General features: G+C 46.2%; 2 protein-coding genes across 3 annotated transcripts; both read left to right on the top strand.

The window, feature by feature from the left end:
- The first annotated feature begins 36777 nt into the window (after window positions 1–36777).
- Window positions 36778–56313, top strand: PITX2 (paired like homeodomain 2). 2 transcript variants are annotated; one of them, XM_046655799.1, is made up of 4 exons: window positions 36778–36998; window positions 40773–40828; window positions 52423–52628; window positions 55071–56313. In XM_046655799.1, exons 2-4 carry the CDS (start codon window positions 40783–40785, stop codon window positions 55632–55634), a joined length of 816 nt encoding a protein of 271 aa, XP_046511755.1. In that variant the 5' UTR covers window positions 36778–36998; window positions 40773–40782; the 3' UTR covers window positions 55635–56313. The 2 variants fall into 2 exon arrangements, with proteins under 2 accessions (XP_046511755.1, XP_046511753.1); XM_046655797.1 differs by lacking the exons at window positions 36778–36998; window positions 40773–40828 and adding an exon at window positions 50726–51599.
- Window positions 56314–57847: 1534 nt separating this feature from the next.
- LOC124237531 (translation initiation factor IF-2-like) lies at window positions 57848–62297 on the top strand. Its single transcript, XM_046657277.1, has 2 exons — window positions 57848–58451; window positions 60485–62297. The coding sequence occupies exon 2, from the start codon at window positions 61273–61275 to the stop codon at window positions 62236–62238; it is 966 nt and encodes a 321-aa protein (XP_046513233.1). The 5' UTR covers window positions 57848–58451; window positions 60485–61272; the 3' UTR covers window positions 62239–62297.
- Window positions 62298–71181: the final 8884 nt, after the last annotated feature.

Below are 71181 nucleotides of genomic sequence, written 5' to 3'. Positions count from 1 at the left end.
CTCTGATTTTTACTTAGGCCTACTGTTCCCCCAATATTACAGATTGTTTCCCTGCCTCCTTACAGCTAGGTGTGACTGTGTGACGAAGTTTTGCCCAATGAGAGGTTAAGTGGCTCATTTCCAGGAAACCTGTCTATGGTTTAAAGGTCTAAAGGATCTGATCCAGGTGGGAGCACCCTTTGTCCTTCTGCCTTTCCTCTTCCTGATTTGCAACAAGGAAATGATGACTAGAGCTGTCTCGCACAGACGGCTCAACTAGGAGGTGGACCATGAGGAGACTCTGAGAATGTAAACCATGTCTAGGGTGATATCTTAGGTAAACAGACTAAGCTGCAGTAACAAAGAAAATCCAGCCTTGGTGACTTGGAAAACAGATTACTTCTATCTTGTGTAATGGGTCAAAGTGAGGGCTCCAGGCAGTGGGCAGTGTAGCTCCAGTCATTCAAGGACTCAGGCTTGTGGTGACTGTCATCATTGTTGTGTGGCTTCCAAGGTCACGCTAGCTGTCACCATCCAGCCAAAGCCGAAATGCGGAAAGTGTAGAAGACCAGAATCAGAGATGTCCTCTTAGGCAAGTGAGGAGGAAGCTGTCTACCTCATTTCTCCTCACATTCCTTCAACAAGAGCTTCATCACATGGTCACATCCAGCTACAAGGAAGACCAGGAAATTCAGGGCCTGTTGGCCAGCCACAGCTCAGCTACAGTTCCATTACTATGGGAGAAGAAGAGGAATGGATTTTAATAAACAGAGACTAATCTCTGACAGAGGGTAAGGCAGGCTGATAGGAATCTGGCCCCCATGACACCTGGGGGCCACACTCGACGCTGACTACATTGACATTTCTTTTATTTGAGAGAAAAATCAGTTTTTATCTTGCTGAGCCACTTCTCTTTTGAAGTGTTTTTTCTTCTTTGCCGTCAAACATAATCCTAAATGGTATAAATTATCAGATTTTACCTTGAAACATAGAAACATTTTGGTTTATCAGTACAAAATATATATTGATCAATTAAACAATTATGGTATTTAAGCTATAAAGGATTACTCTAAGAGGACATTGGAGATTATGGCTTCAATTTTGAGTTGGACTTTGAAACGGAACTTTTTCTTATCTGCCCTCATATTACTTGTCCTTTCACTGTGCAATACACCATGGGATTTCTCTGCAACCTAAATATTAATAGTTTGGGTGTAAAAACTGAGATTTATTTCAAACAGTGAAACAAATTCTAGATTTAGCAATTATCTGGTAGATGACACTTCTCTAATCCAGATAATTTCATATATCATCTACTCAAGTCTCCATTTTTGAATTATGATCTTAAAAATGGGAAGAATCAACTTGCCTCATTGATAAAATCTTCTATGAATTAAGAAAACACACACAAGTAAGATACAAATTTCGCATGTAGGAACACTTACTAAGAAATTTCTAGTGATATATTTCATTTGATAATATATAACTTTTTTCCTGAGCTTGGAAGAATAGCATTCATACCTATGGGAGTCTCATGCTTCTTTGAAATAGTTTCTGCTGAGTTTTGGGGTTTTGTGTTTATTTTTGTATTTTTGCAATTTCGTTGTCTCCTGCACGTCTTGAGTGAGGTGTGTCCATTTGTTCTAACCATATTTTGTAAAGCAGCACATGCACATCTAAGACTTTCATTTGGAGGATCATGAGTCCTTCATAAATAAAAATTCATTAAATCGCACTCTACTTAATTCTTCAATCAGTATATTAAGCCTTTTACGTGGTTAGGACTGCAGCTAGCACCCACTCCTCACCACGCCAACATAAAACTGAAATCACTAAGAAATCTGCCTAACTTCAATGGAGATTTTTAAGTATAGGAACCAGAAGACATGGGTTCTGGTCTTACTGACCAGAACTCAGCTTTCTGATCTTTAAGTTCCTTAAATGCTTTTGATCTCATTTTTCTGATTTATTAAAGTGAACATCCCAATTAAACAGTCTCTATGATCTTGTCCTACTTTCCCAATTATTTTCCCAGTTCCAAGTTCCCCTGACTCTATGACTATAAGGCCAAGCTTGTGGCAAGGACAGTAAATGGCATAACCTCAAAATAAAACTCCTTAGGAACTGGGAGTAGTCCATGTGTTAGTCAGAAATGGTTCCATGATTGTGTAAGTCATGAGGCTATGTTTTCTGCCTTCCATGACAACTTCTAGTAACACTGATGGTTACCTTTTACTGGGAGTTTCTTATTTGCCAGCCACTGTGCCAAGTGAGTTACATACAACATCTTGGTTAATCCTCTTAAGAACCCCATCACTGATATCATCCCATTGCACAGATGAGGAATCAAAGGCTTAGAGTGATTAAAGAATTTGCCTGAGCCACACAGAGTGTAGACGAGAACCCGAGGCCGGTTGGCTCCTGAGCACGGGCTCCCCAGCTCTGTGGGGAGATGCCTGCAGGGGCTCAGGTCATCCTGGCAAGCTGCTCTTGCCCCCTCTCTTGGACGTGCCATTCGAGGCACCCATATTTAATTACGTCATGAAGTTTCCATAGTAAAGGTTCTTTGTGTCCCTCCCAACTCCCTTCCCTTACTTCTCCTAATAACAGATGTAGACATGAATTGAGCACTCACCACAGAGCTCTACTCTTTAAATAGATTATTTACTGCATCTTCACAAGGATCCTCTGAGGGGGATATTCTTATTTCCTCCACTTCACAGGGAAGGACACCGAGGCACAGAAACGTTAAGTGCATTGCCCAAGCTACCCAGCTAATAAGTGAAAAATAAATATTTGAGCCCAGTTCTAATTCCAAAGTAAATAAAAATTTATAAATTCTGGTAACGTTCTAAGTTAACATGAGTTGAACTTTACAGTGCTCTGGGCCGTGAGCTAATGCTTCACGTAAACCATTGCATTTAATCCTGCACGAATGATATTATTGTTATGATGTCGTTTTTCAGATAACAAAATCCAGGCAGTCTTGGGTAAGTCAAGAGAGAAAGCCAAGCAGAGGCTGTAGGGCAGAATGGTTATGAGATGAGGCTTCACATCAAACAGACTGCTGGTTAGAAGGACTAATTGTGTGCTCTCAACAATTACTTAATCTTGCTCTGCCTCAGTTTCCCCATGTGTGAAATGGGTGTGTAATGAGAATTAAATATGTTAATATATGTAAAGCATTTGAGGCAGTCTCTGGCACAGAGTAAGAACGCTATGACTGCTCAGGCAAAATAAATAAAAGCCTAGACTGTGCCTTTTGCTCCCAAAGTTGCTTTATCTCTCTGCACCAGTTTTATCATTTGCAAGATATAAATAAGAACAGTACCTACCTTGCAGTGTTATTGTGAGGAAGAAATGAGTTAATATGCATAGAGAGCCAGTAAGTAGATAAGTATTAGAACAGCGCATGGCACGTAAGTGTCAACAAATGTTAGCTTTCATGGTTGCTGTTATTAGGATTATAGCATCACTAGCATTTGATACTTTTCTCAGGTGCACAAAAAATCCTCTTCTCCTTTAGGAGTGATCAAGCCAACCCTGCCTGAACCCTTTTTCCTCAAAAGAGCAGAAGTGACGCGTAAGGTGCTCAACAATTCGGATCACTTCAGGTCAGCGATACATGCAGGTCACAGACTGCCTTCTTCCTGAGAACTCACCCCCAGGAGGGCAGGAACGATTCCAGTGTCTGGGAAGAACAGCACCCACTGCGCCATGAACATAGCATATGATTGTACCCTGTCTGGAAATGTATTTTAAGAATGCACCTGACTTGCGTGATTGCAAGACTCTCAGGGCAGGGCGTTGACATCCTTGTTTTGATGACTCCGCAGCCCCAAGCTGCAGTCCGAAGTATCGACTGACGGCCTGGTTTACTGGTTGATATAACAACGGTCCCTCCCGGCTGCGCGGCCGAGAGCACAGTCTCCCGGGAGGCAGGGCTGTGGGACGGCTGTGCGCTGCCGGAGCCTGAGCACGCCTCTGGTCTCTGATTAGGTGAACTTGGGCAATTTACCTCACTCCTTTGTGCCTTGAAAATCTCTAGAATGAGAACCATAATAATCCCGATTCTCAGGATTAATTGATTTTATCATGTAAGTACTTGGAAAAGTGTCAAGATATCATAAGTGCTCAACAAACTTTAGCATTATTGACTGGCTGGCACAACGAACTTAAAGTAGTCTGGGTTGTCCAGCGGCTTCACAGTCACATGGTGCGTCCCTATCTGAATGTAGAGCAGGAGGGAGTATCCCTCCTTTTGTGGGTATAAGCTGTCCGTCTAGCAGGGAGAAAGCCTCTCACAGCAGCTGTGCCCTGCCCATCACTCCTGCCACGAACATGTGCCAAGCGTACATACCTCTATGAATCATTTCGGCTGTTAAGAATCATTCACCAACATGACCTTCTCTTTTCTTCTTGAGCCATGCTAATAAGGCTGTATTACTTGCCACCCACACACACATACACACGCAAAAGAAACATGTAATCTTGCCACAATCGCATCATATAGACTTGTCCTTGAGCCCGGAGGAGAATGTCTGTTCTTTCCTTTCCTACTCAGTGAATAAACATTTACTGAGTGTCCACTACCTAGACACAGGCTGGACGCTGAAATGATCACAGTGAAAAGCCAGCTTTAGACCAGAGTTTATGATGGCGGGTGGGGGCTGGGGCAGTGGAGTGGAGTAGAAAGAGAACTGAAGAGGCAAATGTAACAGCGGGTGGTTCGTAAGCAGAGAGTTTTGGGCCAGGCATGGGGGTGGGTTTCCAGAAATGAGGCACCAAACCAAAACTCAGAGGTTCAAAGAAGGCTTCCCAAGAGAAAGCGACATCTAAGCAAAGACCTTAAGCAAAGGTTTGTTAATTCTCACAATTATCCATTACGTAGGTGGAGAAGCTGAGGCAGGAAGACGCAGATCTGAAGTTGTGAAAATGGGTGAGTCTTAGGAACACAACATTGTCCTGAAGACTTGGAGTTCTTTCCTTCCACCATCCCACCGTGCTCCCTCCCTCCAAAAGATCTAAACATTTTAAGTTTATGAGTCTGACAACTTCAATGGCATTCCTTACCCAGGCTATAAAATTCTAGCCCTGCCACCACAGAGCTGTTTTTCTGAATTTCACAAACTTAGAGATAACACTGACTCTAGTTTTCTGGCCAGCAACAGTAATGGAGCCCAGGACCTCGGTTTATATTTGAAGACGAACTTTACAACTGCAAGAAAGCTGTTGCCTGTGAAATCCAGGCCGGGGGGTGAGGGTAGAGCAAAGGAACTTTCTCGGACATTTCCTGCTTTGGGAAAACTAGAACTTTCTAATCATTTTGTAAATCTTGACTTTTGTTTCAAAGCTAATCTTTTGGAGGGTTTGTTGGTATCAACACAGGAAAATATCTCATCATAGCAATATCTATATAATAATAGAAATGCTCTATCTTTTCAAAAATAAATACTCTGTGTGAAAAAGTATTTATGATATAATCATTTCTCATTTGATATTGACTATTCAGCAAAAACTATTAAACATGTCAGCTTTGCTCAAAGGGCATCAACACACAACTTACCTCATAAAATCAAGTTTATAAATAAGATTATAAGGAAGATTTTCCATATATTTCTTAAGTATGCATATGCCCATCCTCTTGGCTCTTATAACATTGTACAAGCACTATTAACCCAGGAACTTTATATGCCATGGTAAAACTTTATATGCCATCAGGGAAATGCAAATCAAAACCACAGTGAGGCATCACCTCACAGCTGTCAGAATGGCTATTCTCAAAAAGGCAAGAAACAACAAGTGTTGGCGAAGATTTGGAGAAAAGGAAACCCTTGTGCACTGTTGGTAGGATTGTAAATTCATCCAGCCACCATGGAAAACAGCATGGAGGTTCCTCAAAAAATGAAAAATAGACTCCATATGATCTAGCAATTCCACTTCTGAGAATATATGCAAAGGAAATAAAAGCACTAACTCGAAAAGACATCTGCATATTCATAGCAGCATTATTCACAATAGCCAAGACACAGAAGCAACCTAAGTGTTTATCAGTGGATGAATGGACAAAGAAAATGTGGTGTATATATATATACACACAATGGAATATTATTCAGCCACAAAAACATAGGAAATGCTACCATTTGCCACAACATGGGTGGAACTTGAAGGCATTATGCTCAGTGAAAAAAGTCAGACAGAGAAAGATAAATACTGTATAATCTCACTTACATGTGGAATCTGAAAAAACCTCATAGAAGCAGAGATCAGACTCTTGTGATTACCAGAGGCGGAGGCCGGTGGAGGAGGACATGGAAGGTGGTCAGAAGGTACAAACTTCCAGTTGTAAGATGAATAAGTGCTAGGGATGTAACGCACAGCATGGTGACTACGGCTAACACTGCTGTGTGACATCTAGGAAAGTTGTTAAGAGAATAGATCCTAAGAGTTCACATTGCAAGGAGAAATTTTTTTTCCTTTTTTCTTTTCTTTTTATTGTACCTATATGAGAAGATGGATGTTAGCTGAGCCTATTTGGATAATCATTTCACAATATATGTAAATCAAACTATCATGCTGTACACCTCAAATTTATACATGAGGTGTGTCAATTATTTCTCAATAAAACTGGGGGAAAAAACTAGTTCAACTGAAATAGTCAACGAAGATTCTTTGCCAAGCATATGAAGGCTCTTGCTCTTAGGGCCAAATCTGGTTTACTTCCACTCTTACAATCACGTAATTTGACAAATGGGACATCTTCACTCCCACCCCAATTCGGCTATATCAGTCCAAGTTTATAACAAAACAGAGAAATTATTATTAGAAGGATGAAAGATGTTATTTCGGCATAATTATAATCAGTAACCTGAGGCGTGCCAAGGTTAAGTCAATAAAGGTTATTTATAAAGCATGAGGTACCACAGTACTGTTAGGAATAAACAGAACCCAGGGCTTCAGTTCCTAACTTCAGCTAACAACTCTTTCTCAGCTGAAAGAAAGAACTACCTCTGAAGTTCTGGAAAAGGAACAGTGAGAATAGTATCAGCAAGGCTATATTTTGCATTCTTTATTGAAAGAGTATTTTAGAAATGAACTGGGATAATAATCTGATGTTTACTCCAACAGGGAGGAATGGATCCACCCCAACTCCTGCTTTCATCATCTGTTGTAAATACACTATGCTCGTAGAGCTGAAAATAGGCCAGAGACCGATAGAAGCCAAAGTGCGTGAGAAGCACAGAGAGAGCTTGAGGCTAGAAAGCATGCTCGCTCAGGGTAATTCTTCTCTTTATTTAATACTCTACAAAGTTTGTTTTACTTTGACCAAAACTCACCGAGTGCCTTCTGAGCTGGCATTCCTAGGCATTCTGGTGTCAGCGGCCAACGAGGAAATTGAAGTCCTACCCCTGCCATCTTGTTTAATCCTTGAAACAAATTCACAAGAAGTAGATGTTATCCATATTTTACCATTAAGGAAAGTGAAGTTTAACAGGATTAAGTGATTTTCTTAAGATCACAGAGCTATCAGACTGAGAAAGCGGTAAGAATCTAAACTCTGGTCATCTGATGCCCACACCAGCACCCTGTAAAATAAATCACTCCACCTCCAGGGGGCACCCTCGAGCCCTCTTGGGGCCCCACTCAGAGCTTTCTCTGTTTAAACCACCTATTATCTGCAGGGAGCTCCAGCAGTCAGCCAACTGACCTTGGAATAAAAGGTTGGACAAAAGGAAGAAGGTTCAGAGGCTGGAGAGGAGGGTGGGGCGGAGGGTGTGACGTAAGGAAAGGTGGTAAGACTCCCAGCTCAGCTCTTCTCTCTTCCTTTTAAAGTAGCTGCTAATTGTTATATTAATGTGTTAACACTTCTTTTTTAAATGTTTGGCTTCCACCAAATTTAACAGTTCCTAAAAAGTTGAGCTGGTTATGTGCAGAAGGCAAAAGTTACTCCTAGATTCAAAATCATTTAACATTCAGCCAAAAATCAGCCCACAATCAATCCCATACTTGTGATTAATCTTTAGGCTGTGGGTCTCAGCACCAGCCGGACATGAGAATCACCCGAAAAGTTTGTAAACATGGCCAAGTCCCTGGGAGCCTCCACAGTCTAATTACACCAGAAACTCTGGGGGTGGAGCCCCAGCTTGAGGTTTCCTTCACAGCTCTCCAGGTGATGCTGCTGTGCGGCCGGCCGAGGCTGAGAACCTCTGCCCCTCAGTGCTTCTCAAAACGTGGCCCTGGAGACCAGCAGCAGTAGCATTATCCCGGAACTTGTTCAAGATGCAAATTCTCAGGCCCCACCTCACATCTACTAAAGCAAAACCTCTGGGGGTGTGGCCCAGCAGGCTGGGTTTTAGAAAGCTCCCAGGTGATTCTGGCACATGCTCAGGTCTGAGAACCAGGCCTTGGAATATTTTGTTAGTCAAAGAGCTATGATCGCAGCTCCTGGGCCGTTTCATTTCCTAACATTAGAAAAGATAAGCTACTTGAAAAACAGACTTTGCATTCGGCAGAAAAAAAAAGGAGTACAGTAAATAAATTCAAACTAAAAGATTTAGAAGAAAAAGAACTTCTTTAATTCATTTTTTCTGAGTCTCCCCCCCATTTTTCATTGATTTTTCTCCCTTCTGCTTCTCGTGATCAAACGCTGAAGTTTTCAGAGTGCTGGCCTAATGTAAATGCGTTCCCTTTCTCCTTAATTGCATGAGACACATGTGCGCGGGGAAACATGAGCTACAGATTTACATGTAGTAATCTTTGTGAGAGCAGCATTCTCCGAGCGTCATGCAAGCCTCACGTGACAGTCTTGGGTGCCACAGGCAGGCAGGAGTTGTTTACATTAGCAAATGCATTTCAACAAAAACACATGTTGGCAGTTAGCGCTCCCTCGGCTCCTCCCTGCACAGCCATTCCGTGGGGAGCTAGACGCTGCTAGAAGAATTTGAGTTTGAAAAGAAGTCCCTTTTTTATATCTGGCTCCTGACAACTATCTGAAGGTCTCAAAACATTTTGGATATGTTCGATTTTCAATTCTCTGTAAATACAAGGAGTTAATGTGACTGACCCCAAAAAAGGAGGGTAAGTAAGGAATCTGGAGCCTTGCAGGCCACAGGTTGTGTGAGTTTCTCAATGTGAGCGCTTTGCGGGAAAGGCGTGGGGGAACCTAACTTTCGGAAGTCAACAAAAACAGCCCAGGTCGTGGAAATGGGAACATAAACAGACCAGCCAAGTGCAGTTCTGAAGAGCCGAGGGACGTCATTAAAGTGATAGAGGTTGAGAACCAGCAAGCCGGTTCGATAGGCGGCACTGATACCCAGCGCGTGGGCTGACCGCCTGGCACAAAAGGCACATGCTTCCACATTGACAGGTGAAGAGTTGGTGCGCCGAGCCCGCGCGAGCTCTCCCACCCCGCGCCCCTCGTGCCCGGGGCGCTCCTGCCCCCGCCACCCCATCCCAGCAGCGGCCGAGCAGGAGCCCAGGCTGCTGCAGCACCGCAGCCGGGCTCTCCCGACTGCCTGTGCCCAGCCACAGTGGCCGCTGAGGGTCTTGAATATCACCCCTGTATCCATATAGGCCTTCAACTGACTCGAAAAGGAAAGAAAGGCCTTTCAGGCGATGTAACAAATCACTAAAGTCCGTAATATCTTAGCTTCACACCGCATATTTTTGTTCTGAAATGAAATGCCCTTAAACATCTACACATTTTTTAAAGTGGGGGTAGATTCCAGCATATGTGGCCTGTCCCCAACAGTAGCATTGGCATCAGCAGTGTCGGCAGCGGTCACTGTGGGGGCAGTCTCGTTCTCCGCTCTTCCTGACCTTCCCCCTTGCTGCTCTCTTTGCGCCCTCTCCTAACCGGAGAGCACCATGGGCCACCAGAGTGAGCATTCACAGGAGCACACAGGGCATGGAACAAAATATCCCTAAAAGTCACAAACTTTAGAGCTGGAATGTAAAAACCTGCACAACCTCTTTTTTCACCTTTGTCTTCGCTGCATTGAAAAGAAGGTTCTCCCTGGATGGGCTGTCCATGAGTCGTGTTGCAGATTCATAAGCCAGGAGTGTCCTCCTGAGGGACCAGCCTCGTCCTTCTCTTTGCAGCCTATAAACTTTCCAGCGTGTAAACCCCTGCTTGACGGGCCCTGCCTGTCTGAGGCAGGCTTAGCCACAGTCATCCAGCCTCCACAAACTTTTTCAAGCCCCCCACCTCCCCAACCTGCTCACTCCGTTTTGCCTGGTAGCTGACCCACACCCATCAGTCCTCGACAGCTCCCCATTTCCATTCTCTGTCCGCTCCCTCCGCTGGAGGCTTTCCCAGTTCCTGCACTTCCTCCTCCACCTTTGACCCCAGTGTCCTCCGGCTTCATGCCCTGCAACCTCAGGACAGTGGCTCCCACACACCCAGCCCCAGCTCCTGGAAGCCCAGCCTGAGCAGCCGGCCCAGACGACTGCTTGCTTGGCAGGGGACACAAGGGGCCATTCTGTCGGCATCACTATGACATTTTCACAAGGGGGGCTGCTGAGCTCAGGATGGTTCAGGCCCCTCCTGGTACTGCCACTGAGTCAGCTAACGACCTCTACACACCAGCTCTTTACAAGTTACCTTCTCAGAGCTCTGGAATCCGGGCCTCACCAGGGCTTAAATTACTAATGGCATTAGTGGTGAGTCAGAATAAACATAAAAGCAAAGGACATTTTAAGATCTATTCAGATTTTTTTAAAAAAGGATTCAAATAATTGTAAATATCTATAGTTTTCAGCATGAAAAAAAGTCCACTTTATCTACCTCTTTCTTACATGGCTGCTAGTAAAGAATTTCTATTCAAAAGAAGCCCCAAAGAATGTGTCCCATGTCAAGTTCCATTTTCCTTTTTTAGGTTATTCATTTTTAAGAAATTTTAGAAAATGATATTAATTTAGTGCCCAAAACTTTGCTTTAGCCTTGAGCTCTCTCATCCAAAATTCTAATGAGGTTCACCACATCAAGAGGATTAACTTCAGCATTTCATTCAAGAACTCCATGGACTATATTATCTGTAAATGTCAGTAAATCAGCATTACCTTCATCCTCTGGTGTACAAGATGTAACACTCTCACGCCCCACTTGTTTTTTGGTGACAGTCGCCAAGTATGATGTGGGGTGGGGCATTTTAAGACACTGGTGTGTCACCAGCAATATAGGTCAAAGATCCATCCGGCACTTAGGTTCTTTTATTTTCTCCCGTGTACTCTAGGCTTATTTAAGTTCTGGTCTTTAGTTAATCAGCCCCATAGCACTACTGTTGGCTTAATTTTTTCCAGAAGTAGGCATCTTTGTCTTCAGTCGTATGTATTCAGATTTTAGTATTTCAATGCCTTCTCCATATAAACCCCCGCTGCTGAGAAAGAAACACTAAATTAGGTCTGTCTTAGCAGCAAGAACATTCAGTCTAAAAAGCTTTGCTTATCAATTTGTTCCTTACCACAAATATTTTCTTTTTGCTTCTTCCTAGTTTTATTATCACATTCCCTGTTATTATGACTCCACTAACAGATCTGGTTATAAATTCATCAAAACCAGTGCTCTTAAGAAATTGCCTATAAAATTCATCATCTCAGACCTCTATCCTAAATTTCACCTCTACTAAAATTACAAGGATAATAAAGAAAGCATTAAATTTCCAAGATCACTCAAAAGTCTTATTTTCTTTATTTGGCAATTATTTCATTTTGCAGTTACAGTATAATATAAACATCAGGATTTTACTTCACTTAGGAAACCTCTCAGAACCTCCAGTGACCTTATGTAGAAACATATTTACAAAATAAGATAACATGTTAAAGATGTTGCAAAGCAAAGAAATGGAATACCTAAAAGGGAAAGAAGAGAGAGAAAAATAACGGGTACTCACTTGCTTCTAACGTTGCAAGTCAAAGTTTCACTTTTGAAAACAGCAAAACATAAAGACCTGGTTCTTCATGAATTGTCTTTAAAACTGAAGTAGATTTGAATCCGTTCCCCCAAAGGACATTAATAATAATAGCTACCATTAATTAAAGCACCATACCAGCCACCTCTTCTGTGTCACCTCTGAGGCTCTGAGCATCAACTGCCTCTGGGACTTTTAGCCACTTACTCAGCTCCAGCTGCCACCTTGGTGACCATCTCTGCAGGCGTTCCTCCCAGCCACGGGGCTCACGGTGCCTCAGTACCACCCACAGCTCCTCATCTCCCATGCCTGTTCACCTCTCCCCTCTCATCCTGTAGCAGCCCTGCTGCCTTGGAGGACGAGATGCCGGAGACTTGCTCATCACCCACACAGGAGCAACCGGAAGTGAAGGGGAATTGATACCCATGGAGTAAGGCTTTGACCAATGGAGACTAGGAAACAGTAGATAAATTATTTTCCCTTCGTCATCCCCATGAAGATAGTGCCATGAGAAAGTCCGTATGCCAAGTAGAAGCAGGCTTGGCGACACCCCTTCGTATTTGTTCTTCATGACTGCTCTTTCTCCTCACTTCTATTTCCCCAGGATGCACTCCTTTGTTACATCTCTTTATTTTAAAGGAGCAGCACATAAGCTTTTGCCTCAATCTGTCTACTTTCTGGGAAACCTTGGTACAGTAGTTAACTATTCCTGCAGAACACAACTACAGAATCTCAGTGGCGTATGACGAGCAGCAGTTAATTCGCACTCACATATTTGCCAGTCGCCTGGGGCAGTTTTGCTTCAGGCTGCTGCTGCTGAGGTGGCTCTGCTCCCTGCTGTGGGTCCCACTGGGCTTAGCTCCTTGCTGCAGGCTGGGCTCTAGTCAGCTCCACGTGTACTAATCACGGAGCTGAGACGGAAGGAGCAGCAGCTACCCAAGGGAGGTTCTTCTCCTATCAATGGCATAGGTGCAAGATGGCAGCCCAACAGCACGAGCACCTTCCCAGCCCCTGCCTGTGTCACATCAGCTAACATCCCACAGATCAAAGCAAGCCACATGACTGAGCTCCAGTAAAGAGGAGGAGAAGTGCATCTAGTGAGAAGTTACAGGGCGAAGGGAATGGGTATAGGAAGAGATTAGGCCAATGACTTGCTCTGCCATCCCTGGCCAAGGTAAGCACTCTCATAACTAATTTAACAGATTATCTCTAGTTTACAGATGAAGACATAACCATCCCTAGAGATAAAGGAACTTTCCTAAAGTCACAGTTAGGACCGAGCCAGAGTGCTAACACAAATCAAGCGTATCAGACTCCAAAGTCCATTCATTCAGAAATTGCAGTTGGGTGCCCACCATGTGCCAAGAAGTATGTAAAGTATTGGGGATATCAAAGGAAATTAACAGTATCATTCTGACCTCAAGGAGCTTATAGGCCAGTGGCAAGACATACAGACGCAAGTACAAAACAATTAGATAATTGCTATAATGGAAGTGTAGGCCAGCTGCAGCAGGAGCGTGGGAGACAAGGGCACCCACACAGGCTTGGGGCAGTCAGAACCATCTTCATTCACATTTCTCCAGCACAACAAGCTGCTCCCTTCTCCCGCAGCATGTTTCCTACCTAACCTTGGTGTTTATTCCTCAAGAACATTTGTGCAGATCAAGCTAAGAAATTCCTACACAGCAACATCTTCCTGTGTGGGAATGCCTTAGCCTTTATTTATGGGAAGATGGAAATGTGGGCATTCCTTCTCCAACTGAGATGAGTTCTTGTATAAGTAACAAAGATAAGGTAGCACTTTCTGACACACTTTCTTGTTTTCCCAGAATTTAGGCTTACATCACTGCTTATCAGAACGGTCACAAAAGTTACTCTCTTTTAATCCAAAAGTATAATGCTGTTTACTCAATATAATTCACTTTGTGGAAAGGCATTTAATATTTCACTACACAAAATATGCTGCAGATATTTATGTCACGACAGCTTGCAAAATATTATAATTTATATTTTTATCTTTCTTACTTCCTATCATTGCCATCTCTGTTCATAATACTTAGAATGAAATTATTAATAACAATAAAATAAAAGATGATATCAGAAGAAAAGATTATATTCTATTATTAGTTACCACACGGAATCTGCATCACTGGTTTTCTATCCTGGCTGCATATCAGAATCAGAATTTATAAAAATACTGATGTTCAGGCTACATCTCTGACCAAATAAATCAGAACTTCTGGAGCCGGGTCTGGACATCATCATTCTACTTCAGCTTCTTAGGTGATTTTAATGACTCACCAGGATTGAGAAACACTTCTTTCACCGTCAACCTAGATTTTCCTTAATGTAACTTCATTTCTTCCCTTAGTTAACCTAAAGTTGCTTTTTGAGCTATTAAGGTATATCCAGTACCCTTACTACAAATGTTATTTTAATTCATTCATTCGACACATGTTTTCTGCGTGCCTGATACGTCCCAGGTACCGTGCTACGCGCAGGGCAGATAGAGAGCACTGAGCCACATGCCCTTCTTTTAGGGAGATTAGGGAACAAAGAGCGCACCTTAAACAAGTAAACAAAGACTACTTAAAGAGTAAACACAAGTATTATAAATTACCATAAGCACGTGAAGGAAAGGCCTGAGGACACTATAAGGGAGCTGAGACCTGAAGGATAAATAGCAGTTCACACACAAAGAGCCGGGAAAGAGTGTTCCAGGCAGAGGGAGCAGCAGGCGCGAAGGTGCCCAGACGGAGAGTCCGACACGTTAAGGAACTGCAGAAAGGCCACCTGTGGCCCAGGGTGGGCTGAGAGGCTGAGCCATGTGGTTAGGGCCTCAAGGCTGGACTATTTTTCTAAGTGCAATGGGAAGCCATTCAGGTATTTCAAAGTGGGGAGAGGAGGCGAGGAAGAGTGCCAAGATCCGATTCACCCAGTTAATGAGAGCTCCCCAAGAGACGTTTTGAGAATCATATGCTCACAAGCTTCTGAGTCTCTAGTTGGTGGAATCGTTTAATGAAATGTTTCTGAAAATAAAGCACATATTTGTAAATCACACACAGACACAAAGCAGTCACCTAACTAAGGTGGTAACAGTAGTGGTAAATCTAGTATCTACTGCTATACTAGTGGTAATACTAGTGGTAAGTACCGGGGGTAAATCAGTTCAGTATCCTTATATTGCCATCTCAATACTCAGCTGCACTATTTCTTTTAATAACTGATTTTTAATACAGTGCATGCTACTCTGCAAAATTGATAAATGGTGTTTGTAATCATTCTCTTTTATTGCCAAACCTAACTGTTGTTTTTGTTACTGTGGAACCTGAGTTCCTTCCAAAAAACATGAAACTTGTCATCCATTGCCCAGGAAAGGCAGTATCATTTTTTAGGCAAAATCTGTTAGTTTGATCTTCATTGATGAACATTAGCCAGTTGATAAATCTTCAGAGAGAAACTTATACCTCCATATGGGTACAATGGATTTCTGATACGCTAACAGGATTGGTCCTGTGAAGAATTCCAGCAAGATAAATACACCCTGGGAGAAAATGACTTTTTCCTAAATGACAGATTAATGGTATTAATGACTTCTTCCCAGCCTGGCAATAACATGGTGCCCAAGAAGAAGTCATCAAGAGTGTGTTTAAATGATCATTTTATGATTTAGATGAATCTCTTATTCATTCATTTAAAAACATAAGAGCTTTCCTTTGTATTAATTTCCAGGGCTGCATAACGAACACTACAAACTTGGAGACTTAAAGTGACAGCCATGTATTCCCTCACAGCTCTGGAGAATCCTTCCCGGCCTCTTCCAGCTTCTGGTGGCTCCCGGCCTTCCTTGGCCTGGGGCAGCAGCACTCCAGTCTCTGCCTCGCTCTTTGCATGGCTTTCTTCCCTGTGTCTCAAGTCTCCCTCTCCTTTCTCTTATAAGGACACCTCATCGGATTTAGGGCCCATCCTGAATCCAAAATGATCTTATCTCAAGATCCCTAACTTAATTATATCTATAAAGACCCCACTTTCAAATAAGGCCACATTCACAGGTACTGGAGATAGGACTTGGGGGACATAATTCAACCCACTACGCCCGTGTAAGCTCCATAGCTAATATTATGACTAGTTGCAAATAAGAGAAATCTCAAAATAAGGGTGGCTTAAACAAAAATGCTTGTTTTTCTCTCAAGATAAAGATCAAGTTGAGAGGACAATGTTGACATGGCTCCCCAGGTTGTCAAGGACCAAACTGCTTGTATTTTGTTTGTGAGAAGACGGCCTCTATTCTTAAATTTACCTCGTAGACCAAGATAATCACTCTGTCTCCAACCGTCATTTCTGCCCCCAGCCACCTGGAAAGTAAAAAGATAAGGAGAAGAATACACCATCTTCCTTTAACAAAACTTGCAGGAAAATTTTCACATACTACCATTGGCCAGAATTCAGTCATATGGTAAACCTAGCTGCAATTATTAGTTACCACACGGAATCTGCATCACTGGTTTTCTATCCTGGCTGCATATCAGAATCAGAATTTATAAAAATACTGATGTTCAGGCTACATCTCTGACCAAATAAATCAGAACTTCTGGAGCCGGGTCTGGACATCACCATTCTACTTCAGCTTCTTAGGTGATTTTAATGACTCACCAGGATACCACACAAGTAAAGGACTGTGATTCGAGCAACAGAGGATTGTGTCAGATGAAGAAAATAAGTAGACCTAGAAAAAAACCTAGCTGCAAGGGAAGCTGGGAATTATAGTTTCTATTCTAGGTAGCCATTTGCCTGGCTAAAATTCAAGAATTCTATTACCGAAGAAGAAATAGAAAGTGACATTAAAGGACATCTAGACCTCTAAGCCCTGATAGCAAAATAATGTCCCAGGATGAATCTGAAGAAGTGAGCTTCCTGAATTGCCATGTTTCACAAAGAATCAATGCCTGCATAGAACCTGATTTACTCTAATCTGAAATAATCACGGTTTTATAATAGTTCACTTTTACTTTTTTTTCTTTTCTTAGTACTATCTATTTGCTTATTTGATCTCCACAGAATACTGTGATGTCTCTACCAAATGCACCAGTTAAAAAGTTATTACATTTGTTGACAATTACAACAATCTTATCAATTCCTTTGATTGCTATTCTATTATTGTGGTAATAACCCACTAGATCTTCTTGGACTTACTATTAAAGATGACATGAATGAAAGATACCACACAAGTAAAGGACTGTGATTCGAGCAACAGAGGATTGTGCCAGATGAAGAAAATAAGTAGACCTAGAAAAAAAACAGAGAAGCAGCAGCAGCTTCCTTTTTCAGCAGGAAAAGAGCCATCCACTTCACCTCTGACAGTGGCAAAAGAAGAACTATTCAATAACAACAAAAACTTAAGGCCAGTATAGGTAGTCGTCAAGAGCCATCTCATCTGAGCTGATAGAAGAAAGAAATGCTTGAGGAGTTCCTGTAATGGTAATATGCAGAGTCAATTACAGACCCACTGACTAGGGGAGTTAGCTTAATGTAATATAAAAGGGGTAGGGGAGGAAACTCTAGGTTTCCTCGGCTACTAGGAAACTCAGCTCTAGGAAATAGAGCTTATAGGAAGGAGACCAAGAAACATGCCCCAATAAGCCAGCCAGAGAGCTGGGTTGCTCCTAACTCCCTACTAGAGACCAGAAAGCTAAGACAAAGAAATCCAGAAATGAAAAATACCTGGGAAGTAGGGAGATAGACTGTCAAATAGCTTCACCAAGGAAAGATTCAGAAAACCCTTGTGAGATACTGCCAACCACAACCACAGAATACAGTGTCTTCTGGAGCTTTGCCCTAATGAGCAAGCAAGAAGACATTTGCCAAATAGTAAGTGGGCAAAACATACCTTGATAGGTGAAGTTCCAGCACAACCTACTGGTGACATTCACTTACCAACAGGGAGGACAAGTGCCAGCAAGGTAAGAATTGATGATTACTTTCTAAAATACATATATATTTGTACTTAAAGGACCATGTTAATTTCTTTATCAACCCACATCTAAGGGTTCTGGTGTAAATCCTAAGAATAAGATTGTTTTTGTGATAAAACCCACAGCTAACTCATTTTAGGCCTTGAATTTTTCTGTTCCTAGTCATACATCATCTACCCTTATCAATGAAACCATCCTTTATTACATCCTTGAGTCCATCTAGAGAGACAGTCCTCTTATTCTGAGTCACTATTGATGAGCAACTCCAAATCTCCCATTAATAAACCTGTGAAACTAAGTTCCCTGAATTCAGACACTGGTAGATGAATTCATGTGTTTCCAAAATGGTAGACAATGAAAGATTTTTTTCAATGTCATAATTTGAAAGGCAGATTCATATTCCTTAAGATACTAAAAAAGATAAAGTAGCTTAAGTATCATTCCAACCATTACCAAAAGTGGTAAAAATGGTTGTGCGATAAAAGATACAGAACTTTCATATCTTATTGGATCAGACACCCATCATGTGACCAGCTGTTGGTCAGATGATTATTTTACCTTCCAGAGTGTCCTTTTTTTCCATATCTATAAATAAGGGGAGAAAAATCTCCTACAAACACCATAAGATCCGTGTAAAAATCATATATGGAAACAGATATGAGGGCACTTTGTGCAGCACAAAGTAATACACAGATGCAAGGTGTTCCTATTTCCACTAGCACAAACACTTTCTTCTGGGAGTATTTCCTCCCTCCGTCTCGCCACAGGACCAGTGCAATTGCCAGAGTATCGAGAGGACTTTATGTTCATTCTTATATAGTTCATGTTCCCATTTCATCTTTTAGAACTTTGTCTTGATTCTTGAATTTGTTTGCCAAGTTTTCATTTTTCTTGCTCAGGAACAAAAATCACCTGTTTAAGATCCCTCCCTTGCACAATTTTTCTCATTCCGCAGCCTGGAATTGTTGGTGCACCCTTAAAGGCCTCTTTCAGGAGAGCACATGGGTGCGAAGAAGGAGTGACTTCCAGTGTTCTTTCATTACTGAGTGACTTATAAAGTTTTAGAAAGACAAGAGAACAAGTTTGTTCAACAGATGAATTGGAGGTAGAGGGGAGCGTGTGTCCTCAGCCTCAAACTCTGCCTTCAAACGCCGGGAAATATTTGAAGCACCTACTTAGACACATTTTTTTCCTCCAACAGACTCCATCCACCCTGGCTTAAGTTTTTCCTGACAATAATAATCACGTTGGTGTTTTTGAGGGACCTCAATGTGGGCATTGAACCAATAAGGAGTAAGACCAAAGAGTCAGCTATTGAACAAAAATATCAATGTTATTACTGATACAGACTAGATTAGAGGACTCAGCTTACTGAGAGAACCCAAAGGGGCTTGTTCACTCCCCACCCGCAGTCTAGTCTTCAGAGCAGCCCACCTGAGGGAAGGCTTGAGACCATGTGGCAGACACACTTACCTAGGTCACTGCCTCCACTTCTCTGAGTGGAGAGTGAAAGACAGACACTGAATCCCCTCATGCTCAGGACTTTTAATAGAAGAGCTCCCCACAATCAAGGGAATTGGAATAATGGCTGCCACTAGGCAAACACATCACCAGGACGAGTAAAGAATTGGTCAAAAGGTTGGGAGTACCTAGGGATAAGAAGCCTGGAGTCAGAGGAGGTGTTTCACCCTAAGAAATAAGAATAGCTAACATTCATTGAGTTCTAACTAGGTGTCAGGCACTGCTCTAAAAGCTTCATCCAGATAAACTCATTTAATCCTCACAACAAGCCTATGAGGAAAGTACCATTATTATCTCCATTTTATTGATAGGGAAACTGAGGCACAGAAAGCTTAAGTAATTGAATGAGAGAAAAGAAAGTCATGTGCAAGTAGAAGGCTCACCAGGAGGCAAAGCAGCAGTATATTATTGATAGAAATTCTTGAGAAAGTCTAGCCTAGATGGAAGAGTTTCTGCTCTTTCAGATTTAAGGTTTCTACTTCCAATTGAAACCGCTGCTTATGAACTGGGCTGGCCTTAATGGGATGTGACAGGAAGGACAGAAGGAAAGTTCCTGTCTCTCCAAAATGTCTCCCCCTTAGGCTGATGTGGAGCCTGCATGAAACTCCCCCCTGACTTCTCTCCTCAGGTTAAAGCATCCAAAACCAGTTGTAAAAGATAAGTGTTATTAAAACAGGGTAACAATGAGTTACAACCAGCCTTTACCTCCTTGCAACATATTGATTGGGAGGTGGAGGTCGGCCCTAGGAAAAATGCTCTGAGGAAATGAGACAGAGGCTGGAGAGGGGTTAGAAGAAGGAGAAGCGAGTTCTCAGGGTGAGTGGCTTGGTGAGAAGGGCTCAGGGTCCCCAGGAAGCAGTGGGAGGGCACCAAATGAAAGAGTTTGAGTCCAAGACAGGGAACGGTCTGTCCCTCTCTTTCTCCTTCACCTTATTTGACCTGATATTCCCAACTCTGTCACTTGCCAAAAGGTCATTATTGCCTGTGTATATCACAACAAAAGCACTCATCTGCCCCTGAAGCTCTTCAGCTGTGCACTCCCACCAGCCGCACCCACTCTCCCTTAGAGTCTGTGAACTCAGGAACCATAGAAAGGGCATCACTTCTTTGATGTTATATACATAACGCCAGTTCCTGCCCCATGTAGTTGCCTGTGGCTGCTATAACAAATTATCACAGAGTGGCTGGCTTAAAACAACAGAAATGTATTTTCTCACAGTTTTGGAAACATGAAGTCAGAAATCAAGGTGATGGCAGGGCCACAGTCCCTCCAGAGACTCTAGGAAGGAGTCCTTCCTTGCTTCTTCCAGCTTCTGGTGGTTGTCTACATTCCTTGGCTTCCTTGGCTTGTGGCCACACCACTCCAATCTCTGCCTCCATCTTCACGTGGTCTTCACATCATCTTCCCTTCTATATCTTTGCCTCTTCTGTCGGTCTCAAATCTCCTTCCGCTTTTCTGTTACAAAGACCGTTGTCACTGGACTTACGGTCCACCCAGATAATCCAGGATGATCTCCTCATCTCAAGATCCTTAACAATTATATCTGCAAAGACCCTTTTTCCAAATAAGTTGACATTCACAGGTTCCAGCTATTAGAATGGGGATATATATTTTGGAGGACCAACATCCAACCTACTATACTCCATCAGAAGAACAACTGAGAAAAATGAGAAGATATAATGGAGTAGTACACTGTTTTAGAACCCTACCTCCTCACTTCATCGTGAAAAATACTAAAATGGAGGTTGTAGAGTGATGCCTTGAAGAACACACCAGAAAAGAACACCAGGTACCTGTGCCAACAATGTCAACAATCAGGCATGTGATCTTGGATGATTCATTTATCCTTGCAGGGCCTCCATTTTCTTATCTGTAAATAAGAGGTTGCTTGGATGTTCTTTGAATACTCTTCCAACTCAACATCTTATGATTCTACAGAACATTCCATGCATATTTTAAAGCCCAGCATGCACACAGTTAGAAAACAGACAAAAGTAATGTTATCACAGCTAGTCTTTCACTCAGCAAACACTGCTGAATGCCTTCTTTTTGCCAGAAAAGGAAGAGGCCTCAGTGCATCAATAAATAAGCCATTGCATTAACTAAAACAACCCCAGGATCTCTCAGTGATGCTAAAATCAACAAGCCCTCACAAAATTAGACTGTTTTATACAAAGGCTATCCTACTGGAAAGAAGAAAAAGGAGGAGGGAAAGAAGAAAGAAACCTGGTGTAGCTAATCTGAAGCAGAGCTTCCCAGTTGCCACCAGGTACATCTGACTTCGTACTATGCTAGGAGACACTGTGCTGGAAGAGAAAGATTGATCTCTGCTCCATGAGATCTTGAACAAGTCACTTACCCTTCCAGAACCTGTGTGCTCATGTGGAAGATGGGAAAACCATAAGAGTACATAGTCCATGGGAAAAGTGTGGGGACCCAGCTCAAGGAAGTATGGAAGGCATTTAGCAGAAGCTGCCTGCATGTGTTGTTTCCTTCTGTGTCCCCCGCCCAGGTAAAAGTAAACAGACCTGACTTTACACCTTTGTGTAAAGTGTTTGAAGTTCACTTTTCACCTGCTTTCCACTTTTCTTTCCCCTCTTGATAATCCTTCCAGGCAAGGAACTTGTCATTTACAGTTGTTCATTGATTAAACTAAAATTATTCATATCAAAATGTTACCTGAAGAAGCCTTTCAATTATTTTGTCTCTAACTATAGAATGTATTTCAAAGAATATTTTAATATGAGCACAAAGATGACAGGAGATCAGGGGGTGGGAGTGGAGAAGCGAGTTCTGAAGTCCGTTGAAATGAACGAGGCCCCCTCAGCTGACTCGGAAGAGGAATGTCATCAGACGCCTAGAAATGCACGCAAGGACTGGACACAGCGCTGCATAGACTCACCGTTTCTCACCAAAGCCGGACTGAAAGCTGGAATCTCACTCTGCTCTGCAGCTACGACTGACTTCAATAAAATAATGACAGACTAAGTGCATATTCTTAAGAACGAGAAGACTATTCCATTGTCACGTTCGTCTTCCCAAAGTTCACTTATTGTCACCACTTCCCCTGTCCCCAAGATATCAAGATGTGTAATGAATGTTTTCTGTAAGAAATCTTCTTTTTTGCTAATATTTGATGACTTTTTTCATGCCCAAGCCTTTCCCACAGCTTGTAACCAGGAAAATATCCCTATGGCTCCTCACTGTAATTGTGAAGTACCCCCAAAGTGCATGTGCTAGGATGGTACTCTTCACTAACAGAGGCGGATAAAAGTGAGTGTGAACATTCGGGCTCCGGAGTCAGACAGGCCCACGTTTGCATCCCAGTTTATGGCCGTTTGCTCTCTCCCTCTCTTTTTGTGATAACACAGGAAAGTTACTGTCCCTCTTTAAGTCTTAATTTTCTCATCAGCAAAATGGGGACAATAATAGCTCCGACGTAAAAAATTACTTATTGTAGCATACTCATTACACACGAGCTATGATTATCACCCAAACGTATGTTTCTGAAAATAGAACCTTATTACTTCAGTCTTGAGAATGGGAGAAGCATTAGTCTGAATTAATGAAATATTTAACTGCAAAATAATTTTAAAGAAAGGAACATACAAGAGTCCCACAGTACTGCTTGGTAAAGAGCCATTAACCAATAGATAAGATATATCGGGGGACCCACAGAATAGACCTGTGATGGACAATTTGACTTGAGTGAAGCATTAAAAAAAAAATGAACCACAGTTCAGTCCGACACAGTTATTATTATCAAAGTTGCCAGATAGGCCATTTTTAGTTCTGATTACTTTCATCACAAGGACAGTTTGTCAGTTTGATCCACCTCTTCTTCTATTCAACAAATAGCAATTATTGATATAAGGAATCGTGCAAGGAACAGGAAGATGAATACTATTTAGCCCACGGCCTCCAAAAGCTTACATATATGTACTGCACGCAATAATCATGCAAGCAGTCTAGGTAATCATTCAGAAACTTAGCTAATTCCATGTTCTTCATCTTTATAATGGAAATAATTACACTCATTCCTTACTTCTCAAGATTATTGGTAAAATTATAGAACTTGCTGATTGAGATCTTTAAATCTTTGACTAAACAGCATATGGAAGCATATGGTTTATTTTGATGATTTTATTTTGACACTGCATTAATATTAAAACTATCCTGAAAACAATAAAAATATGGACAATTGATTAGAAGTTTTGACTAGTTCAAATGAGCTCTCAGAGCTGTCCATTGTGTTCATTTATTTGTCTCTATCGGCTTACTTACATATTTCTTTCTTCCCTCTTGCAAAAATGAAGCAGGAACAGCAGTATTACCCGAGGAGGCAGCACTCAGGAGCCGGCCCAGGTCACCACAGGGATACTTGAGCAAAATAAAACTGCCTTTCTTTTAAAACACTCTTTAATTTAGACTTTCACTAGTGTGCCTGGTCATTCCTCTACCTGGCGTGTTTTGGTTTCTCTTTTTGTTTTACACGGGATAACCTGCTTAACAAGCTATAACCAAATCACTTAGGAGTTTTCTTTCTGTTATGACAGAGTGCAACAAACCAGATTTCTAGTTTCTTTTCCTATAAATAAGATATAAAAGCAAGTAGCAAAAGATGCTGAATATAATCCACAACAGTTCAGATTCATATGGAACATTATATTGATAGGGAGAAATAAAATTTTCCGTAAGTCCTAAATTTGTTATATTTTCAGTACAGTTTCAATACAATAGAGTAATTAGCCAGGCCCTCTGACCTAGAGTATTAGGATGAATGAAAAGGGATTATTTTTACCTTACCAGGGTCAAAACGATCTAGTGGTTGGAACTGGCAAATGATACATCATCTAAAAATGTTTCAACATATCATTTTATACTCTTCCCAAGACCATGTCACTTATTGTCTTAATTGGCCTGAGACAAGGAGGTTTTCACTAACTCTCATTAAGGTTATTCCAAAGAAGAGTCAGCTTCAGATAAAGTCATAGACTTTTTCAATTATGTGTACCTGTACCAAGGCATTCTTGGGGAGGAAAAATAAAAAGCTCTCTCATGATCGTTACTAAGAATCTTACCATGGGGAGTTCACGCTTATTTAAATTAAGAGGCAGTCCTTTATTAAATATATTCTAACTAGCTGTTACCATTACAGGACAATCACGTCTATGAATGAGGAGGACAGTGGCATGAGGAGAGGCAGGCGGAGTCTGCTGGATGGCCTGTTCTTTGACCATTCATCAACACTTCAGAGGACATTCTGTGAAAATAGCAAGCATTGCTTTCACATTTTAATTCTTGTCCTATACTGAATTAAGTGTGCAGTTAAATTTTGTGCTAGATCTTAAACAAGAACTGTGGGAGCTCCCCAGGGAAGAGACAACATCTTTGATAAATAAAGTGGAAGTGTTTAAGGAATTCATCCTTGAGTTCTCTAAATGAATCAGAGAGTTTTCCCATTTTGATTATTATTTATCCTATTTCTTATTTGTTTTTGTTGTCAAATTATAAGCAGATAGAATTTACAGGAAATGTTGATATATAATGTGTGTATATACGTGCATAAATATTTATACACACATTTATATAGCGTGGTCTAAAATCACAATGCTTTACATGGGCCTCCTATAGGGAATATTTAAACATACATTCATTTCTCTCTATATAGAACACAGAGTATAGACAGAGGGAACATTTCATAATTATGTGTCTATTTTAAACTGTCCTTTTTAATTAAAAAGGGCTAAAAATTAAACGAAACAAAAACGCTATCAAGTTTAATCATTCCACTTCTAAGTAGGGTGGAGTGATCTGGCTTAGCTTTCTTAAATGTTTTATGACAGCTTATTTGTCATAAGCATTTTTTTATAGGTATGCACACAAATATAAAGAAAAATATTCTGACAAGAATAAAGACCTCAAAAACAAAATCCATTGTTCAAAATAATAATGAAAACCACAGTCAGCGACTTCCAAAACAGTGAGAAGCTTTTCCGCTCAACAGTAGCGTTTCTCCGCTGGAAGCTGACAGCGGTGAAAACACGCGGCTGTTGTCTCACAGCGCTCCTGGGACCTCATTTGAAGGGCTGGGTCTATATGGTTCCACCGTTTTCAGATCTCTGCTTTAACCTGAGGTAAGAAATCCGACATAACGAATCAAGGAAAATCAATGAATTTTATCCCAATCAGTAATTCATCCTTCCTTACAGATAATTATTATTTTTCTTAATTTCACAAAAAAATGTTGATTTTTGTTCTTTTCTCCCTACTCTTGAACTCCGCATATCGTGTGTTTGTCTTTCAAGGTCTATAAGCCACAGCCAGGCCGGCACAGGCCAGTGACCCAGTAATCAACAGAACAGAGAAGCAGGTTCCCAGGGTCAGCAAGGACTCCTGTCCATGATAATAGAGGGGACCCTGGGAGTCCACACTTTTACCTCAGCACCTCAGCTCCAGCTCCTCGGTCCTGACTGACTCCTCATTCCACATGGGCTGTGTGAGCACCAAACTCGGAACTTCTGGGATAGCTGTATCCTCTTTGAGGAGCTCTCATAAATATCCTTACCTGTGGGAGATTCAGGTTCACTGGTTTGCTAGTAAAACCAGTGAGAGCAGCCTTGAACCTGGTCCAAATCCTCACCGTTGCCTTCCTTCAAACCTTGGGAGCTCTCTGAGGTGGGGGCCAGCTCACTGATTGGGCTACAGCTCTTCAGTGAAATAATGTACTTTCCCAGTGTTTTCAAACTTCCAAAAGATATGTTTAATGGAAAAACTAAGATAGCAACGTTTAAACTAAATCACTACATTCCTTACAATACAAAAGATTGTAACAAAATGTCTGGGGTGGTAAGAAGTTAATTTCACCTGTAATTAGAAGTAAATTTTCAATTTTAAAATGTAATATTATTTAAGTTCAATCTGGGAAACAAAAGACTCAAAAGACAGTCCCCTAAAGTCAATGTGCAAACCATTCTACTATTACTCTCTCATCTTCCCCCAAGCCTGCGCCCTACCACATCAGTTTAACCATCTGTCTTTTCTTTCCTTTTTCTGTGATCATTTGCATATAATTAAAAGATCCAGTTAGTCTTTCTTTTTTAACTGAGCTTACGCCCATTAAAGATCTAGGTATATTATTTCCACCATCCAGAACTCAGTTTAACAAATTACCACAAAATAACTCCACCAAATTCACTGCATCGTCTTGTTGGACCACAATCCCAGCCCCCGCCTCTGCTTTCTTCTCATTTTAGCTCAGTCATTCCTTTTCCCCTCTTGATTTTTTCTCTCTCTTCAACACATTCTTGTGGATTTGGAGAGGGTGGAGGATGAGGAAAGGGTATGATTTGTGTATTCTTTCTAAAAATATAAGAAAACAACAAATAAATATTTCAAGATGAAAAGCATTGTTTTTTATTTTTACTGACTTTTGTAGATCCTACTTGATTTTTGTAAATCAGAAACCAGTAAAATGACTTCAATGCTTGAGGAAAAGAGGGATGAGTTGTCATCTGTGGCAAAAAGGATAAAGAACTGCAAGGCGGCAGCGTACCCCAGACAATTCACAGTTGCTCTCTGGTGGGAGAGGAAAAGAATGAAAACACTCAATGAATGCATCTCTGAGAGAATAGAAGAGATAATTCAGGGGAGAATAAAGACAGCAAATATCAAAAAAGAAGATGAGTTAGAATCCTATTGCTTTTGACTCATAAATTACATTCAAGAAAAAGAACTTATCAAGAAATTTTAGAATATGTAAATTTGAAAAAAAGAAAGAACGTTTATACTCGGATAGGGACAATGCATGGGAAGTCATACTGGTTCCAAGATTACTCCAACATTTTCTTTCAGGGAATTTAAACATTTTTCAGTAAATCAGTGACTTCAGTTTCTTGAAGTCAGACTACTTGAGAAACAAACCGAACACACCTGTGAGAAAACACACATCCAAACCAAAAGGCAGTTGTTACAACCTCAAGAGTGATATGAACAAAATGTCAACATCCTCCCAAAAGGTAGCATAAATATCAAAAGTGCTAATAAGTGGAGGTGGTCCCCTCACGACAGAAGGTGTGGTCTGTGTACAGTTTCCAAATAACAACAAAGTCACGGCACTTCAACAGTAGCAGTACTGGTAGTTCCATGTGACGTTTGAAAGATGTGACAACCACCTCAATCTACTCAAGGAGCACTCGTGGTAAGGGTGAAATTTCATCAACATTCGTTACCCCATGGTGTATTAGAAAACAAGCAAGGAGATAAATTGATGGATGAAAAGATGAACTACGCACAGGCAGACAAACAGAAGGACAGATAGGGTTACAACCAAACATGTACTTTACTCACACAGAACAACAACAACTAGCCCCGAGGAGTGAAGTGTCTGCTAGGAAAGACTTGAACATAGAATTTTTAGACTGTTTTTAATTTAGCTCTTCCAGTGGCATGCTACGCAACTGGGGACAACTCTCTAAAAGTCTCTATGACACAGATTTCCATCTGTTAAATGATGCTAATAAGATTTTCATATAGTTTTTTGATGTTAAAAGACAGGAAATATTTGGAGGACTCTGGAAGAAATGTCTTCTATTAATTGGAGATCTTGACATGCCATCAGTCTCTTCAGGAACTGGAGTTCAATCAATACACAGATATATGGTGTACATGTGAAATTATGAAGCATCAGAAAGCACTACCTAGAGACCTTAGGGGGCTCTTTGCTGAAAATGTGGTTGGCTATCTTTCTGGAAGTAGTTTAGACATAGACTGAGGAGGGGGGCACTTTCAGGATCCTTTCCAGTCCTTACATCCTATGGATCCTAATTTCTCTCTCCCATTTAGAAAAATACTAACTATGAGACCCAAATGATGGAGATAGAAAATAAGACTCTATGCCCTCAAACTCTACTTTTGAAAATACCACAGCATTCCGGAAGAGATAGTTTGGGTTCCTATAACAACACAAGTTGAGATCCCCCTTGAAATGAACTCGCTTACTATTTTTCTTTATATGTACCCATTCCTTAGGTCACCTTACTCTACACAAAGCACAAAGAAATAACAGAACTTTTCCCAAGAAACTGGATTGATTCTTCCACTGCTTCTTCTCCTATGTTTCAGAAAACTGGGAAGCCATACACACTTATATTTATCTGCTTTTTTCTGGAAAATGCCACAATGCAGTCAATTTTGGATTATTTTCAACAACGGAACAAACTTGAATTGGGAATGACCTTTGGGCTCAGTAACTGGCCTGTTGTGATTCAACGGACTTTGTAGAAGGCTTTCTGGTATTCTCTCCTGGCTAACATTCTACCACCAATTAGGATATGGTCCAGTGCTGCTCCCCACAGACTGTGTCCTTGGGATCATCATCTCTCCCCTTCATTTGTCTCCTGACATCCCTCCACCCAAAATTTCTCTTTCAGCACAGGAAATCACTTCACTTAAAATTTCAAATGACTTTACTACAGTAATAGAGACATTAAAGTGCAAACTAGACAGAGGGAGGTAATGATAGGTAAAATCTCATTTCTCCTTTGAGCCTAACATGGGACAGCACAGTAACCAGATTCCTAACAGGTTCTTCTAGATTTCACTCCCCACTCAACTTGCATGTTCCTGTAACACGGATGTCTTATTACTCAGTCCTTACTCACTTTTCTTCTAGGATAAAACTACTCAAACCTTAATTTGTACATTTGATTCTCCCTTGGAATCTTTGGGAAAAGAGTTCTTATAAAATGGATTCCTGAGATCTTATATTAGACTCAGGTCGACCTGACAATCTGAAAATTAATTTTCCTATTACTCAGAAATATCTCTGAATTTATCCTTCTCTTCCTGGAATGTCCTGCCAGGATATATACTGGAGATCGGGTTTTCTGCTTTCTTTAATTCAATCACTTCTCCTTTCCTCCTCTCTAGCACTTAAAGCATTTCTGACTTTCTTCACCCCCCGGCTAATATATTTTCTTTTCTTGTCTCTGCACTTCCCTTTGTGTTTTTGAAACGTTCCACGTAAAAGTTCTATATTTTCTTCCCCCGGAGGATGCTGGCCCTCCAGTTGCGTTCACCACAAGTTTAGTGTACCAATTAACATTTGAGACTTTGGAGTCAAACAAATCTGGATTCAAATTCTCACTGCCCACTACTGCCTCTGCGACCTGAAGGAGCTTCCTTGCTCCATACTCCAATGGTTAGAAGCTTGTGCTCTCTGCAGCTGGGTGACCTTGGGCCAATGCCATAATCACTCCCAACCTCACTGTCCTCCTTTGTAAGATGACAGTACCTACCTTAAAATGTTGGTATAAGTAATAAATGTGATGATCAATACAGAAATGTTTAGCACAATGGCTAAATAAACTGAGTATTCTATAAATATTAGTTATTACCATTGTTAGTCATTCAAATTACCAGAACCACGGTGTATACAACCAGGTTTCCTGACTTCACTTTGTTCTCAGCACAAATGCTATTATTTCTTAAGCCCAGACGTGATCATATCTCATTAGCCAGAGGCTTTCTCTCATGGTCCACATGAAGTTTAGAGTAGAAAGCTGGGGGAGCCAGCAGCACTGCCAGACTTTTCACACAGTCAAAGCCATTTAAACATATCTGAATTTGAGTTCTGGTAAGTCCCCACTTGTCCCATCTGTTCTGTATGCTACAGCTTACTAACACAGCAGCTCTCTCCTAAACGCGTCAAAACTAAACGTTGAGATTACGGTAAGTAGGAGAGCTACAGCTACAAAACATCATTGAACCAGCCACATTCTATGAAACCACATAGTAAAGGGCACAACAGGGAATCAACACACGCACCAGGTACCTTGGGATCCCGTAGTGGGGAAGTCAGTGCTGCACTTAAAGAGAACCTCCAGGGGAGGTCTGACTACTGCCTCGGTTCCTTCACTGAACTGCAGCTTGTCTCAGCGGAAGTGGGTGACAACCTCCAGTGTCTCCTTCCTCCTTCATTGCTTTCAAGTCCTTTTCTCCAGAAGCTGAGAGCCCAGCAAAGGGAATATCTTCCCAGAGAGAAGTTGTTCCAGTTGCTGCAAACTCTTGCTAGAAATTCCAAGAAAGTTAGCAAGGTAGGTTTGTAGGGTGACAATGGACTAAGTCAGAAGCATTCCAAGTACCAATTGTTATATAAGAGAAAGAGCTTCGGTTTTAGGTTTTTTTGTTTTGTCATGATGGTGACAGAGGAACAAACCCACTCCCCCCAAAAGCAAAAGGAATTCAAATAGGAATACAAATTACTACTACTTGCAAAAATTAAAATGGAAGTTCTCAAGGAATTGAAAACAGGGAGCTTTGTATATTAAACTAAAGATTTTTGTTATTTGAAAAGCAAGATGATGCTGGCGTTAAAGGTTATTTTAAAGTCAGCATAGCAACTGAACTTGCCTACAATGAATGTAGACCCAAACAACCGTGTCAGGTCTAGTAAGGACTTGCAAACCCTAGCAGACCACCCAAAAAGACCATGCAAAACCGATATGATACTCCTGACCTTAGAGGAATGGTCAACTCAAGGAGTTTACCCAGGTTAGTGTGTCTCTATAGCCTTACTCCCAAAGTTGCTATCAGAAGTTAAAAGAAATTCTGTATAGCTACTTTTAATGGAAACTCAGATTGGTCAATGTACATAAAATATGTAAAGCAGTTGTATCTTATTCTTTCCCCTATTATTAATGAAGGTAAACCCCTGAAAGTTGTAGACCTGGTGGGGTGGGGGAATGTCTTGTTTTCACTGGTGAGCACAAACTATTTCTCCTCTCTAATGCCAATAACCATGGTGACATATTTTTTCCTGTCTAAGTCTGCATCTACTAAAACTAGGCAGTTACAAACAAAACCCAGAAACATAATTTGCATTCTAATAAAATGATCCTGAAATTATTCTGCTTTTTACTGTGTCTTCCCTTGTCGTCCCATAGTGCAAGTTCCTATGGGCCTCCTGCTTGGAATGACTCATTGTAGATGATAGCCAGAGTTGACTGAGGAATCCTGAAATTGGGGATTGTAATTCCTGATGCAATCTATATACCAATCTACTGCATTACTTCCTCTTTATTTACATTTTGGCAAAGAATGTAGGTGGAGATGTGTGGGCACATTTGCACATATGTTCAAACTGCTTTGAAAAAGGAATGGGCAAGGGAGAGTGGTATCCAAGTTAAAATCAGGCAGGCATTTCGGATTTCAGGAGATGAACTGAAAGGGAACAACTGTTAGATCCCCAGGGTCTGAGGGCAGTCTGTGTGAGTCTTCATATCTCTGAGTGTGTGCACATAGTGGAGAGAGTGGAGCCTTCCATCCTCAAATCTAAAAAGATTGAGAGATTTCAGAAGGCCCAGATGTGCCAAAGGTCAGAGGGATCAATATACAGACCCAACCATGGGAAAGAGGGGGGAAGATTCCAAAAGAAAACAGCGGCAAAGGGGAAGCCAATGAGAGGTAAGGAAGTTTCTGAATAACTAAAAGTTAAGAATAAGCAACCTTAGTTGCCATGGGGGAAGGAGGTAGGGTGGGGGATAAAAAAAAAAAAAAAGCAGTTGATGTGGTAATTAAGAATTTGGTGAGAGTCTGGGTAGGTCACCTCCTTTCTCACATCAGAGCTCCATCAGAAATTCTTTCAAGTGTCCTTCTGCGTCGCCAAAGATGACAACAGCAAATCAATAAGTGCTTGAAATGAAAGGGGATGTTGGCGAGCCCCCAGGCTACAGATTTCCCGCCGCCAGTCTTTTCTGAACTCCTAGCGTGCCTTTGCGCCGCCTCTCTTAAGAAGAGCTACCTTTTATTCCTATTCTCAGGACGAAGGTAAGTGCTCAGTTAGCATATCTATTAAACGTCGGCTCCAGTTCCAGCTCTCGGATCGCGCGGAGAACGAGCGCTGCCGCCGCTCGCCCAGCCAGCTCGCCGGGCAGGAGGAGAGGGGGCGGCTGGCCAGGCCGCCGGCGGGGACACACACCTCCGGGGCTGGCCCAGCTGCTCCCCAAATTTAGAGCTTCTGGGTTAGAGTTGGAAAGTCCCTGCCAGAGCAAAGGGCCTGAGCGACCGCGGCCACCGGAGCGCTCCCTCCACTTCATTTATTTACAAACAAGCACAAAATCATTAACAACAGACAAGAACCAGTGCTCCAAAATTAAATCTCCGAATACCCGGAAACTCCGTCTGTTACCCTTCCAGGATTCATCCCTCCCCTAATACGTCTTGATTTAACAATCTTTCCAGAGCCCAACATCCCCGGGACGTTTTAATTAGGTAATTCATTAGTGAATCAATACAGACATTTATATATTCTTTTAGCTCAAGTGGTTAAGTACTAATTTCTAAATGATTATAAAATACCGGAATAGGCAAAGCATCGTAATTTTAATTTATATGCAAATTAATTGGTTCATCTTAAATACCTTTAAAAAAATTATTGTTTTGTTTTAGTATCAGAGGTACGGATCAAACCGCCTGAATAGACAATTCGGAAACAAGATCTGAACTGGGAAGAAAATTTAGAACAGCCAACAAATCAATAATGTTTGAGGCACTTAAACATCTCCAGCCATTGGTATTTACATACTCGCTTGTTGTCAGATAAGGAGCTGGGGAAATTGCTTGCCAGGGCTAGGATCATAATCCAGAGTGAAGACTGTAAATGCTAGCACGCTGCCCACGTCACGGCGGCTCGAGAATAATACTGTACCTTTCCCCAATCCTGACTCCTGCGTGAGAGTGAATTGGAGGTCACCCCACATCTGTCCTCGGTTTTGCCCCACTTTGATCACAGAACTTTACGTCCTCCCTGAGTTTCACAATTTGATGCTGCTTCTAGCAGTTCTGTCACTTGCTTCAAAATATTAGAGGAAAGGATGTAATTCAGAATCTCACTAAAATGTCTCTGACCCCATTTAGCCAGCACCACTCTTCCTATGCTAATTGGGGGGGGGGGGGGGTTAATTCCCTCTGTCCCCCATACATTAAATATATAACAGAAAAGACAGAAGATACGGCTGGGGGAAATGGTCTGTGCACAGGTTTACTGGAGGGTTTACCGGAGGGTTATTATTCTTAGACATAGTTCAAAATTTTGGAAACGGAAAAAAGACGTATACTTCCGGGAAATGTTTTTTAAGATATTCTAGAACAGTGAGTCTCACTAGGGATTAGCAGGAGATCCGCACCGGAGTTGTTTACGTAAAAGTGTAACATCCTTGAAATGCACAGATACATAAGGCCAGTGTCTCCCCACCCCCGGCTCCCAGGGCAGGCGCTCTGGCCCTTCAGGAGCTGGTACCTTTGATGCTACAATCTTGTTTACATCTGCAGGGCAGGGAATTGCTTGCTTTGCTTGGACGCTCCCTCCGCCCCCTTCTAATTTGAAGTAATCGGAATCTAAATACAATCGCCACGGCCCACTCTTCCATTTCTGCTCTGACGAGGGAAAAACCTGAAATCCATGTCTTAAATCGTCTCGGTGGTTTGCAGCCCCCCAGCACCCTGCCTGTCCGCTGCATGCCTAATGTATTCCCCGGTGGTTCTGGGCATTAATTAGTTGTTTAATAGGAGTATGACTAAAAATGTAAAAGAAGGATTAGGAGCGTGAAACGTATGTCCAGTTCCTTCCACACACTCGAGGAGGGAATGAGAATCATTCTGTATCTTCTATTTCTCCAGGAGCCATTTGCATTTCCCACCAGCTGCTCACTTCAGCTGCACTGGCGCTGGGCGAGGCGAGGACCCAAAAGCTCAGCGCGGTGTCTGCGGCGGCCGGGACTGGGGTTAACCATCCCCCGGCGGGCGAGACTCCAGACAGAAGCGGGGCGAGGGGAACGAGAGCTTCCCGCAGCCCCTTCATCCCAGCCCTGGGTTGCAAACCTCAGAGTCCTGGAGGGGGTAGGGGGGTGCACGCGCAGATTTGCGCGTCTCTGCAGCGCTGCCCTTTTCTCTTCCCTTGTCTCTCCGCGCGCCTCTGAGTCTTCCTGTCTCTGATCTTCTCACTCTTTTCCCACTTTTTCGTGAGATTCCCCATCCTCGCCACCAGACGAAGGCGAGGCCGTTCTGCTATGAGCGCTTCTTAATCTCTATAAAATCAAAGGGAAAAAGGGAGGGAGGACATTTACCCATTAGTCAGGGGGCTGGGGAGGCAGCAAAAATCGTTGACAGGCAGAGGTGAAAACATCTTTCCGGGACCACATTTTCTGGTTTGCTGTGACTTTAGATTTCAGTACTGGGACTTGTTGAAGAAATTTGCCTTTTTTTTTTTTTTTTTTTTTTGGCCTCAGCCAGATTTCAGAAATCAGAGATAAAAATTTTCAGAGACAGAGGGGAAATAAAAATAAAACAGCACGTGGGCATTCTCCCCTCATTTCTCTCGCCTTAAATAAAACTGTCTTGAATTTCCACCGGGGAAAGAGAGAAAGTTTGAGTTTTCACGGATGTTAGGTGGACGTTAGAAATGGCTTAAAAATGTAGATCTCTCGTCAGTTTTCTCTGTAGCTGAAGAGGCCAACTCTTTCCATAAAATGAGTCCATCTGTCGACTGTTAGCTATTTCAAAGTGAAGGGATTTAGCACTCAAAACAAATTGAGCAAGTTTGTTTGCCTGTTTTTACTGCTAACTCAAATGAATTCAAAACACGGAGTAATTCAAGAAAACACATACCATGTTCCAGACAGCCCCCAAATATGAGGAAAGCCCAGCACCTATGGGATGACCTGGGCTATTTTAACACCAGGCTCTTTATATGTATATATTTCACACAGGTCCTCCCAAAAAGTCATTATATTTTCTTAAAATTGTGAGAATTGGTATGTTGATTTAAGAAGAGCAATACAACTTTTAGAGGGAACTTAATTGTCTATTGAGGACCAAAGGGGAGGGTACTTAGTGGCAGGCCTGGCTGAGTCCTGCTCTCATGCAGGAATTAATATTGGTGGGAAAACCAAACCGGGAGCCATGGCTCTTTTCCGACACTTTCCAAAATCCTACATTAACAGGACGCCCTTGAGATTGAAAGAACTTTGCCCAATATGCCTAGCAGAAGCCTTTTCACCTGGCCTTCCAAGAGAATCATATTTATAGTCCTTCCACCCAAAGGCAAAAATATCCTGCTCGCTACCAAAATACACGGCCTCGCTGGAGTCAAGAAATCGGAAAACTAGGATTTAGAAGTAGGGCACCCTTTTCGAGTGGAAACGACCTCTCAAACTTCACATGTTCTTCGATTTTTAGGAGCAAATGTGGATTTGAGGGTAGCTTCCCTTCCCACCCCCACTCCCATCCCTTGCAATTTAATACCATGCTCGCCAGGAACCTTAACCTCGTCATTTTAAAAAATGAGATATCCGTGACCCGGGGTGAACTTGTTGAGTGTAGGTACAGCAGAGGAAATTCTAGACTCTGAGGCCGGAGCCTTGTCCAGCACAATCCCTTGGTGTACAGCGGTCGGGGCCCGGTGGGCCCACCTGCGCGCGGCCCCCGGGTGGAGCGTGCCTGGTCCCCTCGCCTTGACCTCGGGCGCCGCGTCCAGGCCGGCTGTGATGGGCCAAGCAGCCCGGCCTTCCCCGCTAACTAGTCTCGCTCGCTTGCTGACTGCTGTCGCCCTCCCATCTTCTGCCCCCTCCCCTCACCCCACTTTTCCAAATTTCTCCTCAGTCATCCCCTCTCACTCCCACTACGCCCACCTTCCCTCCAGCCTCATGTGGGGCCCTCACAGCCCCCATCCCCGCCTCGAAACTCCTCGTTTCTGTGACCTCTTCCTTCAACTCTGCAGGCCTGAAAGGTCACACGCAGGCACAGTCATACACCCCACATGCCTCGCCCCAAACAAACCCATGCATCCTGTTCTTTGTTCCAGGTCTTGGGTCACTTTCCCTGTCCCTTCCTCTCTGTCAGTCCTGGTTTGCTCCCCAGAAGTACAGTTCGGCGCCCTGGCACGCCCCCTCTGATTTATTAGAGCTCCCGGTCTGGCGCAGATTCCTCTCCCTTCGCCTCCATCCCATCCTCCCTTCTCGTCCTCTTTTCCACAGTGGGAGTGCGTGCGCCTGCCGCTCGGCGGCTCCTCTCTCAGTGCCCTGCCCGGCTCCCTCTCCTGCTTTCGCCCTTCCGGGCTCTTCCCTGGTTCCCGACTCCTCGGCCCGCCGCATCCACCCCTCTGCCCTGCCTCTCTCCCCGTGGCCCCTGCCTTGCCCCCCGCGCCCGCCTGAGCGCGGTGCTGCTCCTTGATGTCCCGCCGCGAAGCGGGGCTCGGCCGCCCGCCCGCCCGCCCGCCGCTGTGCAGTGGAGTTTGGTGGAATCTCTGCTGACGTCACGTCACTCCCCACACGGAGTCGGAGCTGAGCGAAGAGAGAGGGATGAGAGCGAGGGAGGGGAGAGAGAGTGCGAGACCGAGCGAGAAAGCTGGAGAGGAGCAGAAAGAAACTGCCAGTGACGGCTAGATTCCGGAGGCCACCGCGCACCCGTGGACGCCCTCGGAACTTGGCACCCCCGGGAGCCCCGCAGTCCTCTCGGCCCGGCTTTCGGGCGCTTGCGGTGCAGCCGGCGCCTCGGCTCGCTGGAAATCTCCCCGGGAAGCGCTGGGACGCGGAGACAGCAGCTCTCTCCCGGGAGCCGGTAAGTGGAGGCCGTCTCTTCCCGCAGGGATGTGAGATAATGCGAGTTTGGAAATTTGTTCCACTTTGGGGAATCTTCACCGTAGGTGATTTGTGGCTGTTGGGGCTGCCTTTCCCCCGAGGTAACGCAGTTGGCAAACAGATCTTGCAAAGCCCTGTTCCTTTCGTCCCCAGTCACAGACACTAACAATCTATGGGGTGCTGAAGTCGAGTGGGAAGCGACACCATGGCTGGCATTTAAAACGAGGTATCTTCCCTTAAATCTCGGTGCCAACACTACAGGGACAAATCCTCAGGCCGAGGATTAGCATTCTCAAGATAAAGGGCCGGGTACAAAGTTTCAGCTACTGGAAGATTAGCCCCCTTCCCATTGTTACCAATTGGAAAAAAGATTCCATTTTAACTGGCAGTTAGTGACCTCTCAGGCCCAAGCGAATTACCTGGAAGCCGGGCCTGGATGCCAAGCTCACACAATTACTTTGGATTATAAATCCTTTAAATTGATCACCATCAACTCCAATCTTGCACTTCAGGGGATACATTTTAAATGGGTGCAGGGGACAGGATAATTCCCCAGCTGTCCAATAAGAAAAAATATTATGATTCTAAATCTGAGAAATACATTTTTCTTTTTATTCCGACTTAATGCCTTTACTTTCCTAAGCAATTTAGAGATCAAACCATCATAGGGTAGTGTGATTTTTACTCTTTTTTGTGTGAATGTTATGTGTTACCAAAGTAAACTAAGAGGGAAAACATTTTTACTCCTAGAAATTAAAATAATGTAAGAATTCATACATTCTGAAAGTTTTTTTGAAAAATTCATCTGATTTAGAGAGATTTCCTTTGTATTCTTTGTAGGTCATTAGTAAGAATTAAAGATGGTTTTAATATCATCTTGGAGGAAATTCAGCTAAAATTCAAGTACCAATTATGTCAAGGAAACAAAGCACTTAAGCAAAATAAATTGAGGATTTTTGTTGATGGAACATAAAATAAGCATACAAGGTTCCAGTAATCAAACTTTCCCTAAAAATTAAATAGCTAGTTCATTTACGCAATGTTTTACTTTACCTCAGCAAAACTACACTTAAATTATTCAGGTGCTTTGTTCCTCAAGTTGAGCACGTTTGTCTTCAAGTGTTCCAAAAGCATCAATATTAATTGGTTTAAAAGAAGGCTTAAACTGGTAAAATACAGAACTGTGTTAAGCAGTATTTTAATTTCCTTAAATGAACACCCACTGCAGATTAATTTACTGGCTAATCGCACCAATTTAGTTCATTTAAAACATATGTTCTCATGCTGTTTATTTTTAAACTTTCCTTTAAAGATTTTTTTATGGAGTAACAAAGTGAATGGAAAGAGGGGAAATGTGCAAGGATTTGGAATTATTAAAATTATATTTTTCCTGCAATTTCATCTTAGGGCAATCATCAGAAATCATTTTTAAGCAAATCGTTTTATTGCTTAGGGCTGGCCTGCCTGCCGTGGCCAGGGCGGTTCAGTGTGCTCTGTTAGCTGTCTACCTCTTTTTATCGTGCTCACAATAGTAAACTCAACTTGGCCAAAACAAGAGTGCCTGTCATATACAGTCCAACCAGGACATGAACTTTGGGGTGAGAACAACTTCCCATCAAGAAAAGTTGCGCATCTTAATTTGTGAGATTACCCATCGAAGCCAGTCCCCAAGTCCGGCAGCCAAATTTGTCTTGTCAGACTTGTCTTGACAGGGCAAGTTTAAGGATCAGTAGGCGGGAAGTGGAGGTCTCTTTTAAAAAAATTATCTTCTCCAGTTAATCAGACTCAATTCGTCTCATAGGCCTGGTCATTATATGGAGCAAAAAAACGCAAGTCTCAGGGCTCATTTTGACTGCAAAATAAATCCCTCAGTCACAAGGACACTAGGAGGGAGCTAAGGAACATGCCTTGACCTTCTTTTCAGTGCTCAGAGCGGAGTTCTTGAAGATTTGTTTTGTATTGCTTTGTTTGGTCTTCAGCACTGAAGCTTGGGAGTTGGGCGAGAATGTGTAATAATTGACTGACTTTACCCTGAGCGACCCAATCTTTTTCTTTTGTATATTTCATTCTTTTAAAAAATAAAAATATTTGCAGTTACCATCTGCAATGCTCTGGTTACCGGCTAATAATGCAGCCAGTTCAGACGTTAAAAAAAAAAAAAAAGGTTATCGAAATGATGATGACATGCAAATTTCCCCTGAAATTATCATAAGTAAACATTTGAAGTCTGGACTAATAAAATCCCATCTGTGTTACTTCATATCGAGTTAGTAGAAAGCTGTGATAATGAATTTTGTAATATCTCACGAACAGACATCTCAATCAGGGACTAATCCTGTGATTTTACTGCAGAATCACTAAATCTGGAGCCGCCAAACTGCGACTTCTGGGCCCCGGGGTCTGCAAGGATCGGCAGAGCCCCCGCCCGCGTCCCCGCTACCGGGTGGGGGAGCCGCCTGGCCGTCCCCACACTTGGATCCCCACGCCGCCGCGCGGGGCAGTCCCTCCTCTAGGCAGCGACCTTGGCCAGAGGCCCCCGGGGGCCGGCTCCTACCAGGAGGGGCTGAGGACTGGGGAACCGCGATTCAGGCCAGAGCCAGACCCGCAGCTCCCTGCTCCGCCTCTGCCCCTAGGCCCACGGGCCAACGCCCGCCCCCACCCCGGCCCTGGCCCGGGGCGCAGGGCGCCCGCCCGCCGCCGGCGTACCCTGGTCAGCGTGGAGCGAGGCCGGCGCCGAGATCGAAGGGCCCTTCTTTCTTTTCTTCTGTCATTAAGGCAGCCGCGGCTCTTCCACCCACCCTGGCAGAGCCCCTCACCACCCACCTCTCCCGGATTGCCTGTGGCGGAGAGGTGGGGCGCGAGTTAAACGCTTGGCTCGCTGCATTGTGGTTGGAAATTTGAAAAAGCTTTGGTTTGCCGGGGAAGAGAAGGGGGAGGAGAAGGACCCTGGGGGAGCCGTTCCCTCAGAGCCATTTCTCCGTCCTCGGCGGGCAGGAAACCCTCCGGGCATGTTTGCCCTGCTCTCCTCGGTCTCGCTCAGTCCACCTCGCTTCCCTCCTCTGCGATCTTAAATCATACTTTAGGGTAAATAAATGGCCGGCTGAAGATCTCCAGGGAAAAGTGTGGCTAAATATGGAAAAGTGGCTCCTGGTGGATGAGAGGCCCGAAGCCAGCGCGCTCCTGGAACACCCCAGGCCGAGAGCCTTGGAGTCCTTTTCGTTTCAGAATGACAGAAAATCGAGGGGAACCGCAGTCTAGGACAGGAACAAGTTGACTCTGACATTCTACTAATCTTTACTGAGCTCCAACTAACGAACAAGCACTATGCTGAATGGTGGCCTTCGCACACAGCTCCCCAAAGAGAAAGGTCCTGCCCACCACGCCCTAATCTTGCATCTGCAAAGGTTGCCTTCGTGTTCAGACTGGCTTTTCACTCCTGACACAGACACCTTTGTGAGTGATTTCACAGCCCGGGTCCCCAGAACACGGTGGCTTCAGCGGCCAAGAGCCCCTGGACCCATTCGCTGCAGCTCTGGAGAGAAACCCTCTCTCGGCAAACCTTCGGAGGTTTTGGGCCAGGGGCAAGGGTGCGGAGGAGAGTGGCAGCAGAGGCCGTCAGGTTAGAACCCGTCTGAAACGCGCCCGGAGGAGGCGCGGGCATCTGGAGTGGCGGCCGTCCGCCCCGCAGGTAGCGGCCTCCGACCCTGCGCTCGCCGGCCCGCTCCTCACAGCCCTCTTCTCTTCTGTTTTGCAGATAACGGGGGATGGAGACCAACTGCCGCAAGCTGGTGTCGGCCTGTGTGCAATTAGGTAAGACTCGCTTCTCCCGCCTAGATCCCCCGACAGGAGACCGCGCCACGCGAGGGAGGCGAGAGGGCCCCGGCCCGCGGCGAGGGGCGCTTCCCGGAGGGGCTGGCCTGGGCAGGAAGGAGACCAGACCCAGGCTGCCGGCGGCCTCGCCCCGCGGGGGCTGTGGATGGGGAGGGAGCTGCTCAGCGCGTCGCAAAGTCCCGGGCCCACTTGTCCCGGCGGGAGCCGCAGCAGGCAGGGAGGCGCGAAGGGAATACGCCGCCCTGCGCCGGATTGCCAGAGTCCGGGAGACCGGAGTGCCCTCTGCTCTTCCCCTAACTGGGTCTTTTGCTCTCTGTCCCTCTTTCTCCCCGGTCCTGCCTCCCCCGTCCCCGCCCCTGCTCCTTTCCGCGGCGGTCCGGGGCCGCTCCGTCTCCGCACGTGCGGCGGGCGCGGGCCCCCCAGGCGTGCAGCCGGCCGCCGTTGAATGCCTCTTCTCCAAAGACTCCGAAATCAAAAAGGTCGAGTTCACCGACTCTCCCGAGAGCCGGAAAGAGGCGGCCAGCAGCAAGCTCTTCCCGCTGCAGCATCCCGGCGCCAATGGTAAGGCCGGGAGCGGAGCGCAGGCCGCGCGCCTCCCGCCCGCCTCCCGCCTGTAGGCCTCGGCTCAGGAGCGCGCAGGCGAGGCCCCAGACGGGGCCGCGCCTGCTCCTTGAACTTAGACACTCGGCCTCTGGGTGGCACGGGAAGAAGCCGTCCCGGGGACGTTCATTCCTTTCCCCAAATTATACAGCACTCCTGAGACCCAACACCTCTCCCTCTGCCTCTCGCTCTTTCTCGCTCTCCCGGTGTGGCCTGATCGCCTACGCACACCCCAACCTACCTCGGTGCCTCTGGCTGGCGTGGAAAAGTGGTCCAACAGCGACCTCTGTCGCTCGCCGCGTCCCTCTGCGTGCAGGACCGCCAAGGGCGCGCGCGGCCGCGGCAGCTGCCAGTCGCGCCCCGCCCAGGCCTGTGGGTGCGGGGTGTACCGCGGAAGGCGAGCGCGGCGGACTGGTGGCGGCGAAGGTTCGCCGGGCACGGGAGGCGGAGGAGCTGCCAGCAGCCCGCAGAGCCTGAGGGCAGCACTGTGCGCAGCAGCCGAGGGTGGAATGGCGTGTGTGCCCCTGTCGACGCGAACCTACCTGTTGTGCTGGTTGCAGGGCCGTGGGTTTTGGCCATGTCGTTGCTTGATTGGCTGGTTTCAATCTGGACGAGTCAAGGGACATTGCTGCTCAAAGTCTGCAGGATGTGTAAAAGTTAAAACGTGTCCAACCCATTGCTCAGGCCTTTGCTGAATTGAAAGGTCCTTCAGTAGTGTGTGTGTGTGTGTGTGCGCGCGCGCGCGCGTGTGTAGGGATGAAGGAACAAGCTTTCCCTTAGAATCCATGAAAAAACTCAAATTTACTGTCCCTTCGATCTCCGGGTTTTCCAGGTGCCTTAATAAACAAGTACCGGCCTCAGGAGGTTGTTGACGTTTGATAGCGGGAGGAGATAGATAGAGCCCCCCACAGCCCTGGGCCCCTAACCCTCTCTTTCCGGATTAAAGTGTAAGGATACAAACGTCCTGTGTGCTGGAGGGGGGCGAATTGGGGACCCCTCCAGGTAAATAAACGGTATTACTAAGAAGAAAACAAAGGCTTTGCATTCGGCCTTCCCGGCGAATCTGAGAGAAAAGCATCGTTTGTTGAAACGTCTAAAGTGGTCTGAGGCAGACCGGCTTCGACACTACACAGGACCGCGAGTCCTCCTGCTGGGTCAGTTAAACGCTCACTTGTCCCGGATTAACCCCATGGGGTTAAATAGGGCCATGCAGAGATAACGTCGGGTGATTTCTGTCATTAAGACTGTGTTAAATTCTTCTTCTGTTTGATAATCGGTCGTAAAAATAAATTATTAGACCGGAGTATGTTTGGGATATGGTTAAAAATCAAGAGCAGCAGTGACTCCTGCGGAACACGCTTTGTGCGGGTTCAGCCCCGGCTCCAGCCAGACTAGGGGAGCTCCCCGATCGCGCTTCGCACGGGGCGGGCTGGCCGCCGCCGGCAAGGCTGACAGTTCTCGCTGGCAGCTGGAGAGATGCAAAATGTCTCCGCCTACCCCTGCCCCCACCCGGGGTTCCTTGACCCCGGGAATGGTGTTTGAGGACAGGTGGCCTCCGTGCGAGCTGGCGAGGTGGGCCTCCTTCGAGGAGAGGCCTGAGGTGGGCTGGGCCCTAGCGCGTGGGCAAGAAGCGGTGGAGAGGCAGGGAGTCCTGTCTGCTCCTGTCGCAGTCCGGACAGGCGCCCCTGGGCGTTCGCCTTGATAATTAGCAAATAAATAAAGAGCTAGAGATAATGAACGATTGTTTTCTTAACTATTACTTTCAGGCCGGGATTATTTTAGCGCACGTGAAAGGCTCTTCCCCTCCGCCGCCAATAGCCTGTTTTCTACCTTTTGGACCGAAGAAGAAAATTGCTGCCCAAACATGTTTAATGCCATTAATTAAGAAGAGGCATGTGATAGGAAGAAATGCTGAAGATCTAGATTTTGTTGACTTTTAGGGATCTGGTAGACCCAAAATGTCAAATATGAGTGGGCAAAGCTATAGACTCGCTGAAAGAAGTCTGCTGGAGTCTCCTTTACTGAATATAAGTAAATTTAACGTGTGGAATATGCAAATTCCTGGCCACAGCCTACTTTTAAAAGAAAGAGATTTTTTTAAATAGTTACTTGCTTTTAAAAAGAAAACATGTTTACAGTGACATACGATTTTCAAAAAGGGACCATGATATTCGATTATTGGCACTACCCTCTCTTAGCCCCCCGAAAACACGGTGTCCGGGCTGAAGACAGAACGGTCTCTGAGCGGGCAGGGGCGAGCCTTGGGAGACCTGCGCTCTGCCTCCCTTCCGGAATACCCACTGGGCTCACCCAGCCTGGCTGGAACCGAAATGGGCTAGGGCCGGCGGTCGCCTGGAGACGCCTACGGCCAGGGGTTTGAGAGAGGGTGGAGAGAGGAACGGCTAGGCATTGCAAACGGGTGGAAGAAGAGTTAGCAAGTTGAGAAAGAAAGGGAGGAGGTCCCCTGAGAACATTCCCCTTGAACGGAGGCCCCTGGCTTTTCCTTACTTTGGATGTCCCCAAAGGAGCCTCCGTTTTGCAGAATTCAAAAAATGGTCTTGACTTTCAGGACTGATCCTCCCCTGGCAGTAAGCCTTTAAGATTCGAGGCGTTGGCTCTGAATTCCGGGGTGAAATCGGCCTGAGCTGCTGTCCAGTGGTGCCCGATCTGGCCTGAGCGACCAGACCTGGGGCGGGCACCTCCGCCAGGCCTCCCCCAGCAACGCCATTAATTTTTAAATAGCTTTGTCAACGTGAATGGGCTGAAAGTGTTCGACCAAGGTCCCTGGTGTGCACAGATTTCCTTTTCTTGGGAGGGGCACTCCACGGCCCCTTGCGATGCCCCCAGTGCTACACACGACACACGGCCTCCACGCGGCAGTCGCTCGGGCCGGGTCTTCGTCACAGGACCCGGGCTAAACCTGACGCCTCGGCGGTCTCAGACCCCTCGCTCTTTCAATCAGCAAATGTTTACCGAGCACTGTGTGGATTCCTAATATACCCTCTGGAAGCAAATAATCCGGTTTCCCTCTGCCCTAAAAAGCGACTTTCGGGCCGAAGAGGACACCGGCAGAGCGGCCCAGGCGTCTCTGGCGACCTCCACCCGGGCTGCGGGGGCAGCGCTGGGCCGGCGCTGTGGGCAGGAGGGCACGTTAGAGAGGGTGGGGCGCTCTCCGTGCGCAGGCGGGGGACGCGGGCCTGCGGGGGGCGCGGGGTCCGAGGACCAGGCAAAGGGGGAGGGGAGCTGACTACGGAGGAGTTTCCGTGTTCTTTCTTGCCCCTACCCCCGCCAAATCTTCAGCTTATTGGCAGAAACGGCCTCTCTGTTTTGTGGCATTTTCCCCAACCCTGGGCATTGCACCAGTGGCCCCAGGCAGGCCATCCCTGCGGTCCCCGCCTGCAGAGCTGCAGAGGCGGTCCTGCAGGTCGCGGGCCTCGTGCTGCCGGCGCGCGCTCGGAGTTTCCCGAGGCCGGTTGGGCTGTGATGCGACACCGCCCGCTGTTAATATATGCGGCGGTCGTTAGGGCGGCTCCGGGGAAAAGGGAATGTATAACGAAAGCTTATTCGTGAGCAGGAATATACTAATGGAACAATCTGATGTCTTCTTAATCCTATGTAAAAAGCTTTGTCGTCTTCCTAATATTGACTGAATGGGTAATTAATGGCTCTTCATCTAGGCGAATACCCTGTAATCCAAAGATAGGCAAAAGACAACAAGCCCGAGGTAGAAGACAAAAGGCCCAACTGCGCCCCCCTGCCCCGCCACCAGGGTCTCCAAATGGGAACGTTTCCTCTCAGGAGAGCAAGGCAGGAGTGGAAGCACACACGGACCTTTCCCGGGCTGGACTTAGCCACGGACCCTGGCGCCTAGCTCAGGTCTCCTCCACCCCGTCTTCCTCCCATCGGTCCTTCTCTCTGCGTTTCTTTCTTCTCAACCCCTCCAGGAAGTCCCCCTCTCAGCCGCCCCCGCCCCGTGGCCCTAACCAGCACCTTTTCGTCCAAAGCCCCCATCTTTCATTTGGGGAAGTGGTTTATGGCGGACCAACACATAAGGTGCTTAAAAGGCTCAGTCAAGGGCTCAGCTCCTTTCTGATCCAGGTGCAGACTCCTTTTACAACCCAAGACAGAGAGCCTGCAGGAGCAAGGTAGCTGGAAGGGGAGGGACGAAATTATTAGGAGAGAGAGCACACAAAATTGTGCCTATGTGTTGAAGACCGATCGGGAGTGACGGAGTCGTTGCGCGGATCTGACACGAAGAGTGCCCAAGATTCTCCTAGCGTGTTTTTAAACAGGCTGACATTTTAATTTAAACCTTTAGAAGTAATATATTACTTGGGTTACTACAATGAGGTGGGTTTCTTTCTTTTCTTCTTCTTCTTTTTTTTTTTTTTTTTTTTTTTTGGTCAGCTGACAGCTTTTAAAATATTATTTCGCTAGGGAAATAAAAGCTTCATCTCAGATTATAGGTGGGTATTTTTGGATTTATGTGATTTATGGTCACCATGACAACTAATGCTGAATGTTAGCCACCAGCATGTCTGGGAGAGGGAAGACAGAAAGAAGGGAGAGCAAGAGAAATAGAAAAGGGAGACGGACATGGGCTGGAGAGGAAGAAATAGAAGAGCGTTTTAATCCAATTGTTGGGTGTTTGGTTTTAAGTGACTTTAGTCAGTCTCTTCCCACTTTTCTCTCTCTGGACGTGGATACTGCTGTTTATCTCATTCTCATTTCTCTCTTTCTTTCTCTCTCTCTTTCCCCTACACCCAACACGCACTTATATCATTCTCTTTATTTTACTTAACACGACGAGTTGCGTTCCAAGATTAAATGAACACCTGAGAAACCTGTAGCGTTAGCATGCTAATGAAAAGAGACATTACAGCCTGTGGGTCTAGCGATTTCGACAGCCCCCTCCTCCTCGCCTCCTCTAATCCTTCGCTCTTCTCTTCACCTGCCCGTGGGAGCTGGGTATCTCCCCCGCCACTCGACCCCCCTTCCCCAGCCAGTTACCCCAAACCTCAAGTGGTTGAGTGTGTGGGACAGAAATATGGGTACCATTTGCAGGGATCCAGAGAGGATGGGTGCTGCGCAGTACATCTACAGATATCTGATTCAGAAAAGAATCCGCCCCTTTTTACAAAGTAGCACTTGTTTATTCCACTTAGGGAATGGTGGGAAAAATCAGCCACAGGGAAGCCGTTAATTTCTGGGTGCTTCGGCTTCATGGCTAGGGTGATGGAGCGGCAAGGGGGCCCTTTCCAGCTTGATTTGTGTGAAGAGAAAAGCCTGGCAGAGGAAGGCGGGGAGGAAAGGCCACCTCTTGGGCAGGGTGCAAGGTCTCCCTCTGACCTCTGCGCCTTACACCCACACGCGCACACACTCACGCCTGTCACGTGTCTCCGAGCTGAATCCGGGCGGCCTCGTCCTTGAGCTAGCCTGGACCGGAGCAAGACTCCCATCCCTCTAAGGCCTGACAGCCCACGGAGACATCTAACTGAGCCATCTTCCAGGTGAGCTTTGAGGACAGATGTTTTCCAGAAGTCGTGGATCGCTTGATTGGGTCCCAGTCCACACCCGGGCCGCCGCAACCGCGAGTTTGGCCGCGCAGTCCAACCAATCTCGCCGAGATGGCCAGAGGGGCTTCGCGCAACTAACACTAAGGAGTGTGAAATTGAATAAGACTTTAAGACTGGTAATCGGTGGAAATACCAGCTCGAAACACGCCTGACCCCGTGTGTCACGCATTTCCCTCCTCAAGGGTCTTTCATTGAAAGAATAAGCAAGAAAACCCAATTCAGAGGATCACTGGTGTCTTCGGACTGGACAACCCAAACTGGCGCTGGGCTTCATTTCCTCCCCCCACGAAGCCCTGCAGCCCCTTCAGCTTCCCTGAACCGACCACGGTGACTTTCTCCGGAGTGAAAATTTCTGTGATGGAGGCTGAAGTCATAGTAATTCTACAACGAAAGAGTGTATGGGTATGTGGGGGGGACGGGAAGGTGACCGTAGTGCTGACCCCACAAAATACATGAGATTTCTTTACTTCCAACTCCTTCCTTGTCAGTACTTTCTATACCTGTGCACCCACAAGTTTTTTTGTAGATTAAATCTCCAAAATTGCCCACCACCGCAATTTCATTGAAAAGTGTTTCTCATCTCCCCACTACACACTTGCTTTTCCCCATGTAGACTTTTTATGTTAGTGTCCTCCTACCACCTGTGGAGTGAACCCAGTTGGGCCTGGGCAGGGTGTCACTCAATCTCACAGTGTGTGAAGTCATTAGTTGATTAGAAAAGAGTGGGACTCTGGCTGGAAAGATGCAAAGAAATGCCTCACTGGCTCAGTTGTTTAGAGAGTTGGTGGTGGGGAGGATATATTCTGGATGTGTCTATCTACAGATAGATGAGAGAGAGAGAGAGAGAGGGAGATACGGTTTTGTTTTTACTTTGGTTCTCCAGATAATTGTCTTTATTCTCCACTTGGCTTTGCAATGGATCGACTCAATTTAAGATTCCTTGTCTTTCTAGCCTTTTAGGCTGCCTGAAGATGACCAGCACCTCCAACATCTCCCACACTTTAGCTCTATGGGAAGCTGTCACTTGTCCTTGGGTTTTTCACTCACTTTGGAGGCTGGGTTAGGTCCTCCATAGAGGGTATTTGCCATAATGAAAGTTCTGTTAGTCTAGCAGAGCCACGAGCTTAAACCAAAATTCTGTGGGTTTAATGAGAGATGGGCTTAAAAATCTGTATGGCTCTGTGGAGCTTCTCAGCTCTCCCTAGCAAGAGTTTTGAAACCCTGAGCCACCATCAAAAATTGCAGCTCTGGAGTTTGAACCTTGAAGAAACAAGGAAAAAGGTACGCTCACTATGGTGAAGCACTCATTCCTTGCTGTGATGGAGTTTCTTCCTGAAATGAGGCTTTAAGAGTTTGGTATCGTGGGGATCGAAGCTATGCTGAGGTTTAAAAGGAGAAGCTGGAATATGATTAGTAAACACATTGGGCAGAAAAGAGCTGGATTCATATTGACTTCGTTATAGGTCATTGGCTGGCAGTGCAATGGGAGGAAATATTTACTTTACACATATACTTTATGATCTTGGGCGAATTAGAGGAAATTCAATAAGAAAACAGCTAGAAACATTTAAAACCCTTATTTAAGAGACTTAAGCAAATTAGAGTCTTATCAGATTAAAAACCACTACAAATGTAAGAGCATTGTCTTCGGTGAAACACTGTGGGGTCTGAGACGAAGCTTCTCCGCCAAATCTCAGGGATAAAATGCGTCATTTAAGCACTAGATAATGAGCAGAATGTAAATTAATTTAACCTTCTTTACCAACAGGCTGCTGGTGTAAGATGTATAATTTAGTGATAAGATTGCAGGACCTAATATAGCTGAATGTGTGAGCCTCAGCTAATGCAGACCTGTCTCATGGGGACGTGTTCTGCTCTGAGCAGGTGTGTGTAAGTGTGGAATGGGGTAAAGTCGAATAAAAGGTCAAAAACAGTGATACCGATTTAAAGCTTACTACAAAGAAAGTTTCCCTTCATAGCTAAATTCTTCTTAAAGTGGGGTGACACTTGTGGGGAAAGACTGAAGAACAAGTCTCATTTGGTTCCTTGCTCTGCTCTCAAGCATGTCTAAAATGGGGGAGGAGTTGTAGATAGGATTTGGGGGGGAGAGAGCAGGGCAAAGGAGAGACACATAGGTTACAAACATATCTGTGGTCAGCTTCAACCACCCTGCCCCAGACTGAATGTTTCCCAATCTTGTGAACAAGGACAAGGAGGGGGTTTTCTGAAGACACCTCATACTGGCGTTGCAAATCATTGACTGTAATGTCAAACAAATACACATTGAGGGATGATAACACTAACTCCACAATAAAGCCATCGCCAATGCAGAAACCCGGCGGAGATTAGTTTGTGCTCCCTGGCTGACCTAAGCTGGAGGACAAAGGACTTTCAAGACTTATTTTGGATATATTTGAACTTCTTTCTTTAATTTCTTTGGAAACTAAATTTCTTTGGAAATAGCGCTGTAAAGAGTTGCATGTCCCCAAAGGTGGTTTCTCCTTGTTTCCTATAAATGCACAAGGCTTTGCATTTCCTAGCTGCCTGCTCTCCTAGGCTTTGCTCTTCCTGCACACCCTGCCCGCTTGGACTTTAATGATTCGAGACAGCCTTGAGCTCCCTAGGACAAGAAAATGACTTAAAAATTATCCTTGAAATTGGTTATTTGGCAACACTCTTAATTGTATGGAAATTCATTAAAGCATATTTTATATATAATTAGCTCAAGGTTGTTGATTCTACAGGCTTTATGGATTTGAATCTGATTGATAATAAAGTAAACAAGAGAGTCGAATTTAAAGCGTGGCTCTCCCTCGGGTTAGGATGAGCTTAATACAGAGTACAAGGAATTTGAAAGATCTAGGATATGTGTCTTAATCAATGTTAAGTAGAATGTATAAGCTTTCAGCATTTTGAAAATGCTGGGTTAGGGTTTCTATTCTATTGTGTATTTTCTGTCTGGGGACTAATAAGCATTACAGAGAACGTGATCTGAGGCGACTTTTTATTCTTGTATAAATCCAGAGTGAACCACCAAACAGTTGTTCGTTTAAAGTCAAGGTAATTTTCTTTTGACGGACCCATTTGCTTCTCAATTTCTAATTTATTAGCCTGCCTTCTCGGGGCTCTGTCTTCTTTGCAATTAAAGTAAAGCTTCTTCAGATTAGCGCTGCGTTCACTTGACAGGCTGTTTGGAAAATTTAAGATCGGAGAGGTGATTTGTTGGTGTTTTTTAGATGTTCTGGTTTTAAGTAGCACGTCTCTTTTCCATACAGGGGGAGAAAAACACCTCTCAATTGGAAATGGATGTAGTGAGACACAAGCGGGAGGGGGGGGGGGGGGGGGGGGGGGGGGGGGGGTGTTGATTCTTGTACCTTTTAGCCCTCGACCTTTCCTCTCTCCTTTCTGCCGAACCTTTCACTCCCAGCCTCATCTTTCCACCTCCCAGCCCGAACTAAAAGCCGGATCGTCTTTGGCCCGGCTGGAGCAGAATTCCCGGGAGCTGGCCGGGTAGACTCAGTAGGCGCCCCGAGGTATAGCCCGGCCCCGCAGCGCTGATAGGTGCAGACGGGACTGTCTCTCCGCCGCCGCTCGGGGCCTCCTGATTGGTGCCGAGCCACGCCACTCCCGCCCGGCGGAGGGTGAGGGCGGAGGCGGAGGCGGGGAGGGCCGGGGAGGGCCGGGGCGGGCCGCGGCCGAGTGACGTCTCGGCACCAGGAAGCCCGCCTCTGGTTTTAAGATGTTGGGCCAACAGGGAAGCGCGGAGCCGCAGAGCTGGTCCGTCGCTCGCCCGGGTGCCAGGAGCTGAGCTGCGGCGAGGCCCGGCCGGAGCTCGACGGCCCGAGGGCTGCGCGTGTGCGCGCCGCGGAGGGGGCGACCCGAGGCCCGCGCCGCCGCCGCCGCCGCCGCCGCGGGGGATCTAATATCAGCTACCTGTCCCTGTCACTCTTGACACTTCGCTGTCAGGGCTGCGGCGCGGGGGGCGGGCAGACGCGGTCGGCGTTAGCTTTCCTCATTGGAGGGGTACGTGGGGAGGGAGGGAGGGAAGAAAGGGGTCTTTGCCCACTCTTGTTTCGCTTCGGAGCTTGGAAATCTGCTCCCCAAAGACGCTCGGCGCTGTGCCTTCCTGCCCACATCCCCATGTCTCCGTTCGCCCGCTGACTCTCGGCCGCCGGACCCTTTCGCTCGAGCCTTCCGAAGGAGACTGGGCCCGCTCGGCTGCAGGACCCGGCAGGGGTTGTGTCCCTGGCTCTGCCCGCGGCGGCCACGGCGGCGACACTCCGCGCCTAGAGCGCAACGCGGAGCAGGCGGCGGGGTTCGGCGGGGCGGCAGCTGGGGCCTCGCAGGGCGGCGCGCTCCTTCGTCCATGAGCTGCATGAAAGGCCCGCTGCACTTGGAGCACCGAGCCGCAGGGACCAAGCTGTCGGCTGCCTCCTCGTCCTCCTCCTGTCACCATCCCCAGCCGCTGGCTATGGCTTCGGTCCTGGCTCCCGGTCAGACACGCTCGCTGGACTCTTCCAAGCACAGGCTGGAGGTGCACACCATCTCAGACACCTCCAGCCCCGAGGCCGCAGGTAAGGCGCCGCCGGCCCGTGGATACCCCCGCCCCGCCGCCTCGCGCCGCTCGACCCTTCTGGCCCCCAAGGAAGTCGGCCCCTCCTCGGGGAGGCGTGGTGGGAGTGGTCGTCCAGCTCTCTCCCCGCAGAACTTCCGGAGCCAGGGTCCCTTACGCTCTACCTCAACCGCTGGCTGGGATGGCGCAGACGGCGTGGGCCATTCTTCGGCCCTCCCTATTCCTACCCTGGCCTCCCTTCTGTTTCCTGGATCACAAAAATCCGAGCATCTCCATTCAGGGACGTTCAGAGGCCACCCCCCTATCCCCCACCCGGTCCTTGGTCTCTTCTTGGTTTTCAGCTCCCGAGAAGCTCCGCTTGTTAGAAAAATATTTCTAAAACTACGCCTCAGAAGAAGAGGTGGTTTTTCTAAAGGACGGAGGAACTTGGGTGCTTAACCGAACCCCGAAGTCCACCTTTTCTAGCCTTGCGACACCGCATCGAAATCTGAGTTTTCTTCCCGGGGCGCTGCAAAACGCGCGCGCGTGTGTGTCCCCAGAGATTTGGCGTGTCTGCGCAGAGGCGTGTAAATATCCTTGAAAGCACAGGCTATAAAAATGAGCGTGCCGTCGCAGTGAGATAAACATGTAAATAACGCGTGCGGCTCCGGGGGAGGGGAAGACGGGGCGCGCACACCCACGCTGCCGGCTGCGCGCCCCGCGCCGCCGCTCGCTCTCCGCAGGCACAGGCGCCTTGCTCGTCCCGGCCTGCGCCGCGGGTCGGGTTGGAACTCCGGGTTGCAGGTGGGCACGCTGATCGGAATCTTGGTGTGTTTCGTTTTCAGAGAAAGAGAAGAGCCAGCAGGGAAAGAATGAGGACGTGGGCACCGAAGACCCGTCCAAGAAGAAGCGGCAACGGCGGCAGCGAACTCACTTCACCAGCCAGCAGCTGCAGGAACTGGAGGCCACTTTCCAGAGGAACCGCTACCCGGACATGTCCACGCGCGAAGAAATCGCCGTGTGGACCAACCTTACGGAAGCCCGAGTCCGGGTAGGAGCCGGCACGGAGCCTGAGGGGGCTACAGGGGGGTGGTGTAGAGATGCAGGCTTGCAGCGCAGGAGGAGTGTGGAAGGCAGCGCCGGCCCAGAGGGCGCGGGCGGGTGTCTTAGCGCAGGCAGGCGGCCTCCCGGCGGCCCCGGTTGCGAGGTTACAGCTCCCCCTTCCGAGGCCGGCCGTGGGCCTGGCGCAAGCGCCCGGAGCGGCACCGCTCCCGGCCCCGCCGCCCGGCGCCCTCCCCAACTGGGCCGCGTGGCATTCCCCTGCGCAGGGCATTGTGTTCCCGGCTTGCAGTCGCCAGACGAGCGCTAATAAAATCCCTACCAGGCCAGAAACCGAGAACAGGCTCCAACCTGTGCGCCTTAACAAGGAAAACCCGCCAGAAGGCAAGGGTTGGCCTTCCCTGAGAAGCTTTCGCGCCCGTCCTGGCCCGGCCTTTTCTCTACTCGTCTCCTCCTCCTCACACCGGCTTTGTGGATTGTCGGCCATTCAGGTCTCTCCCACACCCTACCCCCTGATTTTGTGATCTCTGGAAGCAATTTTAATACACACTACTGTCTTCCTAGTCCTCTTAGAAGGAAAAAGGAAAAAGACTTTTCGGTTTGGTTTATCTTTTCTCAGGAGATTCTTATACCCTTCCTCCCAATTATAATAGTTTTATCAAAGAAAGAGCTTACCTTTGTAGCCAATCTGTGCTCTATGCATTAGCAAAAATGAACTTAATTACCCAGGAGCAACATCCTGGTTTGTGCTAGTCAGTGGAAACTCCAAGTTTGTTAGGATTCTGGAAGCCGAAAACACACACAGCAGGATCCAGAGGCCTTGCTGTAGAAAAACAAATGCTCTGGATAGAAAAATAGAGCTCCTAGTTAGAGCAGAGAAAGCACAAAGAAGAAAACAGTGTGTAACAATAATGATGAAAAAGAACAAAGACCAAAATGCCCTCCCAAAGCAGAGGGAAGGAAGGCACTCTCTGGCATTTGTGTAGAGTATGAGGCTATGCTGGTGGATAAAAGAGCCGGGATGAAGTAGGAGATGGTTTTAGTTTAACTGCTCAGAGCTAACGCTCCGGCTCGGGCCCCGTAGTTTTGCGCAAGGTCAGCCTTTCATTAGCTCTCCTGCGGGTCGGGAACCGGCCTCGCACGTACTCTTCTTGCCTGGCCAAAGTTTAGACGGCCTAAGGGAGAAATGGCAAGTAATGAAAATAACGCAATCTGTGGGTTCCCTGAAATCCTTTGGAATAGCCCTCCGCCACCCCTCCGGCTTCTCCGAAGTCCCTCCAAAGTCCCCGCCGCCGCCGCCGCCGCGCTGGGCTCTCGCTCCCTCCCACTGGCTGCCTCCTTCCAGGCCCGCTGCTTCTCCAGCCAAGTGGGAGTGAGGCGTGCTTTTTATAGTAGTCGGGTACAAAGACGCAGGGGGATAAAAAGGAAATGGAGAATGAAAGGGAAAAGGCAAAAAGCGGATTAGGCGGCTGGGTCCGGCTGAGATGTGTAATGTGAAACATCACCGGAGTCAGCTCGGAAATCTCGGGCCAGGCTTCTCTCCAATACACAAAAGCCGCCGTCTGGGGCGACCGGCGGCCCGATGTGGATTGAGAGCGGGGTTGTGGCGGGGCCACCGGCCGCGGGTGGGGGCTGGCCGGGCTGGGCGGTTGCCTGCAAAGCCTAGCAACCGGCCTGGGCCCGGGCGGAGCAGCGCCGGGCGCGGGCCTGGGGTGGACGGAGACGGGGAAGGAGCGGCGCGAAGGGAGGAGGCTGCAGAGCGACCGGTTCAGGGTTCCTGGAGATTTACGTGCCAAGCTGGTGGATTTAATGAGCTGTTGGGGAGGTGGTCTCTTGCTTTTTATTTGGTTATTTCGCTGGGCGAGGAAGGGGGTCGCGGCCCCGGCGCCTGTTGAGGGCGCATCTTCCATGGAGTGGGGGGCGACAGTGGAGGTCTGAGAAGGGAGGGAGGAGCTGTTGGGAGACAGCGGGCCCCTGGTGCCCTCTCAGCCCCTTAGTCCTCATCCCTGAGTCTGTGGCTTTGGAGTGGAAGCAGGTTTGCAAGGCGGCCGAGGAAGGGTGGGGAAAGTCCGCTGCCCCGCGTTTATTTTGCAGTAAGTGTTTTTGGACCCCGGGAAGGGCCTGGGTTAGTAAACAAGCCGCCCGCAGGCCGCCAGCCGTTGGGCTGGGGTTTGTGGCGCAGCTCCGAGCCCGGGCGCGCAGGCCTGAGCCGGCCAGGCCTCCCTCGCCTGGTGGGGACTCCGAGCTGGGGACTGCGTGCGGGCTCCGGCAGCGCGGGGCGCCGGGCGGTGGGAGGTGGGGACAGTTGTGGCGGCGAGGGTGTGCGTGTGTGTGTGTGTCAGAGAGAGAAGGGTGGCCTCTGGTGCTTTCCAGGATCAAGGTTTTGCTAATCTGATCTGTGGCTTTCGTTTGCTTCCTTGCTCGCCACCCCTAGGTTTGGTTCAAGAATCGCCGCGCCAAATGGAGAAAGCGGGAGCGCAACCAGCAGGCCGAGCTCTGCAAGAACGGCTTTGGGCCGCAGTTCAACGGGCTGATGCAACCCTACGACGACATGTACCCGGGCTATTCGTACAACAACTGGGCCGCCAAGGGCCTCACGTCGGCCTCCCTGTCCACCAAGAGCTTCCCTTTCTTCAACTCTATGAACGTCAACCCCCTGTCGTCGCAGAGCATGTTCTCCCCGCCCAACTCCATCTCGTCCATGAGCATGTCCTCCAGCATGGTGCCCTCAGCGGTCACCGGCGTCCCGGGCTCCAGCCTCAACAGCCTGAATAACTTGAACAACCTGAGCAGCCCGTCGCTGAATTCCGCGGTGCCGACGCCCGCCTGTCCTTACGCGCCGCCGACTCCACCGTACGTTTATAGGGACACGTGTAACTCGAGCCTGGCCAGCCTGAGACTGAAAGCCAAGCAGCACTCCAGCTTCGGCTACGCCAGCGTGCAGAACCCGGCGTCCAACCTGAGCGCTTGCCAGTACGCGGTGGACCGGCCTGTGTGAGGCGCCCGCGGCGCTGGGATCCTGGGACCGTGCGGGATGGGGCCGCTGCCCTTGAAAGACTGAGAATGACGCTAGAAGGTCGTGGGCACTAAAGAAAGGGGGAGAAAGAGAAGCTATAGAGAGAAAAAGGAAACCACTGAATTAAAGAGAGCGCTCCTTTGATTTCAAAGGAATTTCCTCAGTGTCTGACATCTTTCACTAAAAGTATTTCCAGCAGTTGCAAGGACACACACAAATGTTTGACTGGATATGACATTTTAACATTACTATAAGCTTGTTATTTTTTAAGTTTAGCATTGTTAACATTAAAATGACTGAAAGGATGTATATATATCGAAATGTCAAATTAATTTTATAAAAAGCAGTTGTTAGTAATATCACAACAGTGTTTTTAAAGGTTAGGCTTTAAAATAAAGCATGTTATACAGAAGCGATTAGGATTTTTCGCTTGCGAGCAAAGGAATGTATATACTAAATGCCACACTGTATGTTTCTAACATATTATTATTATAAAAAATGTGTGAATATCAGTTTTAGAATAGTTTCTCTGGTGGATGCAATGATGTTTCTGAAACTGCTATGTACAACCTACCCTGTGTATAACATTTCGTACAATATTATTGTTTTACTTTTCAGCAAATATGAAAAAATGTGTTTTATTTCATGGGAGTAAAATATACTGCATACAAATCGGTCTGGATTCTTTCTGCCCTCCTCTGTCGCCTGGCCAGGGTTTCTCAGGCACTACCTCCTAAACAAACCAGTTTCCTCTGCCTGCCTAGTTAAATACACAAGGCAGCAGTACTTATTTAAATTTGGTAGAAATAAATTATAGTCATTCATCAGAAACTAAAAAGAAAAAAAAAGACACTGCCAGAAAAAAAAGGTTGCAAAGTCTGGTCTTGTCTCCCAGATTTTTCTTTGGCTTAACCCCAGAGGATTCCATTATTGCTAGCAAATCATATAAGAGACAAAGAAGAAAGGAAAAAGAAATTTAGAAAGTAGGCCAGCTTGGAATGACTCTCAAGTTTACTTCTGTTTGGGGGAGGGGGGCTGTGCCTCCAGTAAATTGCCCTGGAAACGTCTGTAAGTACACACGTACATTTATATACATTCTTCTCAAGAGGAATACATCTATAATAAGTTTACAAGGAAACACCTCCAGTTCAAAATATTTGGGCCTCCACGTTTATCTTTCAGGCTTAAGTAGAGAGATTCTTCATGTTATATTGCATTACTATTTCCAAATCCTTTCTAGACATTAAAAGAAACAAAGACCATTTCTAATAACTACAGCCCTTTAGTTTCCCAAAGAGCCCAGGGGTTGAGAGGTTAGAGTGGAGTTTCCTGAGTCTTGTCGAGCAATATGTAGTTGAGGCAAAGGTCACGCTCCCCGTGTTTTGTTTTAAATAATATTGACCCATTAATTCTAAACCTGCTTGTTCCTGAAATTATACAGGATTATAGTTTGCAAACTGCGGGACAATGAAGCAAATCAAGATGAATTACAGCCCTGGCTCTCCCTCCCATCCTCTGACATCTAACCGGGGAATGAGGTCGGTGTGAGTGTTTAAAGGAACTTTAAGCGCCTGCTCTTCCTTTGTTGGTGGTTTTCAGCCTTTTTATTTTTTTAACGTGAAATTTGATTTCGTAACAAATGGTACCAAATACGAGTTAGTCCCAAAGAATTCATCACCGTGACGCTAGGGAAGTGGACGTCGGGGGGGGGGGGGCGGGGGGCGGGGGGAATTCTGAGGTCCTTTGCTAGTGTGGTCACACCCTCCCCCCTCCGCAGTGGGTGAGGACAAACACCACCCTGGGGATTCGGGAGCCAAAAGGAGCTGCCGGTTTTCTGGAGCCGAGAAAACCTGTGTTTTTGCGCTTCGGTTGCTTTTATCTGACTGAAACTTTACCTATACGCTTTTGGAGCTCAGACACTGAGTCTTTGTTCTGCATAGAACTGCTGCTGCCGCTTAAAGAGATCGCAGATAGTGTCCCCGATTTAAGATCAGTGCTCAATGCACATTAACTTTCTTTCTTTCTTTCTTTCTTTAAGCTCTGCCTCCGACCTGCAGAGGGATCACGCGGCGGTGGGGGGCAGATAAAAGCCCTTTGGACGAGGGTCACCTCCGTCCTTGTTGTTCACTTGAGAGCAGTGGAGAGGAAAGCGGTCCCCACGGGCGGACTTTGGCTTCTGGAGCCGCGGGCCCGACCCTCCGGGCCTTACCGGGTCTCCGCCTGGTAGGGGGGGAGGGGCGGCGGCCGAGGGAGGGAGGCAGGCGACGCGGAAAGGGGACTTGGGGATGGGGCGCTGGACGCGCTAACGAGACCTACTGGGAGGATTTGCGTCTCCAGCGGGTCCTGGAGCGACTGGGAGTGCCGGGACAGGAGGCAGGTCTTGGCCTAGTTTGCTTGCTGAAATAGAGCCTTATCTCGAGGAAATCAATGTGCAGGAACAAAATGGAAGTCGAGGTTTGGACAGAGTTGTCACTTCCCCAACTTGAGTGGTGCGGGCTGGGGGCGGAGACTCGGGACTGAGGAGAGGCCCCTTCTCCCACCTCAGCTCCTTTCCCTGGACTTCCAGAAGGAAAATTACCCTCCTCACCCCCCTTCCTCCTCACACCCATCCCCACTCGCCTGCCGGCCCCTTTCCCCAACCCTTTTCCCCTTTATGTGAGAGACGCCTAACTCCCGAGCCAGTGGAGTCGGTCCCCTCGCCCCTCCCGCTTCCACGCCGGTCCCCCCTCCGGCCATCGCTACTGCTACCACCTCGGTTCCACTCAATCGATTTTTGCTGCATGTCAACACTTATTACCGGTGAGTGTGAGGGTATTTTTTCTCCTTCTCTAGGTCTCTTAATGATTTCTGAGCTAGTTGTGTATTAAAGTGCTTAAAGAAACATTTAAGGTAATCTATAGCATGAACACCAACCTCCTCGGCGTGGGATCAAAGATGGCGAGCGAGAGGTCGGGCCCCCGGAGCCCAGGCCGCAGGCTCGGCCTCGCCGCCCACGTCCGCGCGCCCGGGGCCGGGCCTGGAGCGGGCGCCCCGCGCCGACCGCCCGCGGTCTGGAGGCTTTCTGCTCCCCCAGCCCGGCCTCACCTGCTACTCTAACCCTGCCTCCGGCCTGTCCTCGGTTTTTACACTTTTTTAAATTTCCGGGGCCCCAAACCCTGCATTCAATTCAAACGGGTGGAGACGTGGGGAAAGGTGTGGATAGCCCACGTTTGTGTCAGCTTCCTCCCAGTTCCCAGATCTGAAGTTTACTGTCCACGACTTGGTTAGAAATTTAATTTTAAAAACCGTGCCAGGCAGGCGCAGGCGGTTTGATTAGGAGGCACATTCTCCCCTTCGCCTCCCGGCCCTGCTTTTTCCCCGCCCCCACCCTCTTCCTGCGAGGTGCTGAAACCCGGGAGTCCCTTTAGGAGTGTAACAACAAAAATTAATGGGAAAAAAATAAAGAGCGTCTTAAAAGTTCCAATATTCCTCGAAAGCCCCATAAATTAACCCTGTGAAGAGCGGCGAGCTCTTTTAAGGCGAGTCCATAAAAACCTGGCATGATCTCGACCCTCCGCCCCAACCCCTGTCGCGAATGTGACCTAAGAAAGGTCTGTCCCGCAATCCACATCCTAATCCACGGCGCCCTCGCCGCCGTCGCCGGGATCCCCAGCCTCCGGCCGCCCGCCGTCGACGCGGGCCACACTGGGAGTCCCCGGCTGGCCGATTTACATTTTTTAAAGAGGAAAAAAAAATGAAGAGGGTGTAATCAGATCAGAGGTCTTTATGAATATAGAGTCCCTATTGATTGACTTATAAAACCCCCAGCAAGCTGCAGTTAATCTAAGCGCACCGCACAGCAAGAAGCGTGGCTGACCGGGGGAAGAGAGATCTCGAAGAAAAGGGGAACATTTTCTTGCAGCAGATTTTCAGAAGGAATTTTTTAAAAAACTATCTTTCCTCCCCCAGCCTCCCTCATTTGACAATGGCATTTTTGCTGAATTTGAGAAAATGATAATTAAGGATGAGATTTCTAAAATAACAATGGGTTACGTGGAAGCCCGATTGTAAACACATAACTGAGTCACCTTTTCAGATTTTAGCAGAGGAAACCAGGGAAATTTTACTCTAATCTTAAAAGTTTATTTATCACCCTTGGCCCCCACCCCCCACCCCAGGGAGGCCTTTTCATTGTTGACTTCCTATCTGGAAAGATAGAAACCAGAATTTACTGTGTTTGGGATGCAAAACTTCATTCACTCCTGTGTTGAGTATTTCATGCATTTTATGTCAATGTTGATTTTTAGATTTTGTTTGCAGATTAGAGAAGGCCTGCAGGAAATAAAATATCCCATTGAAGACGTATTTAATTCTACTTAATTACCTTTAAAAATCATTGCCACTCCTGTTGTAACAATGCGTTGTTAACAGTTCAGTGGTAGTTGTGGAAAACAGGAGATAACTTGAGGCTTAAGTTACTCAGCCAGAGAATGGCTAAAAGAACCAACTAAATTCCTTTTTTTTTTTTTTTAACATTTAAAACATTTAAGAATCTATATGGTGAAGGTGTTTACTTTGGGGGTTTGTGTGGGGGACTGCATTTTTTTCTTCTCAGAAAGGCTAGCAGAAGTTCAGGCTCCTAGGGTCCTCCCCGCGCAGGGCGTGTGTCTGCACCCCCTGACGTTGATGGATCTTTCCAGACCTAGTCCTCTTATTCTTCCTGCAAAAATGTTGGTCTCCTCCCAGCAACTCCCCCGCCCCCCCCCAGTCCCTCCCCTCCTATCTATCCTGTCTCCTGTTTTCTTTATCCACACCAAAGTTTTTGTTTGTTTCCCCCTGTTCTTTTGACTTAGAAAGTGGCCCGCGGATGCTGGGACCTGAGGTGCCAGGACTAAGGCTTGAGGTGGCTCCCGTAGAGCTCCAGCCTGCCTCTACCCATGTTTCCTCGGTCCAGAAGCAACAAAGCCTTTCTGCCTCCGCTGACAGTTTGCAGCAGCGCGGGATCCCCTCGCACGCAGTCCTAGGCAGGAATCTTTATCCTCTTGGTTCTCGGGAGATGAGACCTAGAACCGTCTCTGCTGTCCCTGAGAAGGCGGTGGCGCAGCATATCGAATGTGACTTGGAACCCAGACTAGTGGCAACGCAGTTCCTGGGCGCTTTCCCCCGCTCTGCTTGCGTCAACAGCCGCCTCAACTCTGCTGCTCCTGGCCAGTGTCTGGGTGGGGTTGCTGCACCCGGTTGAAGCTCGATGGCATCTTTCTTCGTCCTCCGGGGTGGACCGGCAGGGCCTTTCCTGGCGTCACTTCACGCGGCCGCCTGCGCCTGGTGGACGGCGAGTCTCCCACGGAGTCACCGCGCTCCGTGCGCGCACGCGCGCGGGGGCGCGGCTGGGCACAGACGCGGGGACCGTGCGGGCCGACCCGAGTGCCAAGGAAGGGGCTTTGCCTGCCAGGGCCCAAGGTTACAGACGACAGGTCACTTTGTTAGAAAATAATAGAATATCAAACAAAAGAAAGTGAAGTAAAACCCTTCTTGTGCGCACGCTGGGCCTGGGGCGGTGTTACTTCACAGGGCTGTCCTGACCTCAGCGCCTCCGGGCCCTGCTTAAAACCCGTGAAATCTTAGGAGCCGCTCTTATCTGATGAGGCGGGGCCTTGTTGTCTGCTTCTCGACAGAAAAAAAAAAAAAAAATCCCTCCTGCGAAGGCTGGGCTGCAGCTCCTGGCGCGAAGCTCCCGCCCAGCCCGGAGCCTCCTCTGCCGGCGCAGCCCGGCCGCCTGTCACCGCCCAGCGCCAGGAGACGGCAGTCTGGACAGCTGAGCAGGACCTTTTGGACTCCTGGTTTCCGGGGGCCACAAGGCCCAGCTCGTAGAAGGACCCGAGGAGCCGCCGCGCCACCTGAACGTGCCCCCAAGAGCGCCTTGGCCTTGGGCCTCCCTGGCCGCCCGAACCAAGGCTCCGGCACAGCCGGGCGCTGCGCTGTCATTGACCAGAACAGCTGCTCTGTCTTCATGCTCAATTTTTGGCCGGCGACATGGGAGAAGGGCGGTGGCAAGACGTGCTGCCTCGTATTATCCCGACGGTATTTTCAGAGGCCCCCGGAGATGCCGCGGCCCAGAAGGCAACCCACGCACCTCCGGGGACCCCTCTCGGGTCCCTCCCCCGGTGTGGGCACGTCCCTCCGGATAACGAACCCGGAATCTAAGCCGCAGCTGCCGCCGCGCGCCCACCTCCGGCCGCAGCCCCAGGCGAGCATCGAAGCCGGAGGCCGGGGCCAGTCGGGGGCCCTCGGGGTCCAGCCAGGCGCCGGGCCCGCCCTCGCCCCGCGTCCCCCGCGCCCCCACACGCGCCGCTCCTGCCCCGGGCGGCGGCGTCGTGGGCGGTCGGGGCCCGCCTGCCCGGCCTCGCCGCGGTGCCTCCCTGCCGCGTGCTGGGCCCGGTCGGCCGCTGCTCTGCGCTCCGGCGCCGGCCTCTGGAGGCCTGGACCCCGGGGAGCCCTGCCGCGTCCCTTCTCACCCTCTCGGGCTCCGCGCTGTCACTCCCAGGCCGCCATATACCTTGAATGGGTCCGCCCTGCCTGCTTCCCTCGAGCCCTCTCCATGCCCTGAGGTTGAACATTAACCGGCCGGAGCTATAGAGTGGGGTAAAACGTTACATATAAAAATGAATCATCTATCCGAGCTGGGAGAGCGCGCCTATAGCGAGCTCTGCGCCTCGAGCTGCCCGGCCGTGTCCCCGGCCCAGCACCGGCACCGACCCTTCTGGCAGCCACAAACCAGGGACCATCCTGCTGCTGGCGGCTGAGGTCGGCTGCGGGGCGGGAGGGATGGGGCTTGTCGGATCCACCTTTCCCCTTTTGTAGCCTGATGTTAAGGCCTTTTAACACAAGCGAATTTCCTTTCTTGTCACACTGAGGTACACAGAAAGGTCTGGAACAGCTTTTCGTCTCTTACAAAGGTTAGCGGGAGCAGCTGCAGCCCTAGGAGACGCTGCCCACGGGGTCGAGAACCCAGGCTGAGCGATCGACTCCAGGGATTGGCCGCCCGCCTTGGCGCTCCGGGTGGGACCTGGGAGGCAGGGCTGGGTGGGTGGCGACTGCAGCAGGAGCCCCGCAACTTACCCCTGAGACCACGCGCCGGCCCTGGCCCGCCATGGCGCTGAAACCCCAGGCTCCGATAGCATCTCACCGGGGCCCTGCCTCTTTCCGACTCTGAGACTCTGATCTGTTTCTTTAACATAAGTAACAGAAAGTAACAATGATGCTTCAGCTCTGACCTAGGTGCTAGACCCACTTGCCCAGTCAAATATACAGAACTTACAGAAAGGTAACAGCTGGAGAAGGAATTCAAGATAGGCCACCTCCTGAGTTCTTGTGCCCTCACCTGGCAACATTTGCAACTCTGGGTGCTCAGCAGATGCCTGAATGGAAAGGTGATTCCGTTTCTGCATCTCTGTCTCTTTCCCTCTGTCAAGAAAAGAGATAAAGTGGGTGCAAGCACAGAAAGATGTGATGTTACATGGAGCTTTCAGGAACTGCCAACCAATGTGCAGAACAATTCTTGTACTTTTTGAGAAGATTGGTTTATTTCTATGGAAAATAGCTGCTATACTTGAAATGCAGTGCCTGGCCCATAATGGCCTCTCAGTAAGTAGTTTTTGAAGAGGTCTCGCTCTTCGCCCCCTTGGAGCCTACCTCTGACCAGTTCATTGAAGCATCATAGTTCTTACTGAGAACTTTCCCCCAAACTTTGTACTGAGGGTGTGAGAAAGTGGCTGTGGTGGTGTGCGTGTCTGGTGTGAGTTCACTGTCGTTCCCTTACTCTCATGGGCTTGTCTTAGCTTCTTCAGTGGCCACTGCATCCCCTTCGGTGTGTTCACAGTCTGCTATGGGTCGTGGGAATTTCTGTCTGGGGGTGGAGGGTAGCAACAGGGACGTGCTCAGAACAAGGCTTTCCAGGGACTCAGCAGGCATCAGGCATGTGATGAGGACTGTGTATGTGTCTTGGTTGGACATTGGTCCATTCCAGGAGAAATGGCTTTGAGTTCAAGATGTGGTTACAGGATGTTCATCACTTTATGTAGTGTCACGCTGCTCTAACTTCAGGGCACACAATACTCTATATCCTTCCCATAGAGCATTGCAGCCCAAGTTTGTCATTGCCCCAATTTGTGTTACCTCACTTGGCCAAGAAAATGGAACTGCTTCACGTGTTCTACCAGTTAGCTCCCGAGAGAGAGTGAACACATCAAAGCAAACAAATAAAAAGAGGTATGAATCACACCCCATTTATCCTCCAGTGACTTAGAGACAGAAACATGGGTGCAGAAAGAGCATTTACTTTGAAAGGTGGGGATGGTTGGGACAAGGGATGTTATAAAGGGTATTGCAGCACTCACTCGAACTGTCTTCCCCCCACCAAATTATCATGTTATCTGACACCCTCAATCTATTTGTGTCCTGGGTAGCAGACAGTTTGACCAAGAGGTCATAGACTAGAGGGCTTGGGTGACTGGAAACAAGTTTGACAAGAAAGGAATCTGGGTGGGGTGCCACAGTGGAGGTGGAGAGAGGATGAGTCCACAGTGGCTGGAGCAGCCTGGCAACCCCACGTCTCCGCTGGACCCTGCATTCACATGCAATGCTTTGTCAAAGGACAGGGGATTAGGAAGTGCTATCAACACAGCTTCATGGACCAGAGAAATTTACATCTCTCTCTCTCCACACTCCTCTTCTTTCCTTTCTCTTTATTTCCAGCCTTTTTCACTTCCCCCCTTTTCTTTTTTCACTTCCCCCACCTCAGAAGGCTCCTCCCAGAATTCTGGCTGCTCCTAGATCATTCTCTGCTTGTCCTCTCTTTTGAATTCAGGCTGCAGATTGTTTTTAGTGTTTACTCTCCCAGATAGGAAAAGTTGTTTTCTCTGATCAAGAGTCTACATGTAAGCCATTTGAATTCACAAATATGAGTGCTTGTTTGAACAATGAAGGTGCCAGGGCCAATAAGTAGAGCACGCAGTATCTGAAACTACTTTTTCATAGCACGAGAGGGATGATGTACATTCTTTAATAAAGCCCCATTGCGCACCGGGTATCCCCGTAGGGTCAGTGGGCCCACTGCTTCCCCCCCACCCCGCACCTGCACATTACCCGTGGCATTATGAGCATCAAAGTGGTAAATCTTGGTTTAGTTTACTATTCTCAACTTTGAAGTTCCTGCTCCTCCTGAAACTGCCACCTATGGTACACATATGAACTTGTACACGCTGTCAAAATTGTGTGTTCCAAGAGAACACATAGTCCTGTGTAGAGTTCACATGCTGATGTGAGCTCCTTTCTGCATCTTTCCATATAGAGGTACTTATTTTTCTTGTGCCATATCCTATTTTTATTGGCTCAGTGGTATTTTAAGGTAATTTTTTCTTCCTTATATTGTTAGAAAGCACCTTCGCTGTCATCCTGAAGCTCTTTCAGATTAGAACTTGGTATAAAGACGTCTTCCTCCACAGAAGAACAACCCCATTTCCACCCTTCTTCGATTCTTTTTCCTTTCTGACTTCTTCCAACATCTCTTTCAGAGAGAATTCTAAATCTCACAACTCTTTTCCTTTTTACATCTTAAGTTTTATTTCTGGGCACTCATTGTTCTTATACCTGAAAACTACTTTTTGTCTATTTTACCCCTTTGTCAATCACCATGTGGGATGTTTTAATATGAGTTAAGATTTTTGGGGCCATTCTTTTAAGCTTCTTGTGGGAGCTTGGTGCATTATCTGAAATATGTAGTAGATGTTCAATAAATGCCTGTTGGTTAAACAGTAAATTAAAGCCTCAGTTCACAAAAATCAAAGTCCAAGACATTCAAATCTATTGAATTGGCAAGAATTAAATCTCAGATTAATGCTAATTAATTTCTAATCTTTTTCTCAACAAATCAGACATGTAAAAGAATTCCATAGCAGAAATTTCATCTTAATCTTTTTTATTATCACTACCATCATCTTTGCTATGTGAGAGCATTTTTAGGAAAATAAATCACATCATTCATCATTATTAGGATGATGATCAGGTTCATAAAATACTGGGTGAATTTTAATGTTTCTTAATATATCTTTATTAAAATAAAGATTTTTAAAAATATATAGCTTGGGGAATGTGTCTGGTGAGGGAGACAGAAAGGAGATGTGTATGGTGGGGGGGCACATAGAAGATAGAGGTTTCTAGCTCACGATAGTCAGAACCTAGGATCATTTTACTAGATAAGAGATTATGATCTCCAATTCTCACAATTATTTTACACTTTTAGCAATTTCACTATTCACAATATACAGTAAAATATAGTTCATTAAAATATACTTATGAACAACGTTGTTTTTCATTTTTATGGTTAGAGACAAGGAAACTAAGAAGTTAAAAACATTTGTCAACCCAAAAACAACAGCAAAAAGTTATTAATCCAATCAGACTTTGATTGAAGTGGAGACCAAAAAACCATAGTTACCTTTTTTTCTGCTAATCGTTGCCCAATAAGCCTCAAATATTTTTGATTAATTTATTGGTAACAAAATATTCCTTAGATCACCATCCCATCCACTCCCATTTTCCAATTGCTACCGTAAGCAGTAACTCACGTCACTGAACAATGGGAAGAGTGGCATTACCTTTGATGAGACAACTGTGAAGCATTCAATAATTCCTACTGTATACCACAAAAAAAGTTTCACCTTATTATGCTAAGTAAATGAACAAACAAATCATGTATGGACAAGCAAGTAAGTAAATGCAGGGCCTGGAGAGGTGGGGAGCGACAGGAAAGGGGGTTTTGCAGTGCCTACAGAATTCCGGAGATCCTGTCTCAACTGGGGAATCGCTAGTCCTGGCCTTGCTGCTCCTCAGAAGGCAGTCCAGGGAGAGCTAGGTGGCTGGGGACTCGAAAACTCCTGGGGGAGGATGACCCGGAACTTATAAAATGTGATGGGTACATAACGTTATCTTTGATTGGCTCAGGAACTGTAGTTGTCATTTCAAAAATTTATCTACACGCTCATAAAACAATAGGCCAATGTTATTTTTGCAGCACTCTAAATATATTTTTGTCATTATATTTTGACCTTACTTTATGTGTAGACTTTTCTAAATACGACTATAGAGTGATGCAGAAGAAGGTCTACCTAGCACTTTCTATGAGTACTGTGCTAAGTGCTTTTCATACATTATCACAATCAGTTCTCATAACAACCCTGGAAAGTAGCTGCTATCATTTCCTTGACAGGTGAGAAAACTGCTGCTCAGAAGTCGCTTGCCTCAGGCTGCCTGGTCAATGAGTGGCAGACGCAGGCCAAGAATGGGGCTCAAATCAGGCACAATCTGAGGAGGGGTTTGTTCTCCCAACCACTAAACAAACTGCTGCTGGGAAGGAATTGCTGGTCTTCAGTATCACTTTGCTATGATTAGAAAATGCCATTCATAAAATAAGAGGAAGATATATTGAAAGTGCTATGAAAGTGATATTGCCTAGTTTATGAAATGAATAGTGTTTGAAAAATGATGATTATAGGAACTGAGCCAATCACAGGGAAAGTTCTTTTTCACATGTGTTTCAAGGCACATTTCTTAGACTAAAGGAATAGATCCAACTCCTGAAGATGTTTCGAAATGTGCCATTTTTAGATATGATAGGAAAAGGAGCAAACTCATGCTGATGATAACGAATACACACACACACTACAGTTGGCGTATGATCAAGTGATTTGTCCTTGGTCTTGCACATTACGACCTGCTCCTCCTCTCCTGCCTCTCCTTCCCACTGTCGCCTTTTGAGGCTAACTCTATAGCTGAGCTTTGACATCTCTACTCTGGAAAAGGCCTCTCTGACATGTTGGCGTTAGAGTGGGTCAGGAGCCCCTCCCGTGTGCTCCCATGGCCATATCAAATACATAACACACTTCCATGAACTTCACACTTTTGAAGATTATAGGCCAGTTATTTTTTAGAATGTTTCTCAACTTGTTTTGTGTGTGTGTCTGTGATATTTTTATGTGATTAGATTCAGGTTACATATCTTCTATGATATCAGGAATATCACAGAAGTGATGCAGTCTTCTAGGCACACAGCGCCCACTTATGCAATATTTAGTGATGTTACATTGATAACCTAGGGTGGTGTCTGTCCTTTCGTTATAATTTTTCCCATTGTAGTTAGGCTTTCAGGAACAGCTTCATGGTGAGGAACTGAAGCCTCCTGCCAGCCCAACGAGTGATCTTGGGAGCGGATCCTCCAGCTCATCAAATGATGCGGCCCTGGCCCCCAGCTGGCCTGCAACCTGAGCTGCCTGCAGATTCCTGACCCCCAAAACTATGTGAGATAAGAAATATTTACTGCTTTAAGATGCTACATTTTGGAGTAATTTGTTATATTGCAATAGATGACTAATACATTGTATGTCTACCTCCTATCTTCCAAAAGTTTTTGTCACTTTTCTTCTATTATAATATCTCCGCTTCTTCTTTGCACTTAGAGTCTTATTCTTTTTTTCCCTCTTTTTGCTGCCATTTTAGTGGCATTCGGGGGAAAACAGAGATAAACAAATGTGTTCATTTCACCATGTTTTACCAGAAGTCCAAGGACGTGAGTGTTCAGCACACATTTGAAGGATGGAAAGGATAGGACTTAGTGGCACTGTGTAAGAAAGACAGCTGAGACAGAAGAAAGAGGCAGAGAAATACATTTATAGAAAATAATAAGCAACTGAAAAATTTTTATTTCATATTTAATATATAGAACTCTGATTTTTGCAAGTATAATTCTAAGAATACTTCTTTTGTCTGCCCAGCACCACTCTCGTTCTGGAAACAGAACTGCCTTCCTTTTGGAGGATCTGCTCTTCTCTTTGCTCAAAACATATTGCTTTAATGGAGGCTGCCAATTATAGAGTTGGTCTCTGTTCACCAGAGGATGCATATGACCTAGGCGGGCCCTTCAGTCCCTCCCTGGGAATTTTCAAATGGGATTTAGAGAAGAGAAGTAGATCCTTTTATGATGAAGAGATGGGACGTCAAAAGCCACATTCTCCAGGGCAGAAGGTTGCAGTCTCAGTAGAAAGCTGGCTCAGAGAGAAGCACAAATGAGAGCTGGATGGAGAGAGAGTCCTGGCGGTGTCCCTGTTCCTGTGACCCTGGAGGTCCAGTTAAACCCACACCCTTACTGATATTTTGCTGCTCAGGTCAATGTAGTTTCTGATTTGCCCAAGGTAGTTCAAACTGGGTTTCTGTTATTTGCAACCAAAAGAGTTCTTGCTTCCAAAGAGTATCCCCTTTTCCACGCCCACAAATAATCTTTCCTGGGGGGAGCAGAAGAAAGTGCTTTTGGAGCCATGATTTGAGATAGTCTTTTGGTCTCCTCAGAGACTCCAGTGTAAAGAGAAAAATTTCATCTTCTGGTGGCCCTTTGCTAGCACTGCCTGGGAAATATTGAAGAGGTAGAGAAGGGGAGTTGTGCACACAAACACACACACACACCTGTTAAGCTTTTTTGCCAACACAATAATATTTATTGAATGTCTATTATATTTCAGGCACTTTCACGAACATCTGTTCTGCATTAGTCCAAGAAACTAGATTTTCAGACTGTTCCTAATTATAGATGAGATAGTACCTTTAAGATAAAAGATGTTAAATATTAGTCTTTACAAAATGGGAAAGTTATGAGCAAAGACTCTTATTCTGTGCACCTTTCCCTACTTTCTCCAGGTTTAACCACCATGTGGATGTCTCTTTTGCTTTCATATTGCAAGGTTATCACAAGAAACTTGAAATAAGCTTTCAAATGCAAATGCTATTTCAGTATTACTGTTTGAGTGACTTGTTTCTAAAGACATTTTGGGAAAGATTATAAAAAAATGAACAAAAAATCCAAATCAAACTATAACTAAGTAGCGTGACTTGCCTTGAAATTCTAGCTTTATTCCTATAAATTATTGTCCTCCAAAGAAGCGGACTGAAACAAGTCAGCCCAAATCCATGTAAACAAACTTAAGTTTGAGAGAGCTATGGTGTAAAAGGCATTAATTCCATCTTTGATTACTACTTTGAAACTTGGACAAGTATTGTTCGTCCAATAATTTCTCATGTGTTTTTTTTTCGCCCCTAGTCTTCCTGGGAGAAGATGGTTACAACAGCTTGCAGCTCTCTTTGGAAGAAATTTCCACACTGACAAAGGTACCAACTTTTCACTTTCTCACTGGGTGGTCCAGCAGAGAAATTCCCCAGTGGCTGAGAATCTGGAGCCTGACTGGGACTCCTATAAGCTATTTAAACATTTAAACATTTTTATTTGTAATTTAAGATGCGAACTCTTAGAATTAATAATAGGTAATTAGATTTTTCCCGTTAGAAAATTGCAAGGAATTCCCAACATATTTTGTAGAGTTAAGACTATAAGTTTGTCAAAAATTAAATTTCTTCTTCTCACTTAAAAAAAAAATGTAATCTCTTGGCTCCTCACTTTGCTCTTCCATTTTTTTTTTGTCTTCTATACCCTTCCAATGTTTTTTTTAAATTGTCAAATATACATGTATATTTAAAATATAGTCCATAATATGTTTTTGTTCTGTAAACAATTTGTTTATTTAACAAAAAGTCATTGAACACTATTGCAAGACTCTGTGCTAGAAATAATAAAGGATAGGAAGATAATAATTATTTATTAAGATAAATGTTTTAGACCCAGTGCCTCATTTAATTATGACAACAAGTCTGTGAAATAGTCACTGCTATTCTAATTTTACAAATGAAGAAACTAAAATGCCAAGAGATTAATTAATTTGTCCAAGATCATCCAACTAGAAACTGGTAAAACTGAACTTAAATCTGGCATTGTTTGACCTCCAACGGCTTTTTGCTTAACCTACTGTCCCCAAACCAACTCATTCCATGATGCTTCCAACTCAGGAAGAACGACCTCTGAGTAAAGCAGACGTGCTAACTACTACACATGGAATGATACAATGTTCTATGTTCTCAGGAAGCTTAAAATACATAAGAAGAGATAAATCATGTAGACATATGACAGAAACCTAAGTTAGAATTCAGTAGGTGCCTGAGGAGTGGTGCAAAGTACCTTGGACTTTCAGAAAAGAGTAAGAATACTTCTGGCTGGGAAAGTCAAGACATCATAGTTGAGATTCTTTTTGATTTTGGCTTAGGGAGGTGGGCAGGGTTTTAGTAGATGTGGAGGGGAAACATTTCAGGCAAAGGAAAAAGCACAATGAAGACTTGATGGTAGATGGTAGATGAGTTTGGTGAACCAAGAGTAATTCAGTGTGGGGAAGTGGAAGATAAGGCTAGAAAGCTAAATTGTCGTTGGATTGTGGCAGACATTGACAGCTAGAGTAAGAAGTTTGGAGTTCATTGTATAGGCACTGAATAGATGGGAGTGACATCTCTGAGCAGTGTAATGAATGAATAGATGCTGTGTTTTAGTAAGTTAATGTAGCAAAAATGATGCCCAAACTGTAATGAGAAGTAAACTACAAGGTTTAAACTGGGGTATAGTAGA

The sequence above is a fragment of the Equus quagga genome, chromosome 3 (assembly GCF_021613505.1).
Source record: "Equus quagga isolate Etosha38 chromosome 3, UCLA_HA_Equagga_1.0, whole genome shotgun sequence".
Lineage (NCBI taxonomy): Eukaryota > Metazoa > Chordata > Mammalia > Perissodactyla > Equidae > Equus > Equus quagga.
This window is presented reverse-complemented; position numbering and strand designations above follow the sequence as displayed.

What these genes read in the sequence shown, in the direction of transcription:
- LOC124237531 (XM_046657277.1), top strand. Translation starts at nt 61,273, where the DNA reads ATGAGGCGGGGCCTTGTTGTCTGCTTCTCGACAGAAAAAAAAAAAAAA.
- PITX2 (XM_046655797.1), top strand. Translation starts at nt 51,392, where the DNA reads ATGAGCTGCATGAAAGGCCCGCTGCACTTGGAGCACCGAGCCGCAGGG. An exon ending in CTCCAGCCCCGAGGCCGCAG is followed by an intron (nt 51,600 to 52,422) that starts GTAAGGCGCCGC and finishes TTTCGTTTTCAG; the next exon opens with AGAAAGAGAAGAGCCAGCAG. An exon ending in TTACGGAAGCCCGAGTCCGG is followed by an intron (nt 52,629 to 55,070) that starts GTAGGAGCCGGC and finishes CGCCACCCCTAG; the next exon opens with GTTTGGTTCAAGAATCGCCG.